General features: G+C 38.8%; 2 protein-coding genes, 1 long non-coding RNA gene and 1 pseudogene across 3 annotated transcripts; 2 read left to right on the top strand and 2 right to left on the bottom strand.

Annotated features, from left to right (window-relative positions):
* Positions 1–6,386: 6,386 nt before the first annotated feature.
* Positions 6,387–10,823, bottom strand: LOC124834020 (ras-related protein RABC1-like). Its single transcript, XM_088107892.1, has 7 exons — positions 10,712–10,823; positions 10,437–10,573; positions 10,120–10,188; positions 9,929–9,994; positions 8,358–8,479; positions 7,020–7,148; positions 6,387–6,821 (listed from the first exon to the last, which is right to left on the bottom strand). The coding sequence occupies exons 2-7, from the start codon at positions 10,567–10,569 to the stop codon at positions 6,723–6,725; spliced, it is 618 nt and encodes a 205-aa protein (XP_087964018.1). The 5' UTR covers positions 10,570–10,573; positions 10,712–10,823; the 3' UTR covers positions 6,387–6,722.
* An 11,188-nt stretch (positions 10,824–22,011) lies between these two features.
* Positions 22,012–25,852, top strand: LOC124822267 (Pectin lyase-like superfamily protein). The gene is made up of 5 exons (XM_088106437.1): positions 22,012–22,580; positions 23,055–23,175; positions 23,512–23,686; positions 24,535–24,605; positions 24,724–25,852. The coding sequence occupies exons 1-5, from the start codon at positions 22,158–22,160 to the stop codon at positions 25,356–25,358; spliced, it is 1,425 nt and encodes a 474-aa protein (XP_087962563.1). The 5' UTR covers positions 22,012–22,157; the 3' UTR covers positions 25,359–25,852.
* A 1,387-nt stretch (positions 25,853–27,239) lies between these two features.
* On the bottom strand, positions 27,240–28,678 carry LOC148203638 (uncharacterized). The gene is made up of 2 exons (XR_015784215.1): positions 28,141–28,678; positions 27,240–27,875 (listed from the first exon to the last, which is right to left on the bottom strand). It is a non-coding gene; the product is annotated as an uncharacterized LOC148203638 (long non-coding RNA).
* A 5,253-nt stretch (positions 28,679–33,931) lies between these two features.
* On the top strand, positions 33,932–34,721 carry LOC148203637 (uncharacterized; annotated as a pseudogene).
* The last annotated feature ends 23,372 nt before the right edge of the window (positions 34,722–58,093 follow it).

Here is a 58,093-nt window from a genome sequence, read left to right as displayed (position 1 = left end):
TGCTCTCCAATTCTTCTCTTGTGCTACTGTCAATCCTTAAGTTAATTCTCTGGTTTCTTTTCCCTCCATACGTCCTAAGCTCCATACTACTGTCACCTCTTGTATTTCTGTCATTTTGGACAGGGCTTCTGGCGCCACCACTTCTTTGGCCAAGGTGGGATCCCCCTGGATTGTTACCTGCTTCCCTCCTTGTCTGAAGACCATAGTTAATCTTCCCCAGTCAGTATTTACTTCTCCCAATTTTGCCAACCAATCTACTCCCAATATCACGTCTACCCCTCCTAACTCGAACAAGTAAAATTGTTCCAAAATCTCCACTTCAACTATCTCTAGTATTACATTCCTACACAACCCCTGGGTCCTTTTCTTCTGCCCATCTCCCAGGCTCACCTGATACTGCCTGATATCCTCCACCTCTAAGGCCAACTCCACCACCAACCTTTGAGATATGAAGTTGTGGCTGACGCCACTATATATCAGAAGTAGCACCGGTCTCCCCTTTATCTTCCCCTGAAGCTTCATCGTCCTGGATTGAGTTAATCCTCCTACAGAGAAAGTCGAAAGTTCCATCTGCCGCTGTTCCACCTCATCCTTCGCTCCTTCATCCTCTTCGACCTCATCTTCGCCCAATATATTCACTCTCAGGCTTCGTTCAGGGCATCTATGGCCAAGGCCGAAAGGCCCGCCACAGCGAAAACAACGACCCTCATCTTGTCGCTTAAGATACTCCTGGTAAGGCAGGTTTCTCACCTCTTTTCCCCTATTATCACTTCCTCTTATCGCCCTTGTCTTGTTCGCCACTCCCCCAGGTGTTCCCTCTCTTTTTACTGAGCCAACACTCTTGTTTCCTCCAAACTTACCCATTCCGCTCCGGTTAGGTTCTATTCGGCCACTCGTCCCTCCAACGCCTGTGTTGCATCCCCATAATGATGGGGTCTTACTTCCGCTCCAACCTCCCACCTTATTATTCTTGCGAGCTTCTTCCACATCTCTAGCAATGTGCATGGCCGTCATCAATTCGCTAGGGTCGAGTATTCGAACCTGATCTCGAATCTCCCCCTGTAACTCCGCAAGCAAATACCCTAACAATTGCTCCTCCGGTAACCCACTCGTTTGGCCCACCAGTACCTCAAATTCCTAAACGAATTCGTCCATAGTGCCAGTTTACTTGGTCGTCGCCAGCCGCTCGAAAACAGTACCCCTGTTGTGTTCGCCAAATCGCATTACCAGCGCGTCCTTCAATCCTTCTCACGATTGGTTTTTCGCCTTCGTCCTCCAGAACCAAAACCAGTACCCCGCACTCCCTTCCATACTAATGTAAGCCAAGCGGATCTTCTCTTCCTCCGAAACGCCTTGTAATTCAAAGAATTTTTCTACGTGATTGATCCAGTTGAGCGGATCCAATCCCTCGAAAAGGGGCAACTCTACCCATTTTCGCCACCCGTCATTTCCTTTGCCGCGCTCCCCCCCTCTTCCTCCCATCTCATCGTCGTCTCGTCCCTCGATTTCCATTTACTAACGCTTGACTATCGTTTGATCGCGTCTCCTCGCGCGCCCTTGCTCCTAGAATTCACATGACCTCTTGCAAGTCTTGCCGAATCGCCGTCGTATCTTGGCGCAGCGCTAAGTTTTCTGCCTTTATTCCATCAACCGCTATGTCCATGGTTTCTAGCTAGCTCTCCAATACATTCAATGTACTATCAATTCTTCCTTCCATCGCTTTCTTCTCCCTCAATTGGATCCAGCAGGTCAGACCAATTGTTAGGTTTCTGTAATCGAAAACCTAATTCTCTTCTCTCGCAAATCACAACAAGAACACAAAGCAGAAGAATGAATGAAACGTATTGATTTATTTGCACATTAAGAGTACCGAAAGTCAATGTACAGGTATGGATGTAAGTATGGATAACTACGGGAGCCTAATCCCCCTCCTCAGGCCAATGCCCTGACTATAGGAGTAAAAATATATCCTCCCCCTACAAACTGACGATTATTCTACTTATAATAAGTTCTTTCCACCCAAAACCGTTAATACCGTTATGCTTTCCATTTTTCAACCGAACGTCTCTTATTCCACCGAATGACTACTTCCCCCTCTTCCTCAGCTGTTCGACATTCACCTTATGCTTCCACTTCATTTGACCGCTCGTTCCTTGTTGCTCCCACTTCATGTGATCGGTCCCTGCTGCTCCCCCAACATATGACCGATCGGTCCCTGCTGCTTTTAACCTTTTAGCTCCTTCCCCATCGCCCTTTGCCGTTCGTTTCTTTCTTCTCTCATAAACTTTCTAGCTTCTATCAAATTCGTTAGCAGCTAAAGCTGATTGAAGTACTTTGCAACAGATTCTTAGTCAAGCATGGATAATAGTCTTCTAAGAGACTACAACTTTACTTTCTTAGTCTGCTTAACACCTCCATAGGCTCTATGCAGAATATCTCAAGCCTCCTTAGCTTTCTTTGCTTTGGAAAGTTTCTCAAAGTTGACAAGATCCACACACTGATGAAGAACACAAGTTGCCATCCATAATTGGTGGGATAGACCAAAAATTTCCTCATTTGTTCAAAGTCATGTAAAATCCCAATATTCTTTGCTCTCACTACTAGAATTTCATTGATTACCGAAGGATTATTACCGAAGGCCTTTTGGCCGTCGGTAAAAATGGTAATACCGAAGGATTTTTCGACGGTCATTAAAGTTGTTCATTACCGAAGGCTTCTGGCCTTCGATATTGTGCAGAGGATTTACCGAAGGACTTTGGCCGTCGGTATATGGATGCACTTAATGAAATCTGAATTTGGGATTTTCCTCTTCCATTTTCCCAAATACACTCCGAGAAAGCTTCCCCCAAAATTTGGCTCCCGTCCCTACCTTCCACTGTCCGGTCTCCGTTGCCCTAATCTGTATCTCCCTCAATCGTTCACAATCTGAAAGCACCATTGTCGTTGCCTGTCCAGCTCGTGTTAGGAGGTGTTATCGTTGGCGTTACGCTTCTTCCCCACTCCTCCATTATAGGTGAGGTCTCCCATTCTCCCATCTCATATTCTTTTACTGTTACTATTTTCGATTATGCATTAGTGGAGGAAGCTCTTTTAATTTTTTGCGTTTTCTAGTGTTCTGAGCTGAGGAAGGTGGTGGGTGGTTGAGTTGAAGGCTACCATTGTCGAGGGAGGATATTTGACGAGGGGGCGTAGACGAGGCAGCGTAAGCAGGGGAGTGTCGCTGTGTGACAAGGTCTTCCACTACCGCTGTAGAGGTTATTGAAGGGGCTACCGTCGAGGTAAGTTGTCATTTTGATTGATGAACTATAGCTGCTACGAAGAATTCGTTCTGACTTTGTTCAATGCATGCTCTGAATTAGTTTGTGCAATATGATTTGTTGTTGAAAATATTGTTCAAAGTTTTTACTTTTTTTGTTAGTTTGATAACTCCACCTTGGAATTGAATGAAAAGAGGTCCTAAGTAATCTAGTAATTGAATCGGTGGACTAAGACTGTCAAATATTTTAGGATGTGTTCCTTGTTTAAGTAACACATGCAAATGAGCTCAATTTTGCATAAGAAACAATAGTGCCATTTTTGTGCTGTCCAACATGGTATATAATTCAATTTTAAGTTCCTAAGATGTGTAAAATAATGTTTGGAGAACAAGTTCCTGGAACAACATTGGGAGTTGATTATTTTAATATATGGCAGTGATAAACAAGGAACATTTGCATGGACACTGATATCTCTGTCCTATACCTAATACCCATAACCTTATAATAAGTAAGTTGCACTCAATATAGTGCATTCAAACTTCCTTTCACTCAGAAGGTTATTTTTACTCTTAGTTAATTAAAATGTACATCAATGAAAATAAGGATGAAAGAGACAACCATATGATATTTCTAACTCCATGGCCTACTTGGGGAGCAATACCTCATGACGATAGAAAGCCATTCTGGCAGCGCTTTCAGGTGAGCAATCTATTACACTAATGTCCGTCTTATTTTAGTATGTTCTGTAATCAATGTTTGTTCTCTTTAATGTTACAGATGAAGGTGCAGTGGAAACCTGAACATGAAACTCAGATACACAGAAATTTCCACATGAAAGCATCTCATCGGCTGTCAGAGATGTTTAGGGATGCCCGGATTGTAGGACAGCGCCCTAACTGGCTGGGTGAGCACATTTGGAACTCTTTACTGGCCCATTGGAATACAGTAGAGTTCCGCAATAAGTGTGCCAAAGCCCAGCGGAACAGAGCGTCTGAAAGGGGTGGCACCCTGCATACTGGTGGGTCGATCACCATTCATGAGCATGCCATTCGTATGGTATAATCTCATTACATAACTTTTTCTTTCATAAATAAGTTATGTATATTGTATTTCATATGTACGCTTGTAATTCTTAATTATGTTACAGGCACAGGCTCTAGGACGGGCGGTCCATGTTGATGAGGTCTTTGCACAGACTTATGTTCGGAAGGGAACTAATCAATTTGTTGATGAAAGATCTCGGAAGACTCATGTAAGCAAATAACACTATTAGTAATTGTTCATTTATGTTATACTATCGTTCCCTGACATTGCTTTTAATGTTTCAACAGGAAGACTTTTCTACGAGACTTTCACAGGTTAGATCTGAACATGAGTCAGCTCCTACACCGGATGATGCCAGTAATGCAGATGATGACATCCGTAGGACGCAGTGCTGGATCGACACCGTTGGTGGGAAGAAAAAGGGACGAGTCTATGGTGCGGGACAGCTTGCTGCAAACTATACAGCATCCAGAGGAGGTACTCTGAAGCACCAGCCTTCTTCTTCCACCAGTACTCCTGACGAGGTTCTTCAACTCAGGCAGGAACTCCATCAACGTGACAGGAGCTCACTGATCTCAGAGCAGAGTTTACAAATTTTAAGGCCCTGGTCATGACTGTCTTGCCTCAAACCTCACAGGACGTACAAAATATCCCTCCCACCCAATCACGACCTTCCTCATCACCTGCTGCCACTCAGCAGCCCACTTCAGTCCAACCCTCATCAGTCCAACCCTCATCAGTCCAACCCACACCAGTCCAGCCATCAATAGAGGAGCAGGATGATGAAAATCATTCTGATGATAGTTATGTACATTATTAGGTTTCATTTTCTTATTACTTGTTAGACAAACATTTGGATATTAGAACATTTTGAGTTGATAGCATTCAATGTTAGATGTACTTACAGACTTTGGATGTTACAACATCCTTGTGTTACATTGTTTTATGTTTGAACTATAAATACATTATTTATACATTAATGGATGTCCTGTGGATTATTTGATGTGCCTTGGATATTGATCATTGATTGGATCTTTGAGATGCACATTATGCATCTTTGTATGTGTTTGAAAACTGTTATGCAGGTCTCTTTGTAAATGAAATTTGTTATACAGGTCTGGGTTGCAGAGGGAAAACCATTTCTCTGAAACCTGCTCTGCATTTTACCGAAGGCTTTTGCCCTTCGGTAAATGCCCTCGTCTGCCCATTACCGAAGGCTTCCGCCCTTCGGTAAATACCCTCGATTGCTCATTACCGAGGGCTTTCGGCCTTCGGTAATTACCGAAGGCTTTCGGCCTTCGGTAATTACCGAAGGCTTTCGCCCTTCGGTAATTACCGAGGGCTTTCGCCCTTCGGTAATTACCGAAGGCTTATGGCCCTCGGTAATTACCGAAGGGCGAAAGCCCTCGGTAATGGTTAGCGACAAGGGATTTACCGAAGGATTTTTGGCCGTCGATAGGCCTTCGGTAAACATCCATTATCGACGGCTTTTGGCATTTTCCGAGGGCTTCTGGCCTTCGGTAATGCCCTACTTTTTTGTAGTGTCTAGATACCACTTGTTAGAAGGAAGGGAGAGGAAGAATAGAGAGATGTTTCCAAGTATGCCTCAATTTTATTACTGTACAAATGGTTTTACAAGCATGACTCTATTTATAGAGTCAACTACTACATACAATCTTTACTTGAATTAGTTACAACAATGAATACATTTAAATTTGTGCATATGTGAAAGCTTGTCTTCCTCCCAATGACTTCTCCGTAGAGAACATGCTCGTCTGGTTTATTGACAAAAATTGTAGTCCTTTACAATTGTTTTCTTTTTTTTTATTGTACCATACAATTTGAACTGGTTTCCGTAACATGATATCAACTATTCTTGCACGTCTATAAGGCCCTGTTCTTTTGAGTGGATTTGAGGGGATTTGAGAGGATTTGAAGATAAATTTTTTTGTCGTTTATTTGAGTGAATTTGGAGGTAAATGAGAGTGAATTTAGAAATAAAATTTATGAAAATTAGTATAGAATTGTATTGATGTGACAAATTAAAAAAATTTATTTCCAAATTTACTCTCGTTTACCTCCAAATTCACTTTAATAAACGACAAAAAAATTTATCTTCAAATTCTCTTAAATTCCCTCAAATCTAGTCAAAAGAACATGGCCTAAATGAAATTAAACGTGACTCAACGATAAACTATAAAATAAAATAATAATAAAAAAAGCGGATAAGCAACCATCATGATCATGCTACATATAACATTCAAGTCAAATCAGAAACATTAAATTTTGGAGCCTTTTTCAGCAGCTGGTATGAATAATCAATAAACTAGTGTTAGAACTTTGATTCTGGAAACTGATTCAGTGCCCGTGGAGATCTATCTATGCAGTTTGTTTGGAGTGAAAATAGCTAGCTTGTTAATATCAGCAACAACTAGTTGTGGCATTGTTGGCTGGCTTGTCCTTAAATATGTTCTTTTTACTCTTAACACCCTCTGCTAAGAGGCTAGGCGTATCCAGAATCTGATGCACACACAGAACAATAAAAAAGTTAGCCATTTTCTATGATATTAACAGTTCATAATCACGATTCATAGAATGCTTATTTGTTTCCAAGTTTCCCAAGTTATCTCTGTATACGGTGGGCATATGCATATATATATATATATATATATATATATATATATATATATATATATATATATATGTTACTCAGTATACCTTTAGAACAAGTTCTTCAAAGCATTGTTGTACGTTAACTCGAGTTTTAGCACTGCATTCGATAAATAGGCAACCACACTCCCGGGCAAAGTCTACTGCCTCTTTCTTGGTTACAACTCTATCACCCTCCTGAAAAGTAAATGTTATCCACATGCATGTCATGTCCTCTAACGAAGACCGTGAAAAGAAATATTTAGTTATGGTGACAGGTTCTAATATCACACACAAATTCAAGATGAAACATACATTTTGAAAAGCTCTAACACCAAGGACAACACATAAGCACTAGGTCACTGAATCTTTTTGCGATGCCTATAAATAGAAACTCGCTCTGCACATAAAAACTTGATGAAACATTCATGAAAGACTCATTTACATGCATAAGCCCTTATTCTTTCATTCTTTAAGGCTTCTACTGCTTGAGAAACTTTCTCTTAAGACAACTTGTAAAAGAGTATGCTTTCATTGCATATCCTTCATGTTTGTGTGAGGTTAGATTTTAGACAATGAGTGATTGTATTTCATATCCATTTAGATGAGTGTGAAACCTAATAAAAACAACTTTATTATCGTATAGTCACGAAAGACTCCATGTACTTAGACTGGAGAGCCATTGTGTACTCACCACTAAACTCAAGGGAGTTTAGTAGATGGTCTCGAAAGACTTTATTTACTTATGTAACCCAGAAGTGACACTAGAGAATACTTGTAAACAATTGATGGTTCAGTGGAACCTTTTGCAATTTGCACCGAAGGGATGAATCAGTATATAAACCAAAGTATTCATTGTATCTTTTTATTACTCATATAGTGTTTCTCTTAGTGTCTTAGTCATCTGAAAGAACATTGTAAAAACCTTTTGAGAACACTTTAAAACTTATAGACAACCCCCTTCAGACGTCTAATTGAACGACTTGAGAAAATCTTCAACACAATGTTTCAACTCTACTTAAACCCTCATTTTAGAACTAACCTTTTCTTTGAGGTGGGAGTTGGTTGAAGAAGAGTGTCCCACTTTATGACAAATGCCCGGGAAACTATATCCTATTAGTGTTTTCTTTGTTTTAAGTGTAATACAGTAGTAAATCTCAAGTTTGTCCGAACCTCTTCTAAATAGTGACTACGTAGCATGTCCAATGGCTAGTTTAAGTGCTTAATCTCCATTTAAAATGTAATCATATATTATTATTTTTTTTTCACAGATTGAAATCTTGAAAATCATATTGAGATTAGCTAACATCATAGATAAATGGTGGCGTTAGATAACTTAAAATTTATCTCATCATATTAAGTTCCCGATAACTATGTAACTAAAAAACTTGGCATAATAGAAGATACCTTATCCACTTTGTTTCCAACAAGCATCTTGATGCATTCCAAATTTGTTGAATAAAGTTCTATTTCCTTTGACCATATTTCAGCAAGATTCGTAAACGATTCCCGCCGAGTTACATCATATACTGCACCAGTTTGAGAAAAATAAAAATCCAGTAAAATTTTAAAATATATCTCGAGGAAGTTCTATCTCCTTATTTCCAAATCAATGCATCATTCCTACGAACAGCTAAATTCACTTAATAAGCCGAAGCATGATATATGTAGGAAAGTTTGTTTTGTAAGCAGAGAAAAGTGAACACAAAGAAGCTTATCTTTACCCTTTGCTTTCATATGGGCACCTTCACCTTTCATTTCATCCCTAGATTAATCCTATATCGCTAGCCCCTTCTGTTAACTAGAGAGTTAAGTCGCTTATGAAAATAAATCATGTCCACTGAATTGTTTCATTTTTATAAATCTCTTTTCCCAAAATTTTTAAAAAGCAAAATCAATGTAGAATTCCGTTAAGGTAGGTAAAACAGACTTACTTTCATGTTTGGTGGCTTCAACAATCATTGGTTAGTATGTAAGGTGTGCATTTTTTTGCAAATTAAATACTTTTCTCTTCATTTCTTATTATGTAAGGGGCAAGGTTTCAATCCAAAGGTTGCTTAAATACACTAAAAAGTATGAAACTATTGCTAAAAAAAGACTTACTTCCAGTTCAAGCAAAAATGCCAGAGAAATTAGTTCAGATAGTGAAAGATGAATGGGTAGCAAAGCCTAACTCCAAGGGCCTGCACAGGTCAACATTTTAGACCCTTGGTAAGACATTTTAAAAGTTTATCGTAGCAGTTTATTTACAAGTTAGTAAATTTGCCCCCCTCGCAAAACAAAAAAAAAAAATCCAGAGCTTTATGATTCAGCTTTTGGATGCTTGCAAGAAGTTGTTGAATTTTTTACTTCCTCGGTAAATCTTTGAATTTTTTATGCAAAGTGCTTTTGAGAAGCTAAAGCTTCCTTACAAATACCTAGACTTACTTGTTTGTTCTTGGTCTGATATGTTCCATGAAGATAAACTTAAAACTAAAATTGCTACCGGATATGGTCTTTTGTAAGCATGAACTTGAAAATGGACCAGCGATGATTCCTTTACTTTTTTCTCAGTTCAGAAATAACTCATTGTTCAATGTGATTTACAAAAATAAAAAATACACCAATGACCTAGATTCATTTTAAATAAATGTCCCTGATTCATTCACTGTTAGCGACTTAAACCAAGTTAACAAAAGGGTCTCTGGAGATACGAGGAGTTTGAGGACTAACCATGACAAAGTAAAAGTTGAAGACTTCAATTATAAAAGGTGTATAGTTCAAGCTGGCTGTTTACACTTTTTTCCTTTATTATTTACTGAACAATGTCTTTATCATTTATCAATGAATGCACAGTTGAGTTCTCTCAAGCAACGTGAATGCTTTTCAACTCTCACAATGATATTGAAGTGATGTTCATGCAAATTCAAAACATTTCACCCAATTAATAAATATGACTGGGAGGGAGGTGAATGAGGAGACAGAGAATTGAAACTCACCCATAATGATCCCTTGTGCCCCTCGGTAATAAGAACTCGTTAATGTTCTGAATCTCTCTTGACCAGCTGCATAATTTAATCACACCATATCATTATCCATACTTAGCACTACTATACTGAGCAAAATTTGCAGAAACATAATCTTAGAAAGTGGAACATCAATTAATAAATAAATAAACATAGGTGAACACCTGTGTCCCAAATGGCAAGCTTCAGCCTTTTTCCTTCGATGTTCAAATACTTGACCTTAAAATCAACCCCTACATTGAGAGATAAAACAAACAAGTTATAAAAGCATGAACCTCGAGATCACCTTTTTTTTTTTCAAACAATCAGAGAGCATTATGCCTAAACAAGAACAATGGTGACATTTCACACTGAATATGTAGCACTAGCAATCCTATGGCCTGTGACAATGCCAATGAGATGCTTAACCCTTGATCAAAGAAAAAAGGAACACGAGTTACGGAAATGTGCAAAAAATAAGAATAAGTATATATAAACGAACCAATTGTAGGAGAAAGATCTTCAAAGGAATCAGAGGTGAAACTGAGGAGGAGACTACTCTTGCCAACACCCGAGTCCCCAATCATCAACAACTTAAACAAATATTCGAATTCCGGGGATGAACTTGAATCCATCGCACTGATTCAACGATCAAATAGCAATTTAAAACAAAATAATCAAACATGCATTTGATTCTGAAACTCATTTGATCGATAAGAAAAATGTGCATTGATATCAAAATAAAGTGATTAAAAAGAGAGAGAGAAATTAGCATACCTAAGATTATTTAGAGAATCAAAGAACTGGTAGCAGAGGAATTCAGGATGCAACAATAACAAGGAAAATAAAACGGAACTTTGTCCGAATTACCGGGTCACCGTTCCACTTTTCTCTTTTATTTCTACTCAATTCTTTCTAATCATTATCATTAGAGATTTAATTTTTGTCGCTATAACTAGCCACCGTTACCATGACAAATATTGAACAAATAATTCAAATAAGATTTAACAAAAATAAAAATAAAGAGAGAAACTAATTAATAATCAATGCATTGTTTGATAACTAGTTTTTTAACCCGTGCATCACGGGATATTTATGCGATGTTAATATTTGTGCTTTGTCAAAAGAAGTTTTAATTATTGATGACATATATTCAATTAATAAGAATAGTTAAAAAGAAATTACTTTAATAATTTGAATATGTTTAAATGTAATAAATGATAGTAGTTTGAATAATATTATGGTAAAATCTATTTAAATTGACAAAGATAATATTTTGACAAATATTGCATTAAAAAATTGATTTTACTAAAATGTAAGAGATAAATCATAAAGAACTTTGTTATTGTTATTGTTGATAGATGGTATAAAAATTCGCATTCATATTTAAAATGAGAGAACGCAAACAATGAAGATGCAGTGGAACGTGTTCAATAATAATACTTTCAAAGGATTACCATAAAAAATAAGCTAAAATTACCATAAGCTAAACATTATTACTATAAAGTGATGTTAACATAAATATAATAATTTTTAATATGATAAATGACTAATATTCCAATACCCAGTAATGTAATAGATGTAATAGTTAATATAGAGTATGTTTATTTCATATTTTTTTAAAATTGTTTCCGAACGTAGGTTGAGATCAACCCTTCAAATTTTAGTGAGTCATTTGGGATCAAAAAGTTATTTTGAAGTCCATGTCTTATCACAGTTGTTTGTCCAAATTGTTGCAGAAGATGTATGTAAACGATATTCTCGTATTAAAGTCAGTTCAATGTTGAAAGTTTATTAATAACAGAATAAATGTAGGTTACTTACATATTTAGCTTTCCTTACTTAAAATCTATATTTATTGGTTTTGAAGTAAACTTTTGATTAATATTTCTTTGAAACGATGCAACTGCTTGGATGAGGTATGTTAGTATTTATTTTGACAGTTAAGTTGAGTCTTTTGATCTTCGATTTTGAATTCTCATTTGCATTTCTGACTTCACTCGTTCTTATTCTTCATTTTGGACATACTATCATTGCTGCTAGTTAACATTTTAAGTGTTTTTTATTTGTAAAAGTTGGAACTTTGGTATGGCAATGATATATTAGAGTATAAACTTCATGCAGATACAAGCTTTTACTATTTTCAATGTGATTTATAAAAGCATATTACAATAGAGTTGCTTTGTTTTATAAGTTGTTGTAATAGTTGTAATGATATTTGATGGCAAAAAATATGTTCAATTTGAAGAAACTTTTTTTTATACTGGGGCAATCAATAGTTATCGGGATGTAACTATTTCAGAGATCCTTGTAACATTCCAAAATACAGTATAAAACTATATGATAGAATAATTGTATTGAATAATATTACAGATCAGTCTTACATTAAAGAGAACGTACGGTCGTAGACGAACGGCCTTACAGAAAGACCAGAAAATTAAAAAATAGAACGACATATGTAATTCCCAACCGAACGGTTTACAAGATACAATACCGAACGGTCCTACCAAAAGAAAAGGGAAAAGGTGATCAAGCGATTACCTTACTATCAGACTACTATTGACCGTACGATTCTACTATTCGGTCTTAACTTCTACTTCTACTAAGTTATCTTCCTCCAGCGCCTCTTCCAGCAACTCGTCTCCTTCTGCTCACATCCACACGGATGATCATTGCAACAGAAGGACAATCGAACGTACAAAACAGACAAGACAGGAAACACAAGGTAAGTTTATGTAATTTAATTCATGTATAAACATATATTTCACACAATCAACCAAATAAGATAATTCATCATTCGTTCATGCAAAGCCTAATACTAGACTGACTGTCTAGACTGTATGAAATATGTGTAGCTAAGTTTGTGCACCCGGGTGATGTAGTAACTGGGATACCCTCAACAGCTGCCACCCGAGGTTAGTCCTATTTGTCCAAATTAACCATAAGGACTAGGACCTCCTGCCGTTCCCACACATGACTTACCCTCCTCTACGTGAGGACGAGTAACCACGGAACATCAGGATGAACCGCCAGCTTAGCATGCCCACATTCATACTTTACAAATTCCAATATACATTCATGAGTCATTCCTCCCTGGAATGCTCGTCCATAATCCAAAACATTTCATCCATATCATATTTTCTTCATCTTTCATTAATAATCATCTCAATTAAACCATTCGTTCAAAGATCACTAAGGGTACCAAATACCGAACGTTAAACTTTAACCTTTAACTAGACCGAACGCTTGGAGTGTGACCGAGAGGTCTCCCGTTCCAGAAAGAAACCGAGTGCAATAGATATCGCAAGAAACGAATGGAACGAATGTTAATTACAAAGTGGGCCAATTAAATGAACTGACCCTTGTGAGCTCAAACCGAACACCGAAAAGACCATGCCAAGTGCTAATACTCTAGGCCGAAACCAATGGATACAGACTCTTCAAGACATCCAAGGAATAATACTTAGAAGAATTCACATGAAGAAACCAAACGCTTATAAATATTTAACTTGTTTGAGTTTAACATCAAGAAAACCGAATGTCAGTCAATGACCGAATACGGTAGAGAGAGAACTCTATTGAAGTTGGACGAACGCTATTTTCATCAAGATAGATTATAAAAAGAAAAGAGAATGAGCGCTTGGTGTGAGACCGAGCACTACTCAGTACGAGCGCTTGGTGTAAGACCGAACACTACTCAGTACGAGCGCTTGGTGTAAGATCGAGCACTACTAAACTTATAGTAGAAGGCTTGATAAATATAATAAGATACTAGTGGAGTAGTGTTTAAGAACCAACGAAAATATATAAATACATACATATATATAAATACATACATATATATATATACATACATATATATATATATACATACATATATATATATATATATATATACACTTAAGTTTATAACCGAATACCAAGAAACAATTATGCTTGGCCGAACGCTCATGGACAGTATTTCGAAACGAAGACGCTCATCCTCAACTAGGATTCTTCCCAAATGAAAGAATCCAATTCCAACCAAATTTACTAGAAAACCGAACGGTCAAGGACCATTCAGTGATGAACGTACACTTTCATAAGGGAAATTTCATACTAGAATTATTTATCTTCAACTCATTTCTCAACATATATCTTCATAATTTCATACATTCATATCATAGTCAATTTCCATACTTCATACAATCCAAACATAGCAACCATCATATTTCATATTAATTCAGTCAATTCAACGAACGTTCATGCAATACAAATAACATACAAATTAAATTAATAAGCTTCCCTTACCTCTAGCGTGACCAAACGTTCACTAAGGCAGAAATACGGTTCGCCCTACTATAAGTCCTTCTACCCTCAACGCTCAACAATTCTCCAAAACTAAACCACACAAAAGACCAACAATGGCTCAAAACAAGATGAACTCAAGCAACCAGAATATTGGTTTACATGTGCTAGAAAACGAACGGCTAAAGGAGAAGAAGAACTTACCAGTTCAGAACCCGAAACCGATCGGTTCAAACTGAAGCTCTTGACGCCGGAAGTGCTTCTACGATGTCTGAATGGAGATCAGAGAAGAGAAAGAGTGAGATTTCGTAGAGAGAAGGAAGGGTTTTTAGAGAGAAGAAGGAGGAAATGAGATTTTCAGAATATGGGGAAGAAGGGTGCATGAGGAGAGTGTGACGTGAATTTCTGAAAAATCAAGTTTTCCTTCCCACGTCAAAACGAGCGTCCGCTCATCTGCCAACACCTGTCGTCCTCCATCTGAGTGTCGAGCCCCCCTCTTGACACGTGAACTCCACTAAAACGAATCCTGAGTACGTTTTAAATGGATTCTGACACTAATGGTAATGTTATGAAAATTGAATTCGAAGAATCCTTGCAGCAGAGATGTTTGTTTGATACAAATGTTGAGATCATCAATCTTTATAAGTTGTCTCGTCCTCATTTTCTTGTCACTGCTTTTTTGGGTAACCGATTCTTTGAGTTAAGAATCTTCAGTACACGATGGAAAGAGATAGAATATCCCCATTTCATGCATTATCCATAACTGCGTTCCAGGTTTTTCCGTTGCTAAATTAACTGAAGATCATGAAGTACATATAAATTACGTCACACGAAATACCTTTCATTTTAGAATGCTTTCTTTGGTTGGAATAGAAGCTACTTATGGTAAACCTATGAGTTCCACTATTGAACCTGATGCTCCACCTGGATTCGAATCTCCAATGTTTCATTATTTCATGGTCAAAATGCTAAGTGCTTTTAATGTTCCAAAGTCTTTTTTAGTATTTGAAGTTGTGAAAGAAATAGTTGATGAATTAGATAAAATGAGGAGATAGTAGAATATGAAAATAGTAGTTTTCTTAGTTGTATTATATGTTGTCTTACATTAAATTAAATGGTAGAGTATATGAATATTTATTGATCCATAGATTATTCTAGAAAATAGTCACAACTTATGTGAAATGTTATAGATACTTACCTATGTAGAATGTTTTTTATTTTTTTTCTTTCTATCTTGGGATTTTCTACAATATTCTAGAATTTTTCTTAATTTTAATACTTTTATCTTAGGATTTTCTACCTTCTTTTAGAATTTGCATTACACTTTAATACTCCTCCTTAATGCAAATTCAGTAACTTTACATAGTGTGTAATAGTTCAAATCTTGATCTTAGCAATACCTTTGTAAAAATATCTACAATTTAGTCTTCGGTTGTGCGACTAGAGCAAATGTCTCATTGTAATCGATTCTTGGTTGTTGTGAGTAGCCTTTAGCAACCAATCTTGCCTTGTAATTTTGTATAGTTCCATCAAGATTAAGCTTTGTTTTATATATCCATTTCACTCCAATGATGTATTTTTCATAACGGTTGTATACGAGTTCCCAAGTAATATTCTTCTCAATCACTTTAATTAGCCTTGACCTATACTTCTTGATGTGATGCTTCTTCAAAACAGTTAGGCTCAATCATGACCATATTGCAAGTTTCGTATATGTGATGCTTCTTCTTGGAATGGATTCAAGTAAAGAATCTAGTTGTTGTTGTGGAGGTAGAGAAAGCATACTTGGATCTTTTGCCTTTTCTTGAATTTCTTCTTGAGATTGTTGCACTGGAACTAATATGTTGCTTTTAACAACTTTTTCTTCTTCCTAATTCCAAGAATCATTTTCACCAACTTCAAAATCTCGACTAATGATTTTTGTTTATAGGTTGTAGACTCGATAACCTTTTAATTGTGTGTTATATCTCAAGAGTATTCTTCGTATAGTCTTGTTTTCAAGCTTGTGCCTCCTTTGATCAGGAACATGTATGTAATAAATAGATCCAAATACTCATATAGGTGTTTAGCTTATGGCTTTCTTCCACTTCAAACTTCAATAGTAGTCTTGTCTTGGACTACCTTTGTTGGACATCTGATTACAATGTATTGCAGTGTAGACTACTTTGTCCAAAAAAGTGTTAAACATACTTTTCTCTTTTACCATTGATCTTGTCATCTCCATGATTGTGTGATTCTTTTTCTTTGACATACTGTTTTTTTGTGGAGTATATTTGACTGTCAGTTGTCACTCTATGCCTTTATCTGCACAAATTTTGTCAAACTCACAAGATATGTACCCGTTTCCACGATTACTTCTAAGTACTTCTATTTGTTTTTCATTTTGCTTCTCAACAAAGGCCTTGAATTTCTTAAATACTCAAAAGACTTCTGACTTTGCCTTTAAGAAATAGACTCATGTCATTCTAGAGAAGTTGTCAATGAAGATGATGAAATACTTGTTTTTGTGATGTGAAGGTATTCTCATAAGTCCACAAACATCGATATGAATCAACTCCAATAAGTCTTTTGCTCTTCATGCTTTGTCTATTGAGAATGGTAATTGGTGTTGTTTGTCGAGGAGACATCCTATGCGTGATTCATTATTCTCCTTCAAGCATGGAAGATCTCTCATAATGTTTTTCTAATATGGAAGCTTTAAGGCATGTGTGTTAAAGTGAGCCATGAGTCATCAACTTCTACCTTCATGGTAATATTAGTTATAGGTTTGAAGCTTATAGGAAAACTTTTATTTCTCTTTGTTTTTATTTGGCCAATTTTTATCATTCTACTACCATAAATTTTGCATGTATCTTTCTCAAAGTGAAGAGAATATCCATTCTCCGTCATTTGACCAATACTTAAAAGATTTTCTTTTAGATTGGGAACTAGTAAAACACCCTTTGATTAATTTCGTGCATTTCTTTGTCTTCACCATGAAAGTTCCTTTGCCTCGAGATTCCACTGTGGTGCCATTTTCCAACCAAACTTTGACATTGATAGATTTATTTTCAAATTAATTATCAATCTTCTTCCATTGCAAATAATCACTTAGGTATTCATGAAGTTCAAATTCATCAACCTTAACATTATTAACAATAATGTAAATTTAGTTGAACTAGTATACAATAGAATCTCTACATTGTTGGACATATAATTATACATATATTCTTGTGCAAAAGCAATAAACCTCAACATTTTGAATGATATTCTCTAATTGGTCATCTTATGACTAAATGAACAACCACTTTAGCTTGGAAATGTCATTGCAAATCTAACAATTCACCATGTTATGTTCATATCATATAATTTTTAAGAAAGTCATGACTTAGAAGATGCTCTATAATCTTTGTAATATGTAGTCTTTTTCCCTTCAAACATATTACACATGGATACTTGATCCTCACTCCATCATAATTGTTACAAACACTATGATACACTAAAATCATTTTAATCATGACTTTTATGTACTAATTGAATGTAACTTTATTTCATACTTACATTCTATAATACAGGATTGATGTTAAATTTCATCACCATGTACTGATTTTTTTAACATTTGGTTTAATTAATTTTAGTATCACCATTAGGATGATATTTTTAGTTTTGTCTTGTTATTGTGAATGTAATCAACTTGATCCCATCCTTTTCGAAACAAATCAATATAGTTTCTTTCATCAAAGTGATATTAACAGCATTATAATTAAGATGTGTGTCATGCGCAATGAATGATATCTAGTTGACTTATTACTAGAAGTTGCAAATGATACGAGTAGCGAATACCACATGACATGAGTAATAAATGTCATATATCATTGTAGTAACATAGTCACCATGAATTTGATAGAAAGGATTTTATTGATTTATTTTAAAAAAAAGAACAAATTAAAACTAATAGGACAAAATTGAAAAATCATCACAGTAGAAGGATAAAAAATCTATTAAATTTTAATATAAACAATTAAATTGTAAACATATTTAACTCTATAATAAAATTTAATTCTATAAATCTTTTGTAATATTATAACTATAATAAAATAACATACATAACAAACAAACATGTAATTTTGGTATACTACTTTTGAGGAGGAGTGGTGGGAAGAAGAAAGAAACATGGGTTGTTAGCATGACTTTAATATGAAAGACAATAAAAGCACAATGTGAGAGGGGAGAAGAGTGGAAGAAAGAATGATAATGGGTGTCACTGATGACACATAAAAGAAGAAAATGGAAGGAGATGAGAATTATTGTTTGGATGAAGAAAAAAGAAAAATTGTTGGACATGGTCATTGATAACATTAATTTTTACTTTTTATTTGTGTTAAGTTTTATGAATAAATAAACTATTTTCTAGCTTTAATCTTGTATAATTCTCATGTTTATCTTGTTTTTGCATTGTTTTGTATTTTACTGGTGTTGTGCTTGTTTTACCTCTAGTATCTATTTATGTGAAATAAGGGAATAATAGGAAGCAATTTTGTTAGAGAAAAACAAGCCGAAACTCAAAAAAGTGTGATTGAACAAGAAAATATGATTTTGTGAAAAATACCCACTTCAAACAACACTAGATTCATGTTCAACACTGCAAACACAAAGAAATGATTCACTTGTAAGGCTGCATTGCCATTGACTATTGTCGAGGCGAGCAGAAACCACCATTGGGCATCAGGCTGGGTCGTTGCACGTATTTGGAAAACAAAACTTGAATTATTTAGGTTGTTGGGCAACCATATGGCTCGCCCAACAAGTTGCAAATCAGAGAGCACCTAATTTTAAGCCTCGCTAGGTTAGAATGAAGTCATTGAGAGAGAGTATCAACCTTAATATCCGAAAATGGGTATTTGATCATGTTTTATGAGAGGTTGGGGTCATTCCTCATTTCGCACAAAGAGAAACATCTTGGGTGCTTTAGAGAGGCTCTTGAAGGTTGTTACGGGTGTTGGGAAGCTTTCCCTTCTCCTCCTTAGATCTCCTTCTTCATCCATAGGGGTTTTCCCCCTTTTGGGTTGGAGAGGAAGATGAACTATGAATTGGAGATGTGGATGCGAATGAAATATGCAAATGGAGCTTGGAGTTGTTGCTTGGTGCCTTGACCTTCTTCTTTTCTTTGCTTCCAATTTCTTTCTTATCTCTTCAATTTGTAAACCCTAGGTTCTCCACCATGGATGTTAAACCTATTGTTGATATTAGATGTAATAAATTGAATTATTGTGTATTTTGTGATGTTGATATATATGTTTTTCCATTTCAATGTTAGTATTTTGTTTTTAATGCTTAATTCTTCTTCTTGCTTGATCACCAATGGCTTTACTTGTAGTTCTTGAGGTGTTGGAAAATATTTTTTAATCTAGAACTAAAATTAATACCTAAAATAGCTTGTATCTAAGGACAATACATGATTCATTACAATTCTTACATTTACTAACTCAATTAAATAATAAAAGTCACAAAAATACAAAGAAACTTTTTTTTTTGTATTTTTATTAAATCGTTGATCTACAATATAAATTAGGGTTAAATATGTTTTTTATCCCTTAACTTTCAGTGAAAATTGGAATTAGTCCCTCTTCAAAACTTTGGACTAATTTAGTCCCCAAACTTTAGAAATGTGTGAATTTAGTCCTTTTAACCAAATTTTGTTAACTTTATTTGATGTTCCGAATGCATTTCTCAGTTAACATTGAAGCAAAAATGTGTCAAACGGTATAAACAACTCAAATGTTATCATGAAACACACTTAAAACATCAAATAAACCTAACAAAATTTAGTTAAAATGACTAAATTCACACATTTATAAAGTTTGGGCACTAAATTAGGTCAAAATTTTGAAGAGGGACTAATTCCAATTTTCACTAAAAGTTAAGGGACCAAAAACATATTTAACCCTAAAAATTAATATAGAGTATGTACAATTATCAAAACTAGATTTCATCCACTTCATTCCCAAACATTCACAATTATCTCAATTCTAATTTTATGTCAAAATCAAATCACAAATATACTCAAATCATATTTCTAATAACTTTGAGTCTATAATATATAACTCAATAAGTACCAATTTCTTGAATAGTAAGTGAAGTCATACAATAAGTTTATGTTAGTGATACACTTATCGTATATCAATTATATGGGAGGACATAAAAAAACATTCACACTTATAATAATCATCATATGTCCTTCATAAGTTGCATTTATTTACAAAATATCATTGTATATTTTTTCAATAACAATCTTCATCATTATTAGATGATAGAATACCCTTAGCCATCGCCCAAGCATTTTCAAGAAGAAGCTAGAATCATCTATGCAAGGTGAAGCAAACTCTTTCTCATAGGTCATCATGGAGGCTGAAGAGTAATGTAGCTTTATTTAGGCCTTGTATTCGACCATGTAGTGTATGTTTGATTAAGGCTTGTATTAAGGCCTAAGTAGCATAATATTTCATTAAAGAGGATTTGCTTTTTAAAAAAGGTAGTCACATGACACCCTAGGAGTGGAGAAGATTTCTTTTTGGTAGTGGCCACATGTCCCACCATTAAAGAAGATTTGCTTTTTGTAGTGACCACATGACACTCTAGGAATAGAGATAATTGTGTTTTGTGAGTGATCACATGTCCTTTCATCATTGGAGAGGTTAGAAAGCCTCGTTTTTTGCCAATGAGAGCAAAGGTAGAAGATCATGCTTTTAGGGTTAGAAGGAGACACCCTTGACTTATAAATAGAGGTGACTCCACCCTTGTATTTAATCTTGAAAATTAGTAATGTTATGTTGTCAAATTATAATTTCATTCTTTCTTAATCAATACTATAACAATTTTAGAGACTCTTCTAGTCACCTCTAAACTACACACCATCTTCATCCTACCAGTCAAGTGTGTGAACCTAACACCTCACTATCATCATTTGGGCGTCATATCACTTCTTTTCTACTTATTTCCACAACCATACCCATCATAAGACCATCTCCTTACTCATAAGACCATCTCCATACTCTTAACTTTGACTCAACCTAGTTAAAGGAGGTCTTCATCTTTTATATGTATATTTAAACTATAGTCATGAGAATTGTTCTGCTTAATATATATTTAAACTAGAGTCGTCAGAATTCACAGCTAACAAACGGTGTATTCATTCATGTGTAAAGATGAAAAAAGGGAGTCACGTAAAACATCGATACATCAATCCTACATGCCACCCAAAAGAAATGTAACGTGTCGGTGGCAGCTTTTGATTCCCGTGTCAATTCCACCGCACGGAACGGTGGTCTGCACCCAATTGGTACTTTAAAAACAAACTAATAAATACGCATCTTAAGATATTGATATCAGATTCATTCTAAAATTTAAAAACAGAAATATACAAAATACTTCAACCTCTATTTCTTTGGTATTTATGGCGTTAAATTAACTATTATATAAATCAATTTTCTCCGTAAAGTAAGAATGATAAAAATAAATAGAATTAAAACACCATAAATATCTTTTTCTCAATCCATTCCATTGACATGACCAACGAAAAGGAGAAGAAGAAAAGAGGAGAAAAAGAAAAGGGTGGGAGAGCGCGAGTAACGGCCGCAGTGGGGGTTTGACACGCAGACCAGACAAAACAAAACGAACATGCAAGTATCTTTGAATTTACAACATGGTCCCACACTAACCCTACTTTAATATTTTCTTAATTTTTAATTTTCCTCTTTCTTACACCCCACCCTTCCCTGTTGTGAAACGCGCTCACCGATATGCAAATAGTAGTGCAACACGCACTTTCTTCCACCTTCACCTCAACCTATCACATCACAGAACCACCACTCTCTGCTTATTTTCTCCACACGCTACCACCACAAACTCTTCCAACGTTGACAAAATCAAAACCATCCACATCTGTTCTATTCATACCATGGAATCCGACAAAACAACCTTTGGAGCTCTGCTCCTCGCCACCTTCAAGCGACCCTCCTTGGCCCTCATGTTTCTCCTCTTCACCCTCCTCACCTTTCTCTCCCTCCACCTTCCCGCCAGGCCCGTCTGGCTCCTCGCGGGCCCCCACCCTGGGCCTCATCCCACAACATGCGCAAACTTCTTCCGCCACTTTCCGCCCAGGAAGGTCGTCATGTCCATCAAGGACTTCGGCGGCGTCGGCGACGGCACCACTTCCAACACTGAATCGTTCCGGAGGGCAATTAAGTACATGCAGCGCTTCCAGAACGGCGGAGGGGGCCAGCTGAATATCCCCGCCGGAACCTGGCTAACCGGCAGCTTCAATCTCACGAGTAATTTCACGCTTTTTCTTGAACACGGTGCCGTTATTCTCGGTTCACAGGTCTCGATTTTTTTTATTTCGTTTGTTTTGTTCTTGTATTCCCTTTAGGTTGTGGTTCACTAGTAGTTTATGAATTAAATTGTTTCGTCTCAATAAAGATTGATCACAACCGGCTTTGTTGAGGAGGAATATGCGGTTGGGTTCCGCTCGTTGTTTTTCATTTGTCTTTTTCTTTTTTCCGTTTTATGAAAAAAAATAGAATAAATAACTTCCTTTTAAAAGTCACCTTGTTTATTTTATTTTTTTATCGGAAATTGTTGTTTTTCTTCAGAAAAGAGGTGAAAAATTGCTTTTTGACTTCTGTGGCGACAAATGGTACAATTAGCAACCACATGGTACCGACCGAATCATGCTTGATTGGTGACTTTTTTATTGTGGCTTAGTTGGTAATCAATGCCTTGACGTTGATTATGCTTCTGAGAAATGATTAGGGTACTGTTTTGTTCATTCATTAATTTAAATTTTGATCCACAGGACCCGAAAGAATGGCCAATAATTGAGGCATTGCCATCTTATGGAAGAGGTAGAGAGAGGCTTGGAGGAAGGCATATTAGCCTTATTCATGGAAATGGCATTAGCAATGTTGTTATTACAGGTACAACATGAAGGCTTTTTTATTTTTCTTCAATTCATTTGGTGCAACGACAAACTAAATGTCAGAAAAATGTTAGAAAAACATTATGGGGGAAAATGTCAATTTGGATTAATTATAGTAAGTCTGTGGGACTCCACAGCCTACCCCAGACAAAGCGCTAGATTACATATTTGGCTGCTATTTTATACATTTCAACGCAGTTAGTGATTCCATTAGAAAGGAAAAAGATGAGATTATAATTCAATTTTGTTATACTTGGACGCCACCGTTAAGTAATTGAGTATTGGGTTCACATATTGTAGGCATGCATTTTATTAGATATATCTGGCTTTGTAGGACAAAATGGGACAGTTGATGGTCAAGGAAAAATGTGGTGGGAACTTTGGTGGAACAGAACATTGGAGCATACAAGAGGGCACCTACTTGAACTAATGAACTCGGATAATATTCTCATATCAAACCTCACCTTTCGAAATTCTCCTTTTTGGACCATCCATCCTGTTTATTGCAGGTTTGAACATTTTGGCTATTCTCACTTCTGTGAGTATGCCTGTTTCACAGTTTACAAAATCACTCCATGGAATGTAAACTTGGAAATTTAATATCTTCATGTTTCATATAATCTTCGAATCTTCTTTTTAGTATTTTTCAAGCCGAAAAGGTAGTAATACTATATTTTACATAGGAAAATTTTAAAAAAATTATTGAAATAGGCCAGTTGTGCAGTCTCCATAAGTCGTGCAACTCTTACACGAATTTTGTTTTCACCGTGTTGGAATTGAAAGTTGTCAGTTATCCAACAACTTTAATGTTACATTGAAATTGTTGGAGGACATGACAACTTTCAATCTCAATAAAAGGTTGTTGGACTGTATCAAATATTGGTTAAGTTGTCGGACTATGTAAATATGAAGTATTGTGGCATGATTTCAAACTTTTTAATGAAGCCAGGCTAGCCCGACTAACCCGCCGGGCTGAAATTGGAAATCATCTTGTTCCGAAACATCTTTCAATTGAGATTGAAAGTCATCAAGTCTTCCAACGACTTCAATGTAATGTTGTAATCGATTACATCACATTGAAGTTGTTGAAAACTGATGATTTTCAATTTCAAACGCATTCAAAACAAAAGTTGTGTGGGGTGTATGACTTCTCTATTTAGAGTCGTGTCAAGACTACACAACTTAGTCTATTCTCGTAACTTTTTCCAAATTTTCCTCTTTCCGAAATTATTGCACCAAATTTGTCTAGATATGTAAAATAACCAGGAAACAAGATTCAGTTAACAATTGTATGTTTTTAGCTTTTTTAACCACAACAACTTCATGAGATTGTATAATCTGCCGTGTTTTCTTTCAGAAATGTTGTGATCAAAGAGATGACAATCTTGGCTCCCCTTAATGCTCCAAATACTGATGGCATAGACCCAGGTATGTCTTATTCCACTGGTACTCTTTATCCTCTTTTCTTCCATTCTGTTATCCTGCTTGACAATGAGCAACTGGTAGACTCAAATCACCTTGCTAATGAATTTCCTTTCTCATACAGATTCAAGTTCCAATGTATGTATTGAAGATAACTACATAGAAAGTGGGGATGATCTTGTTGCCATTAAGAGTGGTTGGGATCAATATGGAATCAACGTGGCCCATCCTTCCACAAATATTGTAGTGAGGAGAATATCAGGCACTACTCCCACTTGTTCTGGAGTAGGCATAGGTAGTGAAATGTCTGGTGGAATTTCAAATATCACAATTGAGAATTTGCATGTGTGGGATTCTGCAGCTGGTGTTCGGATAAAATCTGACAAGGGCAGAGGAGGCTATGTAGCTAATGTTTCTATAAGTGATATAAGAATGGAGAGAGTGAAGATACCTATTAGGTTCAGTAGAGGTTCAAATGACCATCCTGATGATGGGTGGGATCCAAAAGCTATTCCTAGATTCAAAGATATTTTGATCAGTAATGTGGTCAGTATAAATGCAACAAAAGCCCCAGTTTTGGAAGGTGTAGAGGGTTCATCATTTGAAGGTTTATGCTTCAAAAACATTACCCTGCATGGTGTTGCCTTATCCAGAAGATGGCGTTGTGAATATGTTTCTGGTTTTGCCACCGAGGTTTTCCCTGTTCCTTGTCTCGAGTTGCAGAACAATAGCTATTCATCCTGGTGTTCACCTTCCTGATATTTTACTATGCGCGAATCCTAGATAGTTTAGTTCCAAGTTCCAACAGTGGAAAAAAGAAGGTTTTTTAATTCATTCACATTATGATTTGGTTAAGCAGTTTTGAGTCTTGCTTAAGTATATTGTTTTTGTGAGGCACAGATATTGAGTTGAACATTGAAGCCTGAATTAAGGTGAAAATTACCTTCTTTTTGGGTGGTAAGGTTTGACGCCATTGGAAGGTGCAGAGTATTATTTGATTGACTTTGTGTACTCCTCTTTGGCCTTGGTTAGTGGTGGCTACATATCTTGGAGTAGAACTTGGTTTGCTTAGCGGTGAAACAAGTGGTTCATTCTTGTATTTTTCTCAAGGATGTATTTTCTTTAAGACTTTTTGTTACAGTTTGTATAGGCAGATTATTCTTGGTAGAGACCTAAAGTTGAATACAGAGCGAACTCAATACACACTGTAGAAAACAATTTTGAATCAGATCAGGCCTTTCAATTTCCCTTTATTAATTCGTACTACGCCCAAATCATTATTTTACTATATCCTAGGTTGTTTTTAAGTGTTTCAACTTGTATGGCACAAGGATTTATCATATAGTCAGAACATTATTGTACTATCATTTATATGTGCTCAGATATTTAACTGCAATAGAAAAATATTTAGTTAATCAAGGATCTTTGAGTTGTGCGAGATGAGTATCTACAGTTTATTATTTATATAAGTAATGTTCCAGACTGCAATGCATTTTCTTTAATTTTAAAAATTATATTTTTATCTGTAATTCTTACCGGTCTTAGCATGCATGGCTTAGCTTTTTCCTTTCCCCCTGAAAAGTTAGATTTCCAAAAAGATTTGAAAAATAATTATTCTTTAAAACTAGACATAATTGAAAAACCCTAATTTTCAGATCTGTCAAAAAAAGTATCCTCTAGTTTGTCATAACTATTTATTAATTGCATGCTGTTTTTTTTTAATAATTATCTTCTTGTGAGTATATGTCCTAAAACAATTTTTAAATTCAATATACAGACACATTAACATTTTAGTCAACAAAATAAAGTAAAATATAATGAATTTTATCTTTAAATAGCTACATATTGCAATATATAATGACTATGTAAAAGGAAAACAAAATTGAATTTTAAAAGAAAGAAATTAATCAGGGCTGTCAAAATTTGTTATGTCGGTGTTTTTATTTGAATAGAATAGAAGAGAAAAGCATCTCGTAACATAATACTATATTCATATGTAAGTAATGTGTGATGACAAACGATTTTCTACTGCAAGGGTGCAGTTTTTACGTTTTTATAATAAATTACGTAAATAAACAGAGGTCAAAATTATTACAATTATAGGTAAGTCGTGCAATGACGATTTTATATGAAAAAGTCATTTTCGAAACGAGTTCGTAGAAGTGAATACGATTAAATCATTTACATTTTTTTCTTATTAGAAGTCATATAGGATTAGCGACTTCTGTATATGGATTTCAATTTAATCTTTTGGAATTGGAAATTGTTATAGGGTGACGAATTCAAATTAAAAGTCATAGTACTTTCAATTAGCAGTTTTATGAAATTTAATTTCGGTATGAGTTGAAAATTTTATTTGTTTTATCTATAAAAAAATACAATACAAAATGGCCCCAAAAAGAAATTTCAAGACACACGGCACAGTATAGAGAACCCAAATTTAAAATCACATAAAAGCTTATTTTTTTTTTAAACCCTCGATTTGATGCTTATATTTGTTGGTCAATCTCAATTGGGTCATTGTTTTATTTCCGGTCTCAATTGGGTTCATAAACTTGTAAAATTGAACCAATTAAGTTCTCGCCGTTAAGTTTTCACTAATGATGTCTACTTGTGATGACGTGTTTATGCTGATGTGCATTGTTTCATTACGTGAAATTTTTATTTAAATAAAAGAATTATGACATGGCAAGATTGAAAAGCGAATGAGAGATTTGGAAACTACCGGACGTTCTTTGGAAATGCTTGAAGGGTGACTGACTTGGTGTCCATCGCTTGTGGATCCCTCCGCAAACTCAGTGTTTCTGGTCTCCAAGTTGTTGTTACTGCTGCCATCGAAAAACTCAAGCCAATATCAGATTTATCATCTCCTCATAAGAACAATTTCCATTTCTATATCTTCCATATTCAATCCCTGCATCAATATTTTTGTAATCTTCACAGTCATATTTTTTTCTCTACCAAAACATAACCCATCAAAAAGAACCTCCATGTCCATCATTATTTAACTCTAACCAAGGCCAATCCTTTTCAGTTGGACATCCTTAAACCCTGCCTTTTAAAACCAGTAATAAACTCCTCCTCCTTGGGAAATAACATCCACAAATCTGCAAAGAAATGAGACAACCAAAATGTTGGGTACACAAGACCAATTACACACGCCTTGCCTCAAAGTTTCGAAACTCTGTAAGCTTCCTTGATGCCTCGCTGCGGATCCGGCCAATACTCAATACTGAGAAACAAAAGCACGCAAATCACCTCTTTTACAGCTAACCACTATTGGAAATACAATGAGAAGTAAAAATCACATTAGGAATGTGGAAGTTATAACTCTTTGCTTCTTAAAATCACATCCAGAAACATGAGAAATCACATCTGAGATGAGGAACCAAACACAGTAATAAACATCTATATACACATAAAATAACCAAAATGTAAATTAACTTCCAATCTAGGTCACTGAATGAAAACTTGCACACAATATCATCATATAAGAACAAATTAAAACAACATAGACAAGACAGGTAAACACAAGATTTACCTTCCTGCAGATACATATCTATCGGCATAATCAGTTCGAAAGGGGAGGTGCGAGAAGAATGGAGCATGGTGTCGTTGGGTTACTCGTCTCTCTCTGTTTTTGTGATTTGGGCATATATTTTTTTTTTGGGCGGCAGGATGGAGAATGCATGTTCTGATTGAGGCTCACATGAAGCAAGAAGTCGTGGATGATGTGGGGGTTGCTATGAGAAGAAAGAGGAAGACGAACTCGCGGTGGTTGGAGGTCGCGGCGGTTAAAGTGGTTGGAGGTTGTAGCGGCGTCAGCGTGAGCGGTTGGCACCAAGGGCAACGAGCCTTGCTCGTGATGGTGGAGGGCACATCGACGGGACGGCGAAACCTCTCTCTCGTGTGTGAAAGGGTCGAACCGTCGTGTCCAGTTTGGTTGATGGCACCGCGGACGTGTTGCAACAGTGACGGTGGCGACCCAGAGGTAAACCACGCGGAGGTTTCCAAATCCCTAATTCCTTTTTTAATTTTGCCAATTTAAATAAAAATTCCACGTAATGAAACAATGCACGTCATCATAAACACATCATCACAATTAGGTGCTGTTAGTGAAAACTTAACGGTGAGGACTTAATTGGGTCAATTTTACAAGTTTTTGCATCCAATTGAGACTTAAAAAAAAACGAGGATCCACTTGAGATTGACCAACAAATATGAGGACTAAATGAGGGTTTAAACCTTTTTTTTGTTTAAACCCCTTTAGTAGACCCTATTTATATTGGGTTTTCCCAGTTAGATCTTCGTTTTATTGGATTTCCCAATTTAGTCCTAAAAAATAAAAATTTGAGTCAATTAAGCCCCTGCCGTTAAATTGGCTTAACAAAGTTAAGTTTTTTATGAGCTGGGACGTTGACGTGGTCAGTTTTTTAAACGTGGCATTAGCACAGGTTGTTACGTACAATTTCATTACATTATACATTTAAAAATAGGGTTTGTTGATTGATTTTTCAACCACAGTCAACAATGACGACCGTCATCGTCAACATCACGGCCAGACCTTCTTCAACCACAGTGTGCAATCAGTTTTTACATCATCCCAACACAACATCGGACCACCTAAACCAGAATATCAAACCATCATGTTCTCCCTCACGGCCCAACCTACAAAACCACCCATGAGCAGCCCCCAAATTCACAAAAAACCAATCACAGATCCCTAATTTGCAAAGGAGCTCAGATGAACCCAAACACAAGATCAAAACCCAAAAACATTACAATCTCAAAGGTTTTCTTCTTCACGGTTTATTCCCAACATCGGCGCGTCGTTGTCGTCTCCTTCCGCCATCATGACGCCGTACACACTCCGGCGTGGTCGGAACTGAACCCGCATACACCATCGCGAGTCGCTTCAAAGGAAGAAAGCTCTCGCGACTCCCACCGCCCAGGTACGCCTACGCTCAGATCACTGCCGGCGCCACCACTGTAGCCCTTTACCACGCCGCTAGGAAGGGGTTCTGGCCTTGACCATCGAAAAACTTAACTCCTACCTGCAAACCCCTACCAGAACCGCAAAGGAGAAGAAAAAAAGAAAGTTGTCCCTCCTTAGGAGGTTGTTCAGAACACCGTCTGAGTTGTGCCTCCGCAGCGCCGTCGCTTCCCGCCACCACTAGGACATTGCTTCTGTTTGGGATGTAGAACATTTGCTTCCTAACTTTTGTTCCCCAACTTGAGTTTTGGTTTTCTTAAAAGAGAAATTTCCCAATTGGGGATTAATTAGGGTTTAGTCAGATTTAATTTCTCTGATCTAGAAATTTATAACTTGGAGAGGATTGAAGCTCTTGTTGATGTGCTGAATGTTGGGTCTCAGGTAGTGCTGGAAAAAGCTGGTCTTCATTGGGTTGATTTTGAATTATCAAAAAACTTAATTTTTAAATGTATAATGTAATGAAATTCCATGTAACAACATGTGCTAATGCCACACTTAAAAAACTAGTCACGTCAACGTCCCAGCTCATAAAAAACTTAACCCCGTTAAGCCAATTTAACGGTAGGGGCTCAATTGACTTAAATTTTACTTTTTTAGGACTAAATTGGGGAATCCAATAAAATGAGGATCTAACTGGGAAAACCCAACATAAATAGGGTTTACTAAAGGGGTTTAACCTTTTTTTTTTCATTACCAATTTAAGCATACAAAAACGTGGCACCCCAGTAATGTAACACATGTGCGAATTTTTAAATTTACTCTCATTTTCCTCTTAAATCATCTCTCCTTATTCTTTCTCTTTTCATTTGACTCACTTTTTTTCTCTTTTTCTCTTTGACTCGCTTTTTCTCTTCATTCACAAACCCTATATCTCTCTTTTCACAAACCCTAAATCCTATTATTTTTCTTTTCACAAACTCACATTCTTTCTCTTTTTCTCTTTGTCTCACATTATTCTCTTCATTCATCTTATCCTATTTTCTTACTCTTTTTCTTATTTATTTTGAAGTTTATGGTTTACATCTTTTGCCAACATCGATATCTAGTGCTTTTCATGTTTAGGTACTTTTTCTTCTTTCTACATTTTTTTATAGTTCATTTATGTTCTTATATATGGTTTTCTACAATTCATTGGTATGATCTATCCTATGGTATCATGTCTCACACAGTTTCATCTCTCGATCTCACTTTTCACATTTTCAGGTAGTACATTCGTCCAGCAAGATTAATTCATAAGCTTCAACCCTTATAAAAGTCGTCTAATAAGACTTATCTCATCTAGCCAATATCAAGTTAGTAAGTTCTCTGACTTTGATTTTGTCAAATGAGTATTTCTCGTTTAGTTGATCACCAAGTCAATAGCTCTCCAACTTTGACTTCGTCTAACAAGTATATTCTCGTCCAAAAACTATCAAGTCAATAGCTGTCTAACTTTGGTTTTGCGCAACGAGTACATTCTCGCCCAGTGATCACCTTTACTTTGATTTTGCTTAACAAATATATATAATTCTGCAAAGCGTAATTCTGCAGATTTATACTTGTCTAACCCTATAATTTTAGTCCAACAGTCGACACAAATGCCCAATTCAAATAACATCATATTCAATTATTCAAACAACATCATTTACAATACCAATCAGATAACATTTTCGAATTCATCATGCAATTCAAGTAACCAACTTATAATCTAAATTTAAATTCCACTCTCAAATTTGTCTTCATACAATTCAATCATATAGACAAAACACTAGATAAACATACAATTATCAACTATAATATATCAATCAGATGAAAACTTTGCAATTATCTTCCCTTACCTAAGAGATAGACTAGACTAATCAAGGACCCTTAAAACATCTTCAAATGCACAAAAAGCTCTATTTGACCCTGAAATCAACACAAACACAATCAACACACACCATTAGGTTAATTGATCAACATATACTAGTAAAGAAAACCCAAACATTACATGCAAGCCAAAAAGGACCACATGCAAAGAAAGAAAGAACAGACCAAGAAAATGAAGTAGAAAACCAACTTACTATTGATGAAACTGATCAGATAGAAGGAAAGAACCTACATTAAGGATCACCCTAATTATATTCAATTTTTAAATAAATAAAGAAACGGTAAGAAAACTTAGAAAGAAAGAAAATAATTATTGAGAAATGATATGTTTTGAAATATGATTTTTTATACATTTATACTTTATGCAACTCGTTTGGTATTTTTTATCCTCTTTAGAATTTGTTTTCACTTTTTATATGGATTGATTATATTTTTATCCGATCTTGTTTTTTCATTGTTCCGACTTCTTTATATTTTTCTTGTATTTTGAGTTTTTGGTATCATATGGTCTTTTGTTCTATTGATTCATCTATCATCATTGCTCTGTTAATTTTTCCATTGCTTTTTTCTTATTTTTTATTTGTTATGGTTAAACTGATTTTTGTTTTTTATTTTCATATTTGACTTGTTATTTTTTTTTTAAATTGTATGTTATTTTGTATATTTTTTCTCTGATTTTGCTTTTACATTGATATGATTCCTTTATTTTGAACCGTAGGCACTTTGAGTGGTATTTTTTTTATTGTTTCATCTGTCGCTCTTGCTCACCCTGTATTATATAATTTTTTTTATCATTTATGTTTAAACTGAAGTTGAATTTTATCCACTTTATGAAGTTGATGTTTTTCATTTACTTTTATATGTTTAATCTGAAGTTTATTGCTATCCACTGTTCCTTAATTTGACTTTTTCGTTCTGAAGTTGATGTTTTTTATTTACTTTTATGTTTAATCTGAAGTTTACTGTTATCCATTGGTTGTTAATTTGAATTCTTTATTAATTGCTTATTAATGTGACTTCTTCATTTAGAAGTTTGTTTTTTTTATTTACTTTAATGGTTAAACTAAGGTTGTAAGATATCCATCGTTTATTAATATGACTTCGGCATTTTTTAAGTTTATGTTATTTTCCGGGTTGAGGTTAACTCTTTTTATATAAATAATTTTTGAATTTCAAGCTTAGGTCATATTTTAATTCTTTAATTCTTTTTCCACTATTTGGTCTAGTAGAATGTTACATGCAAAAAAACATTCTAATGTTAATGTTAAAGTCAGTGTTTGTTTAAATATCTTGATAATAAATGTGTAAACAATTAACTAACTACCAGAATATTAAACCTGTATTTATAAACTTTTGTAGAATGAGCTTCTAATTATTGTTGGCTCAATTACGACCGATATACTAATGACCTAACTGGTTAACGTAATAATTCTTATTTACTAATCTTGTTCATGATCGTTTCGTTGTTGGATTGAAGACTTTGTTGATCGTCCATCGCTCGATTCATGACTGACTGGACGGTCATACGATACAATCATAATTCTTTTTGTTAGAAAGGACGGGAAGGGGGGGGGGGGGGGGCGTGAATTGAATTTCAAATACGTTTTAAATCTTTAAAGATTCTCTAAATATGTTGGGCCAAGAAACAAAGAAGTGAATGAGAACAACTTTATGTTAGGAGAAAAAGTAAGGGAGTTGAGATGGACAAGATTAGTTAGGGTGATAGAAATTGGAGGATCTTAGAAGATTTCCCTTTTTGCGAGGTTTCCATTTTTGCCTTTATAGTGTTAGAGGAGTGTGTGTGTGTGGACATTCTGTTTTTTGGACAAAATCAATAATGGATTGTACCTTTTGGGTCAATCCACTATTGATTTGTGTTTAGAGTTTAGGGTTTAGGGTTTAATAACATAAAGCTAAGCCATGCATGCTATGACCGGTAAGAATTATAGATAAAAGTATAATTTTTAAAATTAAAGAAAATGCATTGAAGTGTGGAACATTACTTATATAAATAATAAATTGTAGATACTCATCTCGCACAACTCAAAGATCCACTATTATTAATTGCATGCTGTTTTTTTTAATAATTATCTTCTTGTGAGTATATGTCCTATATAAAACAATTTTTAAATTCCATGTACAGACACATTAACATTTTAGTCAACAAAATAAAGTAAAATATAATGAATTTTATCTTTAAATAACTACATATTGCAATATATAATGACTATGTAAAAGGAAAACAAAATTGAATTTTAAAAGTCTTGAGGAGCCTAGCTCTAGACAATAGGTTTATTCCTTCTGTATTTGCCTTGATTTCAATGAAACAAGATCAATGATCATTTCTTTATTCTCCTTTCTTCTTATTTCATTACTTATTCCTGTTGTTTTCTATCATTTTTGGTTTGACATGCCAGATATTTCATTCGAGGGGTGAATGGTTATCACTCGAGCAGACAACAGAAAGCAGGGAGAAGTGGTTTCAGGAACTATGGAGGATCGAGTAGGGTATGTGGAAGAAGAAGTTACTCGAGTGAAAGAGATCATGGAAGAGTTTCGTTTACAAGCATCTTAGAATCATTCAACACTAGAAGAAATGAGAAAAGAAGCTGCAGAAAATGAAACAAAAATAATGGAGTTGATGACAAGGAGTTTCGGGAAGAGGATTAAGGAAGAGGGTGAAAGGTCGATGGAAAACAAAAAAACAGAGCCCAAGGAAAACACCAAGGCTGGAGCGAGTTTGATACCCTTAGAAGGAGATGCTCTGGGTGGAGTTTCGACAATCGATAAAAAGGATTGAGTTACCAACGTTCAATGCCGACGATGCTGTTGGGTGAATTTCGAGAGCGGAGATTTACTTCAAGGTTCAGGAGACCAACAAGATGGTGAAAGTGAGCATGACTCATTTGTGTATGGAAGGAGGGACAATCCACTTTTTCAACTCTTTGTTAAACGATTACGATGTTTTGTCATGGGATAATTTGTAGAAGGAGTTGCTTGAACGTTATGGAGGAATGGGGGAAGGGAGCGTATATGATCAGTTGACGACGTTAAAGCAAACACGGAGCATGCATGAGTATATTGGACGATTCAAATGTTTGATCACTTAAATTCTAAAACTCCATGATGAGCAATACTTCTCTTACTTTACCCATGGGCTACGGGAGGAGGTTCGGGTTAAGGTGTGAAGCTTACATATCGCGAATCCTCTAACCAGAGGACGTTTGATGAATGTTACTCGTGCCATTGACTTGGAAGTTTCAAGGCGAAACAAAGGGTAACAGAGGCGAAGTGAAGCGCATGTAATAGGAGATGATAATTTAGGTCACAAAACCAAATCCAAGAAAATGGAACAAGTGGGTCAAAAAGGGTATGGAGCTAATGGATGGAGTAATGGGCCAGGCCTAAACTGGAAGGGTGGTGCAAATGACAAGGGGTCATGGGGAGAAGATGAGAGGGGCGTGTGTCACTTATCTTATCAAGATTTGGTGGATAGGAAAAAGAAAGGGTCGTGTTTCAAGTGTGGTAGGCCATATGGGCCAACTCATCAATGTCCAATTAAACAATTGAGGGACATAGTGGCTGAGAAGAAGATTCAGGTTGAGCTTGAAGATGAAGAAGAAACCTTAAAGAGCGACGACAAGGGTGAAACAGAGGAAGTCGATGGAATTTATCGTGCCATCAATCTATTCGTGCTAGAGAAAGAGACTCAAGACGCGCCCAAAACGATGAAACTAAAATGAATGATCAAAGGAGTATCTCTCCTCATTCTAATAGATTTAGAAGTATCTCATAACTTTGTTTCGCAAAGGTTAGTGAAAGCAATAGGATGGGGATGGAAGAACGTGCAGAGGATGCGTATATTGATGGGAGATGGACATCAAATAGAAACAACAGGGGTTTGTCGGGGGTTGAAGATTGTTTTGGACACAGGGGAGTTCATAGTGGATGCGTTTTTATTCGAACTTGATGATATTGATCTTATCCTTGTCATGGCATGGCTAGAGTCATTGGGAGAAATGTGGGTAGATTGGAAGAAACAAATCATGAAGCTTAATTCTGCCCAAGGGATTAAAGTGCTTAGAGAGATGGAGCAGAACGAATCCCTGAGTTGTAATCTCTGCAAGTTTGAAATCGAAGGTGAGGCTAAGAAATAAGAAGAAGCAAGTCAAATTTTGTTGGAAGAATTAAAACAGACGTTGGGTCAATATGAAGATGTGTTCAAGGAACCAAAAGGCCTACCTCCAAAACGCCAAAAGGAGCATTGCATCAACCTGCTTCCACGGAGTGAGCCAGTTAATGTGAGGCCTTACTGTTACGAATTTCACTAGAAAAATGAGATAGAGAATCAGGTTCATTCATTGTTGGTTGTGGGGCATGTTCGGCATAGTCAGAGTGTATTTTCTAGTCCTGTAATCTTGGTGAAAAAGAAAAACAATCGTTGGCACATGTGTGTGGAGTATAGGGCATTAAACAAGGTAACAGTACTTGACAAGTTCCCAATCCCACTAATTGAAGAGCTCTTGGACGAGTTGCATGGAGTTAAGTATTTTTTTAAATTAAATCTCACTTCAGGGTACCATCAAGTCAGGATGAGGGAGCAAGACATAGAAAAGACGGTCTTCCGAACCCATGAGGGACATTACGAGTATCTGGTGTCGCAACCGGAATCGCGACGGGACGACGATCCAAAAAATGGAACTCGGATTTTTGGAAAGAGATTTTGGAGTCGCCACCATAGTTTATTCTGGAAAACTACGGAAAAACCATAAAACGATAAAGCACGGTCCACGAAAACCAAAGATTGGGTTCGGGAGTCGGTTACGCGTGGGGAAGGTGTTAGCACCCCACAACGCCTGCCCTAAGGCAGTACCTTTAACTAAATGCACGAATATGATGTGATTTTCAAAATGTTTAACTATCCCCTAAAATAAAATTCTAAAATAAACAAAACATATTCTTTAGTTTTTTGGGCCCGACAAGGATTGACCTTGCTCCTACGTATTCTCATTCAAAATGAGAAATCAGGGTTACGTAGTTCTTTTAGAAAACTGCTTGAAAATTTGTTTGAAAATTGTTTAGAAAATTTTGTTTGGAAAATGATTATGGATAAATTTGGATTTTTGGGGAAGTGAACCTGACAAGGACTAGCCTTGCTCCTACGTATCTCCACTTTTGATGGAGAATCAAGGATCACGTAGTTCTGGGTAGCAAGACTATTTGTTGTTTAAAATTGTTGATGTTTTCGGGTTTTTTTGAAGATTTCATACCCCTTTTTTTTTGGTATTTTGTTTAAGAAAGAGAAAAGGTTGTTAGCACAAGGACGATGCGTGCGATCACACATGTGCATAAACCTTTAAAACATATTTTTTTGGTTAATTTTACTTAAGGAAAAGAAAAGGTTTTTAGCACAAGGACGATGCGTGCGATCACACATGTGCCTAAACCTTTAAAACATATTTTTGTAATTTTAATTAAGAAAGATAAAAGGTTTTCAGCACAAGGACGATGCGTGCGATCACACATGTGCCAAAACCTTTAAGACATATTTTTTGTAATTTTAATTAAGAAAGATAAAAGGTTTTCAGCGCAAGGACGATGCGTGCGATCACACATGCGCCAAAACCTTTAAAACATATTTTTTGTAATTTTAATTAAGAAAGGGAAAAGGTTTTTAGCACAAGGACGATGCGTGCGATCACACATGTGCCTAAACCTTTAAAACGTATTTTTTTGTAATTTTAATTAAGAGAAAAGATTTTCAGCACAAGGACGATGCGTGCGATCACACATGTGCCTAAACCTTTAAAACGTATTTTCATAAATTCCTTTATTTAAATTGTAAATATTGCATTATTAAATATATATTTTAGGATAAGTAAAGTAGATAGAACAAAATAAAATAATAAATAAAAATAAAAATAAAAATAAAAGAAATAAATAGGTCAAATGGAATAAGATAGACAAGAATAAATGAAATAGAATAAAATAAAATAAGAAAAACAAACAAAATAAAAATAACGAGCGTTGGGTGGATCATAAACGGACGTTGAGAATGAGGAGAAATAACGAGCGTTGGGGGAATTATGAACGGACGCTGAGAAAAATAGCCTGGACGACGAGCGTTCCTGGGTGATATGACGAACGTATGTTGAGTAAAGGAGCCTGGATGACGAGCGTCCGTTGGGGAGAGTTAACGAACGTACGTTGAGAAAAATAGCCTGGATGACGAGCGTTCGTGGGTGATATGACGAACGTACGTTGAGTACAGGAGGGTAGATGACGAGCGTTCATTGGGAAAGGAGGTTGAGTGACGAACGCTCGTTGGGGACGAGCGTTCGTTGGGACGAGCGTTCATTGGGCGATTGTTGAACGGACGCTGGGAAACGGGCTCAATGACGAGCGCTCGTTGGGGACGAGCGTTCGTTGGGGAACTGGTGAGCGAAGCTGGGAAACGGGCTGAATGACGAGCGCTCGTTGGGGGACGGGCTGAATGACGAACGCTCGTCAGGGGACGAGCGTTAGTTGGAGAATTGGCGGACGGACGCTGGGAAACGGGCTGAATGACGAACGCTCGTTGGAGACGAGCGTTCGTTGATGAATTGGCGAACGGACACTGGGAAACGGGTTAAATGACGAACGCTCGTTGGGACGAGCGTTCGTTGATGAATTGGCGAACGGACGCTGGGAAAAAGAGGCTGAATGACGAACGCTCGTTGGGGGACGAGCGTTCGTTGGGGAGATGGTCACCCAAACGGTCCGTCCAAGAAGTTGACGGACGGACGTTCGGAGAGGGGGTAGATGACGAACGTTCGAAAAAGACCGAAAACGTGCGTTTATTATGGGCTTGGCCCACCCGGGTGGTTTCTACCCTAGAATTCCCCTAGGGGTTCTCTGACTCTACACTCAATGCTGCTTCCCTCCATCGAGACCCAGGTCTCTTTCTCTCTCTGACCAGGAAAAGCTAGGGCTGGGATTGCCTCCCTTGAACACCTGCGCCATTACTTCTTCCAACCAGCCACCGCGCCACCACCTTCCACCCGTCTCGGCGTCGGCGGCGACCCCAAGCACCACCGGAACCACGGCGTTCTCTCCCCTTCTCTCTCACACTAACCTAGGGTTGAGGCTCTTCCACCTTGGGCACCTCCTGCCGCCGCCTCTGCCAGAGCCGGCCACCGTCGCCTCTACCTGGAGCGCGCTTCTTCACCGGCGCCACCAGTGTCACTTTCCTCCCTCTCCGTTCGAGGGCTTTCTCGGCTGCTAATCGTCCCCGCAAAACCACATTTCCCTCTCTTCTTCCCCTAATTTTTATCTCTTTTTTTTATTGATTTACTGATTAATTTGAAAATTACGAGTGTGTGTTGTGTACATCTGAATGTGAGGGGTGAATGCTGGATTTGTTCTGCCTTATGTGTTGGTTGGGTTAAGCTTGTTGGAGGTGGCGTCGGAGATGTTGGGGAGATGAGAGTGATGATGCTGGAAGTGGTGCTGGAGATGAAAGTGGTGAGAGGAAGAAAAGGGACGTTGGGAATGGATTATGGTTGAAGATGGAGATGAGGTGTTGAAAATGAAGAAGGTAAGGGATGAAAATGATGGGTTGGCCGTGGGGTGTTGGTAGTAGTGTTAGAGATGATGATGCTGGAGGTGGTATAAGGATGAAGATGTTAGGTGTCCCCGTGGTATAAGTATGGCTTGTGGCGGTGGGTGAATGTGGATGATGGGTGTCGGAGATTGGTCACTGTTCTTGGCTGTGGCTTTGTGCAATGCAGGTTGAGGATGGTGGTGTTATGCGTGAGTTGGGATGGAGGTTCCGTGATAATGGTGTATGGGTTGGGGTCTCTGCTTGAGTTGAATTTCTGAAGATGAAGGAGTATGTGGTTGTATGTGATGGTTGTGGCAAATGAATATGGTTGAAGTGAATATGGTTGATGATTCGGGGAGGGGGATCCAATATTGAGGTTTGGTCGTGTGGTATCAGGCGTTGGAGATGAAAATGAAGAGGAAAGGGATGAAGATGATGGACCGTGGTCATGAGGTTATGATGGATGATGATTCAGTGAATGTGGGGAGGGTGACGATGGTGTTTGGTAACAATGGCCCGCATACAAATAACCATGACACAATCATATGCTAATTTAACAACAACTTAACAGAGGTATATTCATGGGAGAACATGGAGTGCGAGGCATCACTTACCTCTTGAAGATCCGATTGCTACTGCCAACCTTGCGCCTCCAATGAATCTCTCCTTTCCCTTTTGACTGGCTTCTTCTTCCCTTTCCTTGTTGAATGGTGTCTCTTGTTTCTCTTTGCAGGTGCCAATGTCTCCTTCTCGGCAATGGATGATTATCCAGTGAAGTTGAAGGTCCCCTGGAGCTCTCCACCAATGATCGAAGATGATGGATGCCCCCAAACAACCCCCGCTGTGTGTATATTTGCTCCTTGCTTTTCTGTCCCAACCAGAATTCTCCTTCTCTCTACTCTCTCTGCGTTTTTGCGATTCTCCCCCCCGTGCTTTTGCAATTCTCTCTGTCTTTGTCTTTTGTGCCATTCTCTGTACCAAAACCGTACACCCAAATCGCGCCTCTGCCATCACCCCGCGTCCTGCAGAAACGGTTTTCTGCCCCTCCCCCTCCAACACGCGTACTGCTCTTTTCTTGTCCCCCAACCCGAAAACATTCTCTCTTTTCTCAACTTCTCTTTTTTTTTTTTTTTTTTTTTTCATATTATATTAAGCAAAATAAGTTTAAAAAATAAGATAAAATAACAATAGAAAATAAAATAATAAAAATGTAAGAAAAATGTATATACATGTATATGGAGAAAAATAAGATAATATATGTAAATAAAACTAGGATAACACAAAGATAATAATAATAATAATAAGAAAAGAAATAAATAAATAAATAACAATAAATAAATAAAAGATAAAAACGAAAATATGAAATAGAAATAAAATAAGTAAATAGTATAATAGACTACAGTAAAGTCCAAAAGGTCAATCAGGACGAAATTTGGTATTGACAGCTGCCCCTCTTTACTTAAATTTTACTAGATAATATGACAAAGTGATGTTTTCATATTATATTGTAAAAGATAAGTAAAGATAGAAATACTAATTTCGTCTGGATTTCAAAGGAGGCGAAATGAAGGAAGAATAAAAAAACTTATTCGAGTAGATACGATAATTGAATTCAAAGAACAGTGTCTTGATGCAACACAGGGGGTTCGACCATTGCCGAGCAGAGGGCCTGAAATCACAGAAAAACTAGAGGCGCCAGACAAGACTGGGCTTGAAACGCTGAACCAAAACCGTGCTTGAGGGGAACGAGGTGTACAAACCTCGTGGAGGGTGTACAAACCCTGAACGAATGATGTGAGGTGTGCCAACCTCGTGGAGGGTGTACAAACCCTGTGGATGAATGATATGAGGTGTACTAACCTCGTGGAGGGTGTACAAACCCTATGGATGAATGCTATGAGGTGTACTAACCTCGTGGAGGGTGTACAAACCCTGAACGAATGATATGAGGTGTACTAACCTCGTGGAGGGTGTACAAACCCTATGGATGAATGATGTGAGGTGTACTAACCTCTTGGAGGGTGTACAAACCCTGTGGATGAATGATGTGAGGTGTACTAACCTCTTGGAGGGTGTACAAACCCTATGGATGAATGCTATGAGGTGTACTAACCTCGTGGAGGGTGTACAAACCCTATGGATGAATGAAATGAGGATCAATAGGCTCGACAAAGGCCTTGAGGTGTGCTATCGAAGAAACAACTCTGGGATTCAGATCTTTTTTGAAGAAACATTGGTAAATACTGAGCAAAACATTAGAGAGATTTAGATATAAAGGTCTGCTAACCTTTTTCACCACTTCATTTTCCCTTTACGGATTTTTGAACAATTTTCTTTGCTTTCTATGAAATGATGTTATGTTATGATGGTGCATGAATGCATATGAGCCAGTGGTTTCGTTCCCTTCTTTTGCTCTCGCTTTCTCTATCTTGCACCTTTTTCTTCTTCTTTTTTTTTTTTTTTTTTTTTGTGAAAATTCTATGCTTGGAATCCGTTGTCAATGTTGACGTCAAACGCGATGTACGTTCGAAATGCATTCAATCAAAATAATGTCAAGAAGCAGTGGGTTCTTTGATGAAAGGAAGAGAACGTAACTAGGGGTTCAAATTCCCTCTAGCACTAGCTTGAACCTGAAAAGGTGCGGGAGATGAGTATGAAAGGTGGATGGTTGAATGACTACCTGTGGGTAATGTTAGCATTTGAATTTTTCTTACTTTGGGAGGCGTTGTTTAGTATCTACACATGCATGGCCCGCTAGGGTTGCCCCAACTTTGTTGCGTATAGTAAACTTGATTTGGAGAGGTGGAAAGGTTCGGGTAGGAAGGATTGCCCCAATTTGGCGATTCTTGATTGACGGGGAGACTTCACATTTTTTGTCTTTTCTTTTTTTTTCGATGTTTTTATTTTCTTTCCTTCTTTTTTCTTTTCTTTTGAGTGATTGTGTCATTCACCACATCATTTCGTTTCAGGGTTAAATTCGTGAGAAAGATTAGGACAAACAGTCTTCAGTCAGCGTGGACTTTTATTGGCTTGTACCGTGGCTAAAGGTCAAAGGGTTTTGAAAGAAAAGGATAATGAAGGCTCAAATAAGTGTTCGGCGGTTAAAATGTTTCAACAAGAATCATTTGCAAGGTGTCGAGTCAACTATCCCTAAAGATTTGAGACTTCGGGCATCCTTTTATTTTCATTGCTGTTTTTTTCTTTCTTTTCTTCCCCTTTTGGGTCGCTTGCTTCGTTGTCTCTGTTGTGTACTTCTTTGAGACTTTGTATATTTTTTTTTCTTTTTTTTTTCTTCTCTTTTTTTTTCAGAAATCCCCTCCTTGATTTCGGATGCCCTTGATGTACCTTTTAGGTTGACATCGATGTGCTAATGATTCTTGTCGGGGGTGATGAAAACAAATATAATTTATGGCTCAAAAGGGGTGCAATTGGATAAACTTCTTTTAACGTTTGGATAAAGAAAAAATGGCCACACGTCACTCTGAATCTTTGCTTACCTTACTTTCTCGCGACCTTAGCCCTGGAATAAAACTCGGTAGTGGTTGACACATCGACTTCATTATTTTTCTCTTTTTCCCTTTTTTTTTTAATCAACAGATCGTTGGGGATGTGTACCATGATGAACACTGCCCCAGTATTGTATTCATGACAATCCTTTGTTTTAATGGGAAACAAAAAGGTTGAGGGTTCAAGTAGTATGAATGCAGATGCTCTAGCCGGAAAAGAACGATGGTTACCCCCAAAACCTTGCATCAGGAGAAGACCCAACTTTGGTATTTTCAGAATTTATTTTGCTTTTGCTTTTCGAAAACACTACGCCCTTGACAACCTCATTGACAACGAATTCAACATGTGTCTTTTCTTTTGCTTTCTTTTTTTTTTTTTTTATATTTTTTTTTATATTTTTTATTTTTTTATTTTTTTACTTTTTTACGACACCCACCAGGACCGAGCTAAGCCGACTGAATACCCGTGATGCTTTTATTGACATTCGTTCAATTATTTTCGTTTTCATTCCTCTTTATTTACCTAAACAGCTCAGCGCGACATGCAATAATTTCAGAAAGTATGAACAAAAATTTAATATGCGGTATTTATTGAATGAAATAACACAGATTACAACAATTTGAAAGGCAATGTTAATATTCGCTAACGGCAACCCTTATCACGGAATCATCATACATAGAACTTTTTGACCGCATCAGAATTAACCGGTAACGGTAATTCCTCCCCATCCATCCTTGTGAGAATCAGTGCCCCACCAGAGAATGCTTTCTTCACCACAAACGGCCCTTCATAGTTCGGGGTCCACTTGCCTCTATGATCTTTTTGGATGGGCAAAATCCTCCTCAACACCAGTTCGCCTTCATGAAACTCTCTTGGGTGCACCCTTTTGTCAAACGCCTTTTTCATTCTCCTTTGATACAGCTGTCCATGACACACTGCTGTTAACCTTTTCTCTTCGATAAGGTTGAGTTGGTCGAATCGGGTTTGAACCCACTCAGCTTCCTCTAACTTAGTTTCCATTAACACGCGTAAGGAGGGAATTTCGACCTCAAATGGAAGTACCGCTTCCATCCCATACACTAGCGAGAACGGCGTGGCCCCAGTTGATGTTCGTACTGATGTGCGGTATCCGTGCAAAGCGAAAGGAAGCATTTCGTGCCAATCCTTGTAGGTGACCACCATCTTCTGCACAATCTTCTTGATGTTCTTGTTAGCAGCCTCTACTGCCCCATTCATCTTTGGACGATAAGGAGAGGAATTATGGTGGTGAATTTTGAATTCCTCACATAACTCCGCCATCATCTGATTGTTCAGGTTGGTAGCGTTATCAGTGATGATCTTGTTAGGTAGCCCATACCTACAGATCAACTCCTTCCTTATGAATCTAACCACAACCTTTCTAGTCACGTTGGCATACGAAGCAGCCTCAACCCACTTGGTGAAATAGTCGATTGCGACTAGTATGAAGCGATGTCCATTTGACGCTTTTGGTTCTATAGCTCCGATGACATCTATTCCCCACATCGAAAACGGCCATGGTGCAGACAACACGTTCAGAGTAGTGGGTGGCACATTGATATTATCTGCATATATCTGACATTTCTCACACTTCCTCACGTGTATGCAACAATCGTTTTCCATGGTCAACCAGAAGTAACCAGCTCTTAAGATCTTCCTAGCCATCGAATGTCCATTCATGTGTGTACCAAATGTACCTTCGTGCACTTCTTTCAATATCAACTCGGCTTCCTTTGCATCCACACATCTGAGGAGAACCATGTCATGGTTTCTCTTGTATAAAACATCCCCACTTAAGATGAAACTGCCGGCCAACCTTCTTAGTGCTCTTTTATCGTTTTCAGACGCATCCTCAGGGTATTCTCGGGTTTTAAGATAACGCTTGATATCAAAGTACCAAGGCTTACCGTCTAACTCCTCCTCGATGAAGTGGCAATATGCGGGCTCTGCATGGCTTTTCATTTTGATTTTTGGTAATTCTGCATCTTGATCAACCTCAAACATTGACGACAAGGTGGCCAGTGAGTCTGCTAATTGATTATCTTCTCGAGGTATATGGTTAAATGTGATGGAATCGAAATACTCCATTAATCCCCTGATGTAAGTTTGGTAGGGAATTAATTTTGTATCCCTAGTTTCCCATTCTCCTTTCAGTTGATGGATGACCAAAGCCGAATCTCCATACACATCCAGAATTTTTGCCTTAGACTCAATTGCTGCTCGAATACCCATGGCACAGGCTTCATATTCAGCGATGTTATTTGTGCAGCTAAAACACAACCTTGCCGTCATTGGTATATACTGACGCTCTGGGGAGATAAGCACTGCCCCTATTCCATGTCCCATCACATTCGAGGCTCCGTCGAATAACACCGTCCATGCTTTTTCGTTTCGGTCTTCTTTGTTCTCTTCGAATAAAGCCATGATATCCTCATCGGGAAATTCAGGTTGCATTGGTTGATAATCACAAAGGGGTTGATGAGCCAGGTATTCTGCTAGTGCGCTACCCTTGACAGATTTTTGAGTGACATATACGATGTCGTACTCTGACAATAGCATCTGCCATCGAGTTATCCTTCCAGTAAGAGCAGGCTTTTCAAAAATATACTTGATAGGATCCATCTTGGATATCAACCATGTGGAATGACTCAACATGTATTGCCTTAAACGATGAGCGGCCCACGCCAATGCGCAGCAAGTCCGCTCTAACGATGAATATCGTTGTTCGCAGTCTGTGAACTTCTTGCTCAAGTAATATATAGCGTGCTCTCTTTTGCCATCCTCATCATGCTGACCCAACACACAACCCATTGACTTGTCCAATACAGTCAAATACAAAATGAGTGGCCTTCCTGGTTCTGGTGGACGTAATACAGGAGGGTTTTGTAAGTATTGTTTGACTCTCTCAAAAGCGGCCTGACAATCCTCATTCCACACCACAGCCTGATTCTTTCGTAACAACTTGAACAGTGGCTCACAAGTAGCAGTTAAGTGGGAGATGAATCTAGCAATGTAATTCAATCTACCTAAAAACCCTCGAACTTCTTTTTCCGTTTTAGGCGCAGGCATTTCCATTATCGCTCGCACTTTGTTTGGATCCACCTCTATCCCCCTCTGGCTGACAATAAAGCCCAACAATTTCCCGGATTTCACTCCAAATGTACATTTGGCGGGATTCAGCCTAAGCTTATACTTCCTCAATCTCTCGAATAACTTTCTCAAGTTGAGGACGTGTTCTTCTTCTGATTCGGACTTCGCGATCATGTCGTCCACATAAACTTCAATCTCCTTGTGCATCATATCATGGAAAAGTGCCACCATCGCCCTTTGATATGTTGCCCCAGCATTCTTGAGTCCAAAAGACATCACTTTATAACAAAATGTGCCCCACAATGTAATAAAAGTAGTCTTTTCCATATCTTCTGGCGCCATCTTGATCTGGTTATACCCCGAAAAACCATCCATGAACGAAAACAGTGAATACTTGGCTGTATTATCAACCAGGGTGTCGATGTGTGGTAATGGGAAATTGTCCTTTGGGCTTGCGCGATTCAAATCTCGATAATCGACACACATCCGAACTTTACCATCCTTCTTAGGCACCGGTACAATGTTTGCTACCCATTCTGGGTATCTCGCCACAGCTAGAAACCCTGCATCGAATTGCTTCTGTACCTCCTCCTTGATCTTCAAGGACATTTCCGGTTTCATCCTTCTTAGCTTTTGCTTTACCGGTGGGCATTCCGGCTTGAGTGGGAGCTTGTGTTGTACAATATCTGTATCGAGGCCTGGCATGTCATTGTAAGACCAAGCAAACACATCCCTGAACTCCCTCAATAAGTCACGCAATTTTTCTTTCACTTCTGCTTTCATGGCTGTACCGATCTTCACCTCCTTTACCTCATCCCCATTCCCTAAATTGAGTACTTCAACATCTTCCTGGTGAGGTTTCATCTCCTTACACTCTTGTTCCACTAGTCTCAACAGTTCAGGAGGGGGTTCCGGGTCATCATCACAATCATCTTCCGTATTATTGACGGGGCGCCCAAAATCAGGAATATCAACATAATTACTTTCAAAATATTCATTGTCATATCTGCATTATTTGAGTTTATGAAAAGGAAATAAATAAACGAAAAACGACGAGGAATGAAAAATGATGATAAAACACAAACAAACACACTTTGATTATCGCGCTGAGCATAACAAACTAAAAACGTCAACCCGTAAGTCATGAATCCTAAAGCCCCGGGTAAAGCTATAGGATTAATTAAAGTTATTACATCTTATTCAAATTAAGCATCACGGGCAAATCCAGCATCTCCCAGTTGTCGAGTCGTGCATCCGGGGAGCAGGCCCACACGCAACTGGAGCCTTCCGATCCATCTTCATCTCCCACAGCTGCTATGTGGCCAGTGTTAGCCCAACCAGCACTGCGAAAGCTCTCCTTGAGGTCACAGATACGAATTCTTCCCACTTTGGGCTCCCGTCTTTCCATCCGAGCCAGACTGCGCTCCCTCCTTTCTTCTATCAGCCTTCTCCTATCCTCCTTGGTGGGCTTGTATCCCAGACCATACCTATTCTTGTTCTCGACGACCTCCAGAGGGAATGCTCGCCCCTGTCCATACCTACCCAAACCTTTCCCATGCATGTAACCTTCTTTTAACATGACTTTGGCCATCATGATAGAAGCACGCGACAGATGTGGACTGATCGCGAATGGCTCCACGTAGGTGTTTCCCACGATCTCCAGAGATTGGAAAGTTGCCTCGAGAGCTTCCTCGGCTACTTCAATATAACGGGAGGATGATGGTCCGCTCACAAGGAGGTCCTCCTCTCCTGATACTATCACCAGCTTATCTCCCATAACATATTTCAGCTTTTGGTGTAGTGTGGAAGGCACAACTCCTGCAGAATGGATCCACGGGCGACCCAACAAACAGCTATAAGCCGGGAGGATATCCATAACTTGAAAGGTCACTTGAAAGACACAAGGACCGACTTGAACGGGCAATTCAATTTCTCCCATCACTACCCTTTTACTGCCGTCAAATGCCCTCACAATCATAGAGCTCGGCTTCATATGCATTCCATCACAGGGGAGCTTCTCCAATGTCGATTTTGGCATGACGTTCAGAGAGGAGCCATTGTCCACCAAGACACGCGCTATAATGTGATCTAAACATTTCACAGAGACATGAAGAGCCTTGTTATGCCCTCTCCCCTCAGTGGGTATCTCCTCATCAGTAAAGGTGAGGTAATTATTAGCGACGATGTTGCCAACAATGCCCTCGAACTTGTTCAGAGAAATACCTTGTTCCACATGAGCCTCACTGAGTATCTTCATCAACAACTTTCGGTGGGAGGCAGAGTGCATGAGTAATTCTAGCAAGGAGATCCGGGCAGGCATGCGATTCAACTGTTCCACCACTTTGTACTCACTCTGTTGTATGAACTTTAGGAATTCACCAACTTCTTCTTCAGATATTTCCCTCTTCTCCTCTTTGTTGGGGGTCTCCTCGGCCTCCACGTTCTTCCCCCTCAAGAACTCCTTTGCTTTTGCAGCCATTGATGCTTCCCTATCATTGGTTCTTTCTCTCGCCAATTCTGGTGGTGTAAAGATTCGACCACTTCTGGTCATCCCACCAATGCCTGATATGTTTTCCACAGTCGGATTCGCATATTCTCCCTCATCTAATGCAGTTGCCCCATATCTCCATGGGACGGCTTTCTCGTTCTTATAAGGGAAAGGAGTTGGCACTCGGATGACCACAGACGGATTTCCTTCAGTTACCAGTGCAGGGGTGGTCCTAGTAAAATGGATCACCAAAGGTTCGGGTAGAGTCACATCAGATTCTCCACCAATTTGTGCAAATACTTCCTCCTCTCTGACCTTGCGGCACACTTGCATCAGATTTCTATCAAGTAAGTCTTGTAGAAAAATCTCAAATTCCATACATTCCTCAATAGAGTGCCCGGCCTCCGGATGGAGTGCGCACGCTATACCCAGATCATAATCGCCCTTCACTAGGCCCTTCTTCAACAAAGCTTCAAAGATAAACCTCTTAGAACTTCGGATTTCGCCCACATCTCTTATCAGATCACGGTTTCCAACCTCGACGGCGTTCGTCGAGGAACTCCCGTGCCCGGACAATGGATTAGTATTGACGTTGGGCTGGTCCTCTTGAAACTTTAACCAACCCGAATCTATCAGAGCCTGAACTTTGTATTTGAGAGCCATACATCCTTCGGTCGAGTGGCCAACGCCTCCTGCATGATAACTACACCTGGCATTCGCGTCATAACCCCTAGGGTACGGCGGCTGTACAGGCTTCATCAGGCAAATGGCGACCAGACCCTTTTTGACTAGGTTAGGTAACAATTCAGTGTAGGTCATAGGGATTGGGGTGAACCTAACAAATTGATTTCCCCTTGGGTTGTTGTTGTGACCCACATTCAGATTTGGGCCCATGTTTGCGACCGGTCTTGCAGCTTCGGTTGGGATACGCTGCGGTGGATAATACGCTTGTTGTTGTTGAGGCCTAGCTTGGTGAACAAACGTGGTCTTAGCAGCATAAGGAGGTGGGTTTAAGTATGGTCGATAATTAGGATTGGGAGCTCGTCCTCTCCACGCAGGCATTACCGACGCAGCATGTACCTCCCCCTCTTTTTTCTTCCCCTGATTGAAACTGGGCTTTTTGTAGTTTGTAGCTGCAGGTGGACCATAGGCTATCTTCCCGTTTTTCAATCCAATTTCTATCCTCTCACCAATGATGATGGTGTCAGCAAAATTGACAGATACATTCCCAACCATATGCTCATAAAATGGCGGCTGGAGTGTGTTTACGAACATCGACACCATCTCCTTATCAAACAACGGCGGCTCAACTTGAGCAGCCAACTCTCTCCATCGCTGGGCGTACTCTTTGAAAGTTTCATTGTCCTTTTTTGTCATATTCTGCAACTGCAGACGGTCCGGAGCAACATGAGTATTGTATACATATTGTTTTACGAAGGCGTCAGCTAGATCCGCCCAACAACGAATTCGGTATGGCTCCAGGTGGGTGTACCAGTTCAATGCCACCCCAGCCAAACTTTCCTGGAAAACGTGGATGAGTAGCTGCTCATCATGAGCATACGCAGCCATCTTTCTGCAGTACATGGTCACATGGCTTTTAGGGCAAGTGTTACCCCTATATTTTTCAAACTCCGGCGCCTTGAACTTAGGCGGGATTTTCAAGCCCGGAACCAAACTCAATCGGGCCGCATCTCCAAACCCGTAGCTCTCAACTCCTTCAACAGCTCTCAACCTCGCCTCCAGACTTTCCAACCTACCCGTAGCTCCAACGAGGCTACCGAATCCCCCAACCACCGTGGCGTGTGGTGCAGCTTCGGCTGAAAAAACCTCCCTAGCAACCACAGGCGGTACTGGGGTCACCCGAATTCCATCAGTGGTGTTGGTCTCATTCATTCCCGTGCCCACCATGGGAGCCGACACTAAGACAGGTCCCTGAGTGCCGATTGGTGGTATATTGACAGTCGCGGGAAACGAGAATGAAGCGTGCTCAACTTCTGAGTACTCTCCTACAGGAGGGGTGTAACCCGGAGGTAAACCATACGGTGGGAAAGGAACAGAGTGGCTCGCAGCATTGAACATTGGGGGATAAGGGTGAGCATTCCCCCCAACATGCGTAGATGAAGACTCTCCAGCAGTCTTCATGGATTCAAGCGTCGCCAAGATCTGGCCGATCTGGTCCTTCAACTGGCCAACATCCGTTTTGAGAGACTCTTGTGACTCCTCCCAGCTTGCCATGGCTTTTGAGTTTGCCCGGGTCCGGTAGGGGTGTCGTGGAAATCTGGTCGTCGTTTTTTCTCACGCGTACTGTTTTATTATTTTAATTAATTAGATGGAAATGAAACATGCTGAACAAAAGAAAAGATGATGCATGCTAGTAATAGAGGGAAATCACAAGATTGTAATGACATCACTGATGGAAATTAACACAAGCGGATGCTAAACAACATCCCACACCTTTCATTTAAAGGGAAACAAGTTCATTACATTTCTTACAGGACACAAATCATAAAGATCTCAAAATACATCAATTCCTATCCCGAGTGATGAGGGATTTCATCTCGTCTATCAACTGTTTACAGTGATTAATAAAAAGCTCTATCTCTACTGGTGGGCTATAAAAGTGGGTACTCGCTTCAGCTTCCGACACCATTCTGGGGATGTCTTCAATTGCCCCATTTGCCAAAGCAGCCAACTGAGAGAAGCTTTCCTTCCAATGCTTTACGGCCGTTTCTTGCTCTGCGATGTGCTCTTTCATTCGCTTTATCAAGACCTGATGCCTTTCTTCAAATTCCATCGTCCTCCATCGCTCCTCCTGCCCCTCGATGTAATCCTCCATCTGCTTTAACATGGCTCGATATTCCCCTTCAGCCTCTGCCAGCTTCCAGCGCTCCTGATTCAACTCCGCTTCAAATGATGTAGCCATTTCCTTCATTTGATGCCCCGATTCTTGTACTTGGACTTGCGCTTCCCTTAGTCTTTTTAGGGCTTCCCTCTTATCCCTCTTGGCTTCTTCATAGAGTTGTTTCCACTGTCTGCCCTCTTCTAGAGCCACATTCTTCTCATTCACCCTCATGGATAACTCCTTACTTGCGGCCGCAAGATCCTGTTTTACTCGGAATGTATAATCTCTCTCTGCCTTCTGGCTTTTGACAATGTTTTCATAAGCCCGTGACTTTTCTTCGTTATCATTCCTCATATCCACAAAATCATTGCGATCTTTCTGTAATTCATTTTCCAACCTAGCATTCCTCACCCTCAATTTCTCCACCTCAACCTTCAGCTGTTTCACCTCTTCACTTTCTGGGGCTAGGGATGTTTCTTCACTTGCTGATTGATCATTGATGGGCTTAAAAGGCAACTTGACTTCTCTTACCCTCCCCAGAATCCAGGTATGGTAACTAACCCTGCTATCCATCACTCCACTCCTCAGGTCCTTCTCTGCTCGCACCACATTTTCCCAGGCACTTCTGACTCTCCTCAACATTTCAGTACAATGTCCGTCCTCATAGTAGATGAAGAAGGCTGTGAGATAATCTGGTGAAGGCGCTCCCTTCATAGGATATCCGAACTGTCTTTGGACCAAAATAGGGTTGTAGTTAATACAATACCTAGCGCCTATGAGAGGTATGTTAGGGAAGTTGCCACAATGATGGATAGATGGTTTAGTCTCAAGCCAAGGAAGGCGCCATTTTACGTTTCCCTCTCTCAAACCGGCAAAGAAAAGAGCCCACCCATTACCTCCTTGATGCGACAGATTCTCAGGTGAACTTCTAACATCGACTACCCCCTTAAATACTCGTGCCGTCATCCACGCATATAACGCCGGCAAACAACAAAGAATCCTCTTCCCTTTTCTCTCCTGGCAAAAACTCATAGTCCCATACACATCTGCGAGGACTGCTGTTACGGGGTTTTCTGATCTCGTCTTTTTTGCCACGAAGACATCAATAGCAGTGTAATCTACAAAGTCTTCCAGCTTGGGAAACAAGACAATGCCAAACACAGTGAGGGCTAGTACATCCATGAAGGTCTCCCATTCTTCCCTATCGCCCAGGTCGTGCAAATATTGTTCAAGGTAACCTTGTGTCAGCCCTCGAATTTGATGTCTCGTTATCAACCGGTTCTCCAATTCATTGGGCTGTAATTTCATTATAACAGCAAGGGTAGAAACAGAGGCATGATGCTCCAAGTGCTGATATGGCTTGGTACCCTCTAATGGCAAGCCCAGAATATGCTCAAATTCTTCTACAGTTGGCGCCAGCTGGAAGTCCTGGAAGGTAAAACATCTCAGGGGAGAATCATAATACTGAGCTAGAGCTGTAATAGCGGGCAACTGTACTTTCACCTCCATTAAACTCAACAAATTCCCATATTTCCTCCCGAAGGCTTCTCTCTGTATGGTCTTGAGTCTTCGGCCTAAATTTATCAACCCGGTCAAATTTCCAACATGTGTCCTTAGGCTAGACTTCTTTCTTAAAATGGCGGAGTTGGTATGCAGTGTAGCATCAGATCTGGTGTCAACATCCATCTCGTGTGAAGTCAAGTGTATACCTGTGATTTCCCCTAAAACCAACATGTTACTAAATGATGCATGAATATGATGCATGATAATAAAACAACACGATGAATCAAATGCATGCATGGTATGAAAATGCAATAACATAATTTTCGAAAGAGAACGAACAGCGTGAGGATTACAAGAATACACGTTTCTCCCTTTGTGCCCTAATAAAGGTTCAATGGCTTGGATTCGAGGTCAAGTATATGCAATCTCACAAGGATGGTCTCCTGAACCTAGAGGTCAATGGTCACTAGAGCTATGGCCCCCTTCATAGCATCTCCACAACAGTCGAGTAATCAACTAGATGAGGGGACACAAGTGAAGAGAACAAACTCTAGCTGGAGTTCTCACGATAGCCAGACAGGAAGTACATCCCAGAATGACACCGCTACACAACTCCTCTAATTCTAAGTTGCGCTCAGACCCGGGTATAGGGCCCCACTCATGATATGCACAAAGTGTGTGTGTGAAGGGAGAATGCAATGCATACCCAAACCCTCACCTGCAAAACAACCAGAAAAAATTCCCAGGCAGATATAAACATGTTTTCTACCCTAGGGTTCCATATTCAACAATTCACATGTAGTTATTCCAACTATCAAACACAAAAAAAGAAAAGAAAAAAAAAAAACAGGGGAAGAAAAACACAAAGAAAAATCATGTCAAATTCGCGCATCTAATTAAATGGCCTGACTCTCGGCGGTCCCCAGCGGAGTCGCCATCTGTCGCAACCGGAATCGCGACGGGACGACGATCCAAAAAATGGAACTCGGATTTTTGGAAAGAGATTTTGGAGTCGCCACCATAGTTTATTCTGGAAAACTACGGAAAAACCATAAAACGATAAAGCACGGTCCACGAAAACCAAAGATTGGGTTCGGGAGTCGGTTACGCGTGGGGAAGGTGTTAGCACCCCACAACGCCTGCCCTAAGGCAGTACCTTTAACTAAATGCACGAATATGATGTGATTTTCAAAATGTTTAACTATCCCCTAAAATAAAATTCTAAAATAAACAAAACATATTCTTTAGTTTTTTGGGCCCGACAAGGATTGACCTTGCTCCTACGTATTCTCATTCAAAATGAGAAATCAGGGTTACGTAGTTCTTTTAGAAAACTGCTTGAAAATTTGTTTGAAAATTGTTTAGAAAATTTTGTTTGGAAAATGATTATGGATAAATTTGGATTTTTGGGGAAGTGAACCTGACAAGGACTAGCCTTGCTCCTACGTATCTCCACTTTTGATGGAGAATCAAGGATCACGTAGTTCTGGGTAGCAAGACTATTTGTTGTTTAAAATTGTTGATGTTTTCGGGTTTTTTTGAAGATTTCATACCCCTTTTTTTTGGTATTTTGTTTAAGAAAGAGAAAAGGTTGTTAGCACAAGGACGATGCGTGCGATCACACATGTGCATAAACCTTTAAAACATATTTTTTTGGTTAATTTTACTTAAGGAAAAGAAAAGGTTTTTAGCACAAGGACGATGCGTGCGATCACACATGTGCCTAAACCTTTAAAACATATTTTTGTAATTTTAATTAAGAAAGATAAAAGGTTTTCAGCACAAGGACGATGCGTGCGATCACACATGTGCCAAAACCTTTAAGACATATTTTTTGTAATTTTAATTAAGAAAGATAAAAGGTTTTCAGCGCAAGGACGATGCGTGCGATCACACATGCGCCAAAACCTTTAAAACATATTTTTTGTAATTTTAATTAAGAAAGGGAAAAGGTTTTTAGCACAAGGACGATGCGTGCGATCACACATGTGCCTAAACCTTTAAAACGTATTTTTTTGTAATTTTAATTAAGAGAAAAGATTTTCAGCACAAGGACGATGCGTGCGATCACACATGTGCCTAAACCTTTAAAACGTATTTTCATAAATTCCTTTATTTAAATTGTAAATATTGCATTATTAAATATATATTTTAGGATAAGTAAAGTAGATAGAACAAAATAAAATAATAAATAAAAATAAAAATAAAAATAAAAGAAATAAATAGGTCAAATGGAATAAGATAGACAAGAATAAATGAAATAGAATAAAATAAAATAAGAAAAACAAACAAAATAAAAATAACGAGCGTTGGGTGGATCATAAACGGACGTTGAGAATGAGGAGAAATAACGAGCGTTGGGGGAATTATGAACGGACGCTGAGAAAAATAGCCTGGACGACGAGCGTTCCTGGGTGATATGACGAACGTATGTTGAGTAAAGGAGCCTGGATGACGAGCGTCCGTTGGGGAGAGTTAACGAACGTACGTTGAGAAAAATAGCCTGGATGACGAGCGTTCGTGGGTGATATGACGAACGTACGTTGAGTACAGGAGGGTAGATGACGAGCGTTCATTGGGAAAGGAGGTTGAGTGACGAACGCTCGTTGGGGACGAGCGTTCGTTGGGACGAGCGTTCATTGGGCGATTGTTGAACGGACGCTGGGAAACGGGCTCAATGACGAGCGCTCGTTGGGGACGAGCGTTCGTTGGGGAACTGGTGAGCGAAGCTGGGAAACGGGCTGAATGACGAGCGCTCGTTGGGGGACGGGCTGAATGACGAACGCTCGTCAGGGGACGAGCGTTAGTTGGAGAATTGGCGGACGGACGCTGGGAAACGGGCTGAATGACGAACGCTCGTTGGAGACGAGCGTTCGTTGATGAATTGGCGAACGGACACTGGGAAACGGGTTAAATGACGAACGCTCGTTGGGACGAGCGTTCGTTGATGAATTGGCGAACGGACGCTGGGAAAAAGAGGCTGAATGACGAACGCTCGTTGGGGGACGAGCGTTCGTTGGGGAGATGGTCACCCAAACGGTCCGTCCAAGAAGTTGACGGACGGACGTTCGGAGAGGGGGTAGATGACGAACGTTCGAAAAAGGCCGAAAACGTGCGTTTATTATGGGCTTGGCCCACCCGGGTGGTTTCTACCCTAGAATTCCCCTAGGGGTTCTCTGACTCTACACTCAATGCTGCTTCCCTCCATCGAGACCCAGGTCTCTTTCTCTCTCTGACCAGGAAAAGCTAGGGCTGGGATTGCCTCCCTTGAACACCTGCGCCATTACTTCTTCCAACCAGCCACCGCGCCACCACCTTCCACCCGTCTCGGCGTCGGCGGCGACCCCAAGCACCACCGGAACCACGGCGTTCTCTCCCCTTCTCTCTCACACTAACCTAGGGTTGAGGCTCTTCCACCTTGGGCACCTCCTGCCGCCGCCTCTGCCAGAGCCGGCCACCGTCGCCTCTACCTGGAGCGCGCTTCTTCACCGGCGCCACCAGTGTCACTTTCCTCCCTCTCCGTTCGAGGGCTTTCTCGGCTGCTAATCGTCCCCGCAAAACCACATTTCCCTCTCTTCTTCCCCTAATTTTTATCTCTTTTTTTTTATTGATTTACTGATTAATTTGAAAATTACGAGTGTGTGTTGTGTACATCTGAATGTGAGGGGTGAATGCTGGATTTGTTCTGCCTTATGTGTTGGTTGGGTTAAGCTTGTTGGAGGTGGCGTCGGAGATGTTGGGGAGATGAGAGTGATGATGCTGGAAGTGGTGCTGGAGATGAAAGTGGTGAGAGGAAGAAAAGGGACGTTGGGAGTGGATTATGGTTGAAGATGGAGATGAGGTGTTGAAAATGAAGAAGGTAAGGGATGAAAATGGTGGGTTGGCCGTGGGGTGTTGGTAGTAGTGTTAGAGATGATGATGCTGGAGGTGGTATAAGGATGAAGATGTTAGGTGTCCCCGTGGTATAAGTATGGCTTGTGGCGGTGGGTGAATGTGGATGATGGGTGTCGGAGATTGGTCACTGTTCTTGGCTGTGGCTTTGTGCAATGCAGGTTGAGGATGGTGGTGTTATGCGTGAGTTGGGATGGAGGTTCCGTGATAATGGTGTATGGGTTGGGGTCTCTGCTTGAGTTGAATTTCTGAAGATGAAGGAGTATGTGGTTGTATGTGATGGTTGTGGCAAATGAATATGGTTGAAGTGAATATGGTTGATGATTCGGGGAGGGGGATCCAATATTGAGGTTTGGTCGTGTGGTATCAGGCGTTGGAGATGAAAATGAAGAGGAAAGGGATGAAGATGATGGACCGTGGTCATGAGGTTATGATGGATGATGATTCAGTGAATGTGGGGAGGGTGACGATGGTGTTTGGTAACAATGGCCCGCATACAAATAACCATGACACAATCATATGCTAATTTAACAACAACTTAACAGAGGTATATTCATGGGAGAACATGGAGTGCGAGGCATCACTTACCTCTTGAAGATCCGATTGCTACTGCCAACCTTGCGCCTCCAATGAATCTCTCCTTTCCCTTTTGACTGGCTTCTTCTTCCCTTTCCTTGTTGAATGGTGTCTCTTGTTTCTCTTTGCAGGTGCCAATGTCTCCTTCTCGGCAATGGATGATTATCCAGTGAAGTTGAAGGTCCCCTGGAGCTCTCCACCAATGATCGAAGATGATGGATGCCCCCAAACAACCCCCGCTGTGTGTATATTTGCTCCTTGCTTTTCTGTCCCAACCAGAATTCTCCTTCTCTCTACTCTCTCTGCGTTTTTGCGATTCTCCCCCCCGTGCTTTTGCAATTCTCTCTGTCTTTGTCTTTTGTGCCATTCTCTGTACCAAAACCGTACACCCAAATCGCGCCTCTGCCATCACCCCGCGTCCTGCAGAAACGGTTTTCTGCCCCTCCCCCTCCAACACGCGTACTGCTCTTTTCTTGTCCCCCAACCCGAAAACATTCTCTCTTTTCTCAACTTCTCTTTTTTTTTTTTTTTTTTTTCATATTATATTAAGCAAAATAAGTTTAAAAAATAAGATAAAATAACAATAGAAAATAAAATAATAAAAATGTAAGAAAAATGTATATACATGTATATGGAGAAAAATAAGATAATATATGTAAATAAAACTAGGATAACACAAAGATAATAATAATAATAATAAGAAAAGAAATAAATAAATAAATAACAATAAATAAATAAAAGATAAAAACGAAAATATGAAATAGAAATAAAATAAGTAAATAGTATAATAGACTACAGTAAAGTCCAAAAGGTCAATCAGGACGAAATTTGGTATTGACATCTGGTAATGCCCTTCAGACTCATGAATGCTCCATCAACAGTTCAAGCTCTAATGAATGAAGTTTTTCGATGACATAATGATCTATGGAAAAGATTGGGAAGAGCATCTTACAAATCTCACTAAGGTACTACCACTATTAAGGGAGAATGTTTTATTTGCAAATAAAGACAACTGTTTTATTTTGGGAGGAGCAATATTAACTACCTAGGTCATGTGATATCAGAGACAAGAGTTTCTGTAGATCTTGAATAGGTAAGAAGTGTTACCGATTGACCTGTGCCGAAGAATGTCAAAGGGGTGAGGGGCTTCTTAGGC

The sequence above is a fragment of the Vigna umbellata genome, chromosome 2, assembly GCF_029865625.1.
Source record: "Vigna umbellata cultivar VRB3 chromosome 2, Vumbellata_1.0, whole genome shotgun sequence".
Classification (NCBI taxonomy): Eukaryota; Viridiplantae; Streptophyta; class Magnoliopsida; order Fabales; family Fabaceae; genus Vigna; species Vigna umbellata.
This window is presented reverse-complemented; position numbering and strand designations above follow the sequence as displayed.

Coding starts and splice junctions, on each gene's coding strand:
- LOC124834020 (XM_088107892.1), bottom strand. CDS start 10,569: ATGGATTCAAGTTCATCCCCGGAATTCGAATATTTGTTTAAGTTGTTG. Junction 10,189..10,436: donor AGATCTTTCTCCTACAATTG/GTTCGTTTATAT, acceptor CTCTCAATGTAG/GGGTTGATTTTAAGGTCAAG. Junction 6,822..7,019: donor TTGAAGAACTTGTTCTAAAG/GTATACTGAGTA, acceptor TGTGTGCATCAG/ATTCTGGATACGCCTAGCCT.
- LOC124822267 (XM_088106437.1), top strand. CDS start 22,158: ATGGAATCCGACAAAACAACCTTTGGAGCTCTGCTCCTCGCCACCTTC. Junction 22,581..23,054: donor CCGTTATTCTCGGTTCACAG/GTCTCGATTTTT, acceptor TTTGATCCACAG/GACCCGAAAGAATGGCCAAT. Junction 24,606..24,723: donor TACTGATGGCATAGACCCAG/GTATGTCTTATT, acceptor TTTCTCATACAG/ATTCAAGTTCCAATGTATGT.